General features: G+C 34.4%; 5 protein-coding genes across 5 annotated transcripts; 3 read left to right on the top strand and 2 right to left on the bottom strand.

Moving 5' to 3' along the window:
* The first annotated feature begins 14055 nt into the window (after positions 1–14055).
* Positions 14056–24106, top strand: LOC126713514 (putative 1-phosphatidylinositol-3-phosphate 5-kinase FAB1D). The gene is made up of 13 exons (XM_050413271.1): positions 14056–14312; positions 15643–15945; positions 16059–16092; positions 16187–16792; positions 17259–17406; positions 17483–17824; positions 18408–19256; positions 19732–20063; positions 20223–20349; positions 20510–20665; positions 21255–22748; positions 22819–23085; positions 23480–24106. The coding sequence occupies exons 2-13, from the start codon at positions 15708–15710 to the stop codon at positions 23828–23830; spliced, it is 4944 nt and encodes a 1647-aa protein (XP_050269228.1). The 5' UTR covers positions 14056–14312; positions 15643–15707; the 3' UTR covers positions 23831–24106.
* Positions 24107–27838: 3732 nt separating this feature from the next.
* Positions 27839–28477, top strand: LOC126698335 (protein DMP2-like). Its single transcript, XM_050395489.1, has one exon. It carries the CDS (start codon positions 27839–27841, stop codon positions 28475–28477), a length of 639 nt encoding a protein of 212 aa, XP_050251446.1.
* Positions 28478–28879: 402 nt separating this feature from the next.
* Positions 28880–33663, bottom strand: LOC126713512 (probable arabinosyltransferase ARAD2). Its single transcript, XM_050413270.1, has 3 exons — positions 33007–33663; positions 30409–30662; positions 28880–29567 (listed from the first exon to the last, which is right to left on the bottom strand). Exons 1-3 carry the CDS (start codon positions 33611–33613, stop codon positions 29016–29018), a joined length of 1413 nt encoding a protein of 470 aa, XP_050269227.1. The 5' UTR covers positions 33614–33663; the 3' UTR covers positions 28880–29015.
* Positions 33664–41214: 7551 nt separating this feature from the next.
* LOC126698327 (uncharacterized) lies at positions 41215–41727 on the top strand. Its single transcript, XM_050395477.1, has one exon. The coding sequence runs from the start codon at positions 41215–41217 to the stop codon at positions 41725–41727; it is 513 nt and encodes a 170-aa protein (XP_050251434.1).
* A 2969-nt stretch (positions 41728–44696) lies between these two features.
* On the bottom strand, positions 44697–46147 carry LOC126698319 (uncharacterized). Its single transcript, XM_050395468.1, has 2 exons — positions 45771–46147; positions 44697–45300 (listed from the first exon to the last, which is right to left on the bottom strand). The coding sequence occupies exons 1-2, from the start codon at positions 46145–46147 to the stop codon at positions 44697–44699; spliced, it is 981 nt and encodes a 326-aa protein (XP_050251425.1).
* Positions 46148–58224: the final 12077 nt, after the last annotated feature.

Raw genomic sequence — 58224 nt, 5'->3', positions numbered from 1 at the left:
AGTTATTATTCTTCTTAATAAGATTTTTTTCCCCTCATTTCCTCGTGCTTTTACTTTTTCACATCATATATATATTTGGTCTTTGTTCTCCTTTCCCACCATATTTTCAGTTCCTTAGTTGTGTATATATATATTTTTTCACTTGAGAGAAAAGTCAGGAAAGTGACATAATTAGGAACCTTCTTTCTATTGTATATGTCTCACCCCCAAAATGTTTGATATTGAACAGATGTACTAATGTACTTGCATTTCCATTTATTCACACGTGGTTCAAATTTTCATTTCCTTTTTTTTTTTCGGCTGACAACTGACAAAAACATTGGCAAGGATGCTGCTGTGTTCACAATTATAGGGTTTTTTTTTAAGAGGTAGAGTTTCAACTTATATTTATAGTTGGATAAAGACATACGATATGAGTATAATTGTTCAAATTCATATCCCATAAAAGTCACATATGTGAATAATTAATATCATATAATTAGGTTTAAGTTCATAGATTTAGGATTTTAAGGTTTTTTTTCTTTAAATTGTTTAGGATTTTTAGTTAAGGTAGTTAAAATTATAGAAAATTGGAACCACCATATGGCAAACATAAAGGGGGCCATCCTCTTTCTGGCCTTATGCAATAAGAAAAAATAAATCCCATATCGCATAAAAGTCATATATGACTGTGTGAGTAATTAAAATCACACAATTAGTGTTAAATTCATAGGTTTAGGATTTTAATGTTTTTAAATTTATATAATATTTTTAGGATTTTTAGTTATGGTAGTTGAAAATATACAAAATTGGAATTAGCCTATAGCAAACATAAAGAGAGCCATCCCCTTTCACGCCCTGAGCAATAAGAAAAGATAAATCTCAAATCCTTCTCCAAAAATCAAAATTTGACTAAGGCCTTTCTTAAGAGAGTTTTGGACGGGGCATTATATTACCACCCAAAAAAAAAGGACAGGATTGCCAACCTAGCTTAATAATATAGGAGGCATTTTCTTCTTTAATAATTTAAATAGGCAATTTTTTAAAATAAAGAAGTCGAGAGTAAAATCTGATTACCTGACTTTTATACAACAGATAAAGAAGTTTAAGAACACATATTATACATGCAGTTGGGAAAAATAGTTGTGCCCTTACACATTACTAAATGGTATGAAAATGAAACTTATGAAGGGCCATTTTTTTTTTTTTTAATTAGAAAATATTGTGTTTCTAGAATTACTAATAGTTTGAAATAAAGATTTCAAAAAAAAAAAAAAAAAAGTGAAATAAACTTTGCCAAATGCCTTTTATATCTGATAATAATAATTTGATAGTTACAATAATGAAAAATAAGAAATTTGAACTTTGATTCTTCCCATAAAGGAGAGAATGTCATATTATTAATCATTAACGATATTGGCCTTGAGCAAAGTTAATTTAACCTCATCTGATGGAATAAGATAGAATTTATCTTATGGAATCATCAACCAAAGATTCTAAACTTATGTTGTCTTCACTTAAGTACAAAACAAAAATTATCAATTAAAGATTTTAAGCTTAATCAAAAATAGGTTTTGTTATTCACCCTTTTTCTTTTATGCGTCTATAATTTATTAATTAGGTGAAAAGTAGTCTTGGTTGCACTCAACTACCTAGATTGTTACTTGTTATTATTAGTCTCTTCCTTTAAAATAAAAAATAAAAATCATTATGGGTGAAACACACAACACTCTCATTAATACTGCGAGTTGTCTACATTTTTTATTATATTGAAGACGGAAAATACTATGTAGACGTAGAGGATACCCTCTGGGCAACTGGAATGAGGTATGAGTTTATGACTTAACTATAAATTAAAATACAAAAAGACAACAACCTGAAATGAGGTCTAACCAGTATCAAACGATCTTTTTAGTGGTTCTAGAAACAAATTTCCGATCTTGAAGATTGCCTTGATTAGAAAGGATATACAATAATTTTTGCTTGGAGGAAGACAAATATATGTGTGTGTGTCTGTGTGTTTTTATGATGACGAATTATAATATTGATCCACAAGTAATTAGGATATATATATATATATATATAAAAGGATTTTCTTCTCCTTTTTTTTTATTTTTAAATTTTAAATTTTAAATAATGATAATAATAATTAAATAACTATTTAATTTATTTTATATTTCTTTACTTTTGGTAATAGTATTTTAGTTGGAATATAATTTCAAATTTTTGAAAACTTTTTATTTTTTTATTTTTTGGGTAATAGAGTTTGGGTAGTATTAAGTTTTATTAATGGTCATCATAAGATACCCGTTAAGAAACAGTTTTACATTTGTTTTATATCAGATTTTTACCAACTTTTTAAGGTATAGAGCTAATAAAGTTGATTTTTTGAGTTTCACTTGTTATTTTAGTACTATTTTTAGTTATCTTATCTATTTATACCAATTTTTTATTAGGTAAACCTCACAATAAATCATTCTTAACGGACACCTTACAATATCCGTTAACATTTCTCATAGAGTTTTACATAAACTACATTGTCTTAAAAATCAATAATATAAGATAAACTCTTTGAATAATTAATGTGAGAGTGTACCCACTTGTTTTAGTGAAAAAATAAATATTAAATTTTATTTTAAATTAATAATTAATAATAAATGCTTCAAAAATTTAATAATTAAGAAGACAAATTATTTTAATAATTAATGAGAGGATAACCACTTGTCACAGAGAGAAAATAACCATTTGGAACAACCACGGCTTATAGGACCTAATTTTTATTATATAGTATATGATTTAAACATGTTTTTTTTTTTTTTTTTCAATTTATATATACATTTTATGATTTCGCAAACTTATTTTGATTATTTATTTAATTTTTTGTAATCCTGCAATTCAACCAATGACCTACAGTTAAATCAGTGACCCATCTACTAAATCCTGTAAAGGTCCCGTTTGGGTTTAATAACTAATACCTACGATCGACTCATTTTTTGTCTTTTGTTAATCTTCTCGTTTTTCCCTCACAGCCATCAACCCTAAAAGAGACTCTTAAATATACTATCCCTTCAAATTCATCCTCTGACAGTAAGCTAATCTTCTCGAAGGGCTTTTGATAAGCCAAAAGGCTTGTAGTTGTAATTGTTTCACTTTCATCAAGCTTTCGACAAAGGCCTATTGTAAGCCAGATTTTTGGTCCAGTAAACTTGTGCTTTCTCCCATAAGTTTGAAGTCAGCAGGAGAAGATGTATTAGCTCCCATCAGAGAATAGGCTTCTTTTAAGTTTGTCATAACTTATATGATCATCATCCCTTTCATGTACTCCTCGTCTATTATTGTCGTTTCATTCAATAATTAAATTATAGTTTTAGGAGACCTTAACATGGACATGGACATGGACAAAGGCCACCTATATAAATTATGAAGGAGCAGCAACCAATTTATTTTCCAATACAATATTAGTTTTCATTTCTTTCTCATGTGATGTTCATTTTTCACAATCAAGAAAATGTTGGGACATAGACCATTTTGAGATATATATATATATATATATATATATTTGGAATGACCATTGTGATGTTAATTGATCCAGTTTTATTTTGGAAAAAAATTTACCTCTAAACCAATTTGAAGCTATATTCTTCTGATCACTATTGATTTATTGAAAAGAGCATCTATGTATATTTTTATTATTTCAGTCACTTGATTTTTTTGATGAATTATCATATGGCTTGTTTAAATAATAAACATAGATAGCCTTATAAATCGTATATAAAATAGGATAACTCTAAAGTAGTTTGAAACTAAATTGTATTATAGGTTGATTTAACCAAATTACCTTAATAATAAGCATCATCCTTTTTCTCAAAAAAAAAAAAAAAGTTTAAAATTAAACTTTATCCTTTTAGTTTTTACACGGTCAAAATAACAATGATCCCCCAAGTGTGGCTGTGACATAATTTTTTTTTTTAAAGGGGTTACTTTTGGCCCCAGTGCCAATGGGAATGATTGAATTGTGAAGTTTTGAAAGTAAAATAACCGTACGAATTGAACCCATCTTTGTTTTTATTGGCTGCAGCAATATTTGACCAAGATTTCATAAACTTAAATACAATTCAATTTTTTACTCAAAAAAAAAAAAAATACAATTCAATTCAAATATTTTTGCGCTAAATCTTAACATCTGGCCCTTTAAAAATATAATAAATCAGCTTTTATGAATGTATGTAAAATATTTAGGATAATTTTTTAGAACATACTTTTTTACTTTGTTTTTTTTTTTTGGTTGAGAAATCATACTTTTTTACTTAAACATTATAATCTACTCATTTAAAAAATATATATATTTTTGAACCCTATGTTGTCGTTGACAACCATTCATATGAAGGAACAATTTTAGGGGGGGAAAAAAAACTTGGCTTGTCTTTAGCATTTTTTTCTTCTGTTCTACCTAGCATTATTTTCTTGAATCGATGTCTTTAGCATTCTTTTCTTCTGTTCTACCTAGCATTATTTGCTTGAATCGATGTTCCCCTATGTCTCTTTTTTTTTTTTTTTTTTTTTTTTCCTTAATTGGATCATAGTCATTACTCATTCATTAGTCAAAGTTGAGGACAAGGTGGGGGAGTTTGATGTGACTAGCCATTTGTTACCAATAGTTTTGATAAACGTTTTTAATTCTAGCCATTTTGTGGATGTTCCTATTTATTATGGAGGAGCCAAATTTTTAAACGAATTCATAAACACGAATTGGCTCTGCAATTTAAACGTTCAAATTTTAAAAGGTGGCAAATTCTAAGTTTGATGATCCCTAAAATAAAAGAAAAGTAAGATTTTTTTTATTATATATATATATATAATTAAAAAAAAAAAAAATCTTTTTGGTCCACAAGAAAAGAAAAAGAAAATAAATTTCAGGTAATATTTATTTTTTAGAATAATTTGGATTTTTGGGACAATTACTTCTTTCCGTTCAATACACGGATCCGCTTCAATACTCTTCACTTTCAACTCTCTAGCCAGTCACAACCCTCCACCTCATAGCAAGAAAGAATTACCTACACTCCACGAAGAGGGCAATTTGGTCATTCCGTCAAGATTAAATGACTTAAACACCCTCTTTCTGCCACGTGGCAAACTATCGTTGCACCAGGATGCCCTTTCAATTATTTGAGTGTCCTCACCTCCCAACAAATTTGATGGTCGGTCCTTTAGCCATCCAAGAGCTAACACGTGGAAAGGAGTTTAAGCTCATACACAAAAGTCAAGATCTTCATGCCGGTTCTACAGTGTTCCCACTACAGTTGATTTTTTCCACCCAGCAAAGGGAGGGGGTGCCCATTGGATAAACCCTTGGGTGCCCATATCAATTTCTCTTCCAAATTTTCAACATGCTGTCAAATCAAAGACGGGGGATTGTATCGAATAGAATTTCTATGTATTTAACCATAAATACCATGATTTTTAAAAATTGGTACGATTAAAGAATTGGTTTTAATCATAGTTTTTGATTTTATTCGATTTTTGACCAATTTTAAGAGTTTTTATCATATCAGATTGGTGCTTGGTTTTTAGTTAAATCGACTAGTTTGGTCCAATTTTTAAAACCATAATTGATAATACATTATTAACTTTTTTTTTCCTTTAATATGAATTAGTGTTCCATTGATCAGAACATTCTACTCTCTACTTGTGAGAAACCTTGAAAATTCCATGGGTGGATAATGTGTTAGATGGAACTCGAGATCTTTGACCTTAGGACACATTCTTAAGTCCATTAAGCCTAGAGTTGTAAACATGTAAAATTTAGTATTAAAAGTTGAGGCTTATTTATTTAGTTCTATTTTGAATGTAAATTGAGTTCAAGTTCATCACCAAATGAGAATGCATGTTTAAGCTTGGTTTATTTTCTTGTTAACCAAGTTTAATTTTTTTATAAGTTACTTGATTAACTTTTTTTTTTTTTCTATATATATAGTAAAACTGTGACTACAATTTTTTTATTTATTCACAAATTTATGGTTTTTTATTATGAATGAACTAGTTACATTATCAATAAATCTATATATATATAGTTAAAGCCAAAATTTAGAGAAAGTCCATTTAGATTTTAAATTGGAGTCCAATTTTGCGCCACATGTCCTATCTAATTTTAAAACTTTTTTGTGTCAAGTGAATTATTACGTGCAAAAATCAAAGGTTTAAATCCCATTCGATTCAAAATTGAATTTCAATTGGAGTTCAATTTTGTGCCATGTGTCCTATCAAATTTTTGTTTTTTTTTAATTTGTGGTTAGTGAATTATTGGGTGCGGCATTGAAGAATCTAAATCATATATATAAATTAGAAACCATTAAATATTTTAGAAATTCATGATTTAAAAAATGTGTAAGTTGTAACTCTAACAATAAGTATAATTTGAACTCATATATGTGTGTAACAGTAATTGTTTTTTAATGTACTCTTGCATATACACGGGGTTATATACTAGTTACAAATAATAATTTGATATCTTATGAACCTATTTACAAATTTACACAATATAATCCCAAGTCCATATAAATTTGTTTTTAGAAAAGTATACATAATTCCACTAGAAGTTCTCTTAGATTACTTGATACAAAATTGACAGGTAGGGTCGTGTATCTATGGTTTACTCCCTAAAGATGGGCCTTTTGCCATGGTGAGGTTTCATGTTATAAAAAAAAATAATAATAATAAAAAAGGAAAAAGTTAACAAATTCTTAAAAAACATTGATTTAGAAAATATTTTTATAAACTTTTTATGGAAAAAGAAAAAAAAAAAAAGCTACTGATTTTTTTTTTTTATAATTTTTTATATTTTCCAAAAAAATAATATAAAAAATTTCTTAAAATTGTCCATTAATAGATGCTCTAAAGGCACCCATTAACTAAACTCAAAAATATTATATATAATCAAATTGCATCTTATGTTTACAAATTTATTTTCACATATTATTATGTTTGAACTTAATACACTTAATAGTTTAGCCTAAATTTTCGTTTGAACATATTTAGTATTATTTACTAAATAAACGAATATACGTTTTTTCTTAGTCAAGCTTCAACCGCTTTTTCAAATTAAGGGTCCGTTTGGATTGAGCTTATTGTTGCTGAAACTGAAAACTGAAAACTGAAAACTGAAAACACTGTAGCAAAATAAATTTTAAATGTGTAATTAGTACCGTGGGACTCATTTTTAATATTTTTTTAGTGCATGAACAGTGTCAGCACAGTGCATGAACAGTATATTTACTGTTCATAATAGTAAATTTTGTCCCCCCAGAGTCAACAATTGCGGGCCAAAAAAAAAAAAAAAAAATGGAGAAAACGTAAACTCACCAAAACGTGGACGCAAACGCGGAGCGCAAACACGGCCTAAGCCTACCACAGCACCACCGACTCTTGTACATAAGGGACTTTTTCAATAGTACTTTCTACCGGTTAATAACTAATTCTACTATGTTGGAAATTGAAAACAAATACCTCGTAAAAACCGCTATTGTCAAACATAGAAACGACAAAGCCGTCTTGTTGTATGAGGGCGTTGGACAAGGTTTTCAAAGTTCAAACCAGCTCATAGTTACATTTCTTTGAATTTCTTTTTCTTTTTCTTTTTTTTTTTTGCTGAATTACATTTCTTTGAATTTCTTACCTTATATTTTGGCCTATTTATATTTACACCCACTTGTTGCAACATTTTTAAAATTGGCGCATATGCACACACGTTTTGTTTTGTTTTGTTTTTTTTTTTTTTGGGGTTAAAATTTCATGTCAACCAAGATTTTAAAAGATCAAATGCTCGTAGTTTATATTCACACTAGTTTATTACTCATGCATACACAGATGTAGGGGTCCAATACACACACATATATATATATATATATATACATAGAGTATTACATAAAAGTAATAAATTCTATTTGATATTTCCTTTAAGTTATGAATTTGTATATAAACATAAGGTCTGTTTGGATGGAGGGGGGAAGGAGGGGGAGTGGAGAGGAGTATAGTAGAGTTTGCTAAAAATAAGTTAATTTTGTGTTAAATCTACTCTACTTTACTCTACCCCCCTCTCCCTCAATCCAAATGGATCAATAGTTCACACATAATTGAAGTATAATTGGTTGGATGATTGGCATGAAATTGAAGTGTGTTCAAAATATAAAGATACTTGGCATCAAATAATATGATATTTAAAATGACACTTGGCATAAAATTGAAATGTAATTAACTAATTATAATAAAATCTGGATTCTTAATTGAAAATTTTCTCAATTTTTGCACGTATATACCTAATAAGTATTAGCATTACACATTTATAGTATTGCTTAGAAGCATAGTAGTTTGAATCGATTTTTTCCCCTTCTTCTTCTTAGTTTAGATACATGAATTTGATTGTATTAAATTTCATGCCACTAATGATTGGATCATAGTGTAAGACATAAGGGAAAATTTAGCAAACTCTATTAGTAGACTAAATTGGTTTTAAATTTTAAACAATATAATAATATTCTTAATCTGTTGTTTTAAAATTTGTGTCTGCATATGCCCATCAATTTATATGATTTGGATAAATTTCATATTAACCAAATTTAATTAACAGTGAATTGATATCTATTTTAAGATTGATTTAAAATCAAACTAAACCAATTTAGTGGCTTGACAAGTATTCTTAGAGTCCATTTAGTTGGGGGCGATTTTGGGGGATGGAAAATTGGGGAAAAATAGGAAAGAAAATAAATAGTTGAACTGTTGAAGTGTTTGATTTGGGGCGGGGGGTGATTTTTGATTTCACCCCGGGCTCACATTTTGGAGGGTTTTGTTTTCTCTCCTTTTTTTTTTTTTTTTTTTTTTTTTTTAGAGGTAAACGTTCAATTGTTTTTTCTTATAAATGATTTGTTTATGTAACTAGTCGCTAACCCGTGCGATGCACGGGAAAACTATTAGAAAATAATAAAGCATACATATATTAAAAGATAATTTAAGTTCATGTGTGCTTGCAAGGGATACATACCTAAATAGTTCTTGCGGTAGAAATAAAAGTCTTATCTTTGAGATAAAGAACCGATGTAAACAAACTAACCTTACATAAAACAAATTAAAAAAAAAAAAAAAAAAAAACATAAAACTGATGTCACAGGAAATTCAGCCACATAGTAGTAATATATAAATCTCTTAAAACCTAAACCTAAACCTAAACATAAGGACTAAATATATAAACAAACTAACCTTACAAAAGCTGAACTTTATAAGCTAAAATCTATACCGTGAGTTGTAGATCTTGAATGCTATACCGTGCGTTTAGGGCTTCCTACATCTGGAGAGAGAGAGAGTTTGCAGAAACCAAAGAAAATCTCTCTATAGTTTAAGAAACACAATATACTAAAATCAAAGAGATAAAATTTTCAGAGGACAAAATATTATAGACAATTTAAAAGAATTTTGGTTTAATTCTTGAACACCGCAATTCCATAAAATTCATACTAATAATAATATTTTATGATAGCGCAGTTAGAATTTTGGTTTAATTCTTGAACACTGAATTGGAAATTGATTATATGAGTATTCAATGGTGAACAAAGTACTATGTATTAATTAATATATAAACAAAACTAACCTTACAAAAATTGAACTTTATAAGCTAAAATCTATACCGTGCATTGTAGATCTTGAATGCTTTAGGGCTTCCTACGTCTGGAGAGAGAGAGTTTGCAGAAACCATGACTTTATATTTCTTAACTTGAGAGAGGGGTAAGGTTGCTAGGGTTTTGTAGATCTTGAATGCTTTAGGGCTTCCTACGTTTGAAGAAAGATAGAGTTTGCAGAAACTGTGGCTTTATATTTCTTAACTTGAGAGAAGGGTAAGGTTGCTAGGGTTTTGAGGAGTTATAATTTTTATTTATTTTTTATTTTTTAAATATTGTGCTGATGTGGAAAATTGTGGTGCCAGCAAAGGCTTCGGTTTTATATATATATATAGATAAGGATGAGAGTAAATTTATACCAACACAATTTTTTATCATCTTGTTTTCTTCTCAACCAAATAAAATATTTTTTCATCTTACACTCCCCTCCTTCTCTCCAACCAAACACACGAGGGAAAACTAAATATTTTTCATCTCCCAACCAAATGAAGCCTTAAAGACACATAAGAAATTTGGTTCAAATTTGGATTACATAAAAAAGAAACTCATTGATATCATCATACAATAATAATAAAAAAAAAACAATTATTATAGAATGAACAATTATTTGGAGAGCCTGTATGATATTCTTCCTATGAAGGTAAACTTGGTACATGAATGTTTGAATGCATCAAGAAAAAAAAAAGGTGGTTCATTCTCTCTGAGTCTCTGGGGATGTATTGCAGTAAGAGGGCTATGGTATATTTGCCAAAGTACTATTCAGAAGACAAGCCAAATACCATTAAAACCATACATTCAGTGTATATGTCTAAATCCAGAAATGTAGGATCAGGGATACTTAATGTACTAAGTGATAATTATCAATATATATTTTAGAAGAAAGGTAATTGTCAATATAATACTCCGTATTGAATTTATAACTTTGGTTTATGGGAGGGGGCAAAGTTATACATATGATGCGAGACTATCAAAAAGTTTTAAATTTTATTAGGTAATTAAATTGAAAACCATGAATTCTTAATGATAACGTAAAAGTAAAAGTTTGAGATTGACATTTGAGGCAAAAGTACATTAATCCATATTCTTTTTACTGTACTTAAGAAACTTGATTTTTTGTTTGCTTTTGTGCCATATATATCTATGAAAAATTTGGACATTTAGAAGTCAAAAAAACATTTGGGTTTAAAAGAAATTTGACAAGAAAGTATGAGAATCAATGATCACAAATAAGCTAATTAAATCCATTATGAAAATTGAAAACATAATCATTTTCTTTTTCACTTGTAAAAGATAGTGGAAACTCATCAATATTTGTCAACTCCATTTATAATGACTATAGATCACCATTTAATTAAAAAGCTTAAAAGAATAAAAAAAAAGGTGCAATATTCCAGTTAAAGAAAAAGTTGAGTTCCAATCTTATCAAATAATATATTCGCCTCTTCTAACTTGAGCTCACTTTGATCATGGAGACATGATTAACCATGCAATAGATTAGGAGTATTTCATGGTCCGATTGATCGATGCTGAGCCAATAAAAAAAATAAATTGTCTTAGGGTCCGTTTGGATTAAGTTTATTGTTGCTGAAACTAAAAACTGAAAACTGAAAACGGAAAACACTGTAGCAAAATAATTTTTAAATGTGTAAATAGTACTGTGGGACTCATTTTTAATATTTTTTAATACGTGAACAGTGTATGTACAGTGCATGAACAGTATATACACTGTTCAGTGCATGAACAGTATATACACTGTTCATAACAGTACATTTTGTCTCCCAAAGTCAACAAATGCGGGCAAAAAAAAAAACAAAGCAAAACACAACACTGAAAACGTGGACGCAGGATTCATCTGAATCCAAACGCCCTCTTAAATCGTACCATTTTTTAGATGACATAAAATAATGTCATTTAATTTAATAAAATAATGAAAGAAAAATTAAATAAAATGACGTTATTTCATTTAGAAGAATAATATAAAAAATAAAAAAAAAAAAAAAAAAAAACTGAAATGATGCCATTTTGCCACTTCCCATTTCTAGCAACCTTTTGCTCTCCTGTAAAAATCCGCTAGGGGGAATATAGTGAAGAAAACTGGCAAATTAATCGGACCAATGAACATACCTCCAATTGATATGCATATCACCGCGTAAATTTACAATTAAGGGGTTTGAACCATTTGATACCAGTTGATTTTACTAAAATTTTTGGACCAATTGGCCCTAAAAAAGCAGGAAAATTTTTTTTTTAAAGGAAAAAAAAAATTAAAAAGAAATTTTGAGGTGATCTCTCTCTTTCTGCGTGTGATTTGGGGAAGGGGGTTGGAGAGTAGCTGAGTAGGACATAGAGTGCAACACACCATTTTAGATCAATCTTTTTTTTTTTTTTTTTTTTTTTTTTTTTTTTTTTTTTTTTTTTTTTTTTTTTTTCAAATTATAGACAAGGAACAACATTTAACCCCCCCAAAAAAAAAAAAAAAAATGCTCCTAGGTCTTAAAAACGGGCTTAGTTGTGCCTTCTAAGACAGGCTTGGGAGTTGGGATGGAATACACATATATATTAAAGGAGAAAAAAGCTGATTGGACATACTCCTAGCTTTTAAAAACTAAAAAAACAAAGGGGATAAAGCAGAATTGTATGTTTTACCATAAGATCTACAGGTTTTGTGGTAATACAAATCATGAAAATGAGAATCTTTTTCAAATATTAATGGTTCTACATCTACATTAAAGAAATGATAATGAATTTGATGTAAAAGTAAATGATTTGTATTAATTACATGCATTGACTTTCCCATTTCATCGAACCAAAAAATTCAACAAACATAATGTTATATATATATATATTGCTTGATTAAAAAAAAAGTTCTATTGATTTTGGTGACGCTTTTGGCACTATCCTATATGATCTTTTCAAAAACTATTTATATAAAATAATGATATTGCATTATGATATTATTTTCGAAGATATTTTTTCCAAAAGAACAAAAAATATAATGATGTATCATATAAGTTTGAACAAATAAAGTTACACAAGTCGGTAGAGAAAAAAAAAAAATGTACAACAAGAGATTCAGAACCCTCAAGTTTCCATTGACTATGACAATTGAATGTAGTTGCAAAGCAAGCCATGACATATTGTAAATCTTAACAGGCTAAACCTAAATTCATAGAGAAAAATATTAAAGACTTCACATAATAATTGGTTACGGTTGTTGTTGTTCTTTTAATTTATTTATTTTTATTGCTTTTGACTTTTTTTTTTATACTAATTACGATGTCATCAATAATCCTCAACCATATTGAAATTCTTTTTGTCTTAATTATCCATATTAATTCTTATTTTATTTTGAAATCAAAGATAGAATTATCCTCCCATCAAAAAAAAAAAGAAAAAAAAAAAGAATTATCCATATTGATTCTTGAGTTTTTTTTTTTTTTTTTTTTTTTTTTTTTTTTTTTTTGAGAAACTTGAGAAGATGATTCTTAAAGTTGAAACGAATAGATCAATAAGTCAAGACAAGTGTTTGATACATGTACATTTCAACGGATCCAATGTACTCGAAGCTGGTTCCAACGAATCACTGCCATTGGTCACAGATGTATGCATGCATGGATTTCAAAATTCCAAAAAGTAAAAACGAAATAGAAGAAGTATATAAGTACAAATCTCAAATATAGGGAGTTTGAGGGGGTACAAATGAAAAATCACAACTGAGGGAGACATATTAATATTATTAATTATTATTCACAAATACATTACGTCTGTATCTGCACTGTCCCCAGACATCTCAACAATCGGCCAAAATCTAGCGTATAGCTGTATACAATTGTATTTTACCTTTCACCAAAAAATACAAAATAAAAATAAAAAGCTGTATACATATATTTGTAAAAATATTTTTTTTCTCTTTTTTTTTGCCTTTTAAGAACACAGAGTAAGTTTAATGAATTTGATAAATGTGGTTTCAAATTGGGTCCAGTGTTCTATGCACTGGATCCGATAGAATGCTACCATAAGTTCAAAAATTAAACGTGACAGTATTATCAAATCCTGTGCTTAGAAGCATTGGGCCTAAACCTCGCTTCTGTAAAGTAAACTGTAACGTCTAAGTTCCATTCATCCTCTTATTATTTATGGGATATTCAGACTCTCTTAAGACTAAAAACTAGAATACCACTTTCATCATATAAAAAAAGAAGAAGAAAAACTTATCCATAAAAAAAGAAAAAGAAAAAAAGAATACCACTTTCATATATATATATATATATATTAGTATTTCTTGGTATTTTTTTTTGAACTTCAAAACTCTCACAATTTTTAACATTGGTGGGGTCGACAGTGTGGAACCCACTTAATGTTCTAAAAAACTCGTAGTATAATTTCTTTCTATTCTTTATATTTTCTTCTCGGTAGATTTCTTCCCTCTTCTTCTGTGTCTTTGTCTGTGAATTCTATCTGTCTGTAACACTTTTTTTTGGGACTCTCATCTCAGGCATCACTTACTGCTTACAAGTTACAGTTCATTTGTTGTTTTTCTATCCAAAGCAGAATTCTTGGGGTATCAATGAGATTTGCAATCTTGTTTACCTTGTTTCTTGATATTTGGGATTGATTGATGTGGAGGTCACAGCCAAATCTTTGTTCTTTTGGATTGCTTTGCCAGTAAGTCATTCACTTTATATTTTTCTTTTTGGGGTTAAATTCTTGAGCTTGCTTTGAGCTAAAAATGGGAAGTTCCTTTGTGAAACTTTGGTCTGATATGGAAAATATTTTGAAGATATTATTTTGTTACCATTTGTAGAATTGACAAAGGTTTATTGGGGTAGCTTTAAATACTGTATATTGGGATTATGGGGTTTTTTTTTTCCTTCTTCTCAGTTTTGAGTCATTGAATTTTCTTGAATTATTGTTGACATGTTTGGTCAGTTGGAGTTGTTTTCTTGGTGGTGGTAAAGATTCAAGATTTGGGTATTCCTTCTCTGCTCTTGAACAGTTAAAGTCTAATTTTTGATTATTTTCTTCTATATTATTTGAATTCATGGTATATGTGTATTGGTTTTATTGGATTCTTCTTTTTGTTGTGATTGTTTGGTTTAGCTTAAGGTTGTTCTACTATCAAGTTTTGGCAATTGATTCTGCCACAACACTATTTGAATGAGTTATGGACTAGAAATTTGGATACGTTATTCTGTTAGATGAATTCTGTGCCTGTCCCCGGGGAAGATTTGTAGTTTTTAGGCATGGAAAATTAATATCTGGGTAGTATAAAGTTTTGAGTGTTTGGATGGCTTTGATTATTTTGGCAACAACAACCAAGCTTTTTAGTCCCAAAATTTTTTTTTTGGGTCGGCTATGGATTCTTAAAGGTTATGCAAGGTCAGCCTTATGCATTCTTTTCAGTCATTACTTTTGATTATTGAATGTTCTAAATTTTAAGGATTTTTGTCAATATATTATATTGTATGGTTTATATAAAGTCCTCTTGTCTTCTCTTTTTCCTCTCATACTTGGCTCGTTTATGCATATATCTTGCAACTTATTTTTTTATTTTAATATTTTGTCTATTGGATTTCAGTTTCAAGGGGTGTGTGTGTGTGTGTGTGTTTTTTTTTTTTTTTTTTTTTTTTTTGTGATAGTTGGTTTAGTGGGTGGGAGATTTCATTGGAGTTTCAATAAATGGTTGGCAACTTTAGGACTTCTAATGATCCTTTTACTTATAAAAGTTGTTAGAAATAAAATACCTTGTATATTAATTATACTTAATCCTTATTTTCTTTATATCTGTAATGTTTTCTTCTTATTTTTGTGTTTTAGAAGTGTTTTGTATGTGATGATTTGGTTTGTGCACATGGGATTATAATTATTAAATTGAGTTTTGACAAAGTGATTATTGTTGTGATGATTTTAGTGATTTTGGATTATTATATTGCAAGAGTAGCTGGTTTATTTACTTGTTTGTTAATTGATCTTTCCCTTTTGCTTGACTAAATAGGTGATCAATGTTGGACATCATTTAGAAAAAAAAACTACTTGCTGGATATTTCTGTCGTAGATAAGATGTGTAGTATGTGTCATAATTGTGGTGTGGAATTGTCGAAGTTGGAGGAAAAGAAGAGGCAGGAGAATGGGAATTCTTTAAAACTAGACCCTGAAGGCCCCATCTCGTATTGTAAATTTTGTGGGAAAAAGCAGGAGGGAGAGTTGATAAAGCGGGATGGTGCCAGTCCATACACAACACCAATGATCAGTCCAAGTACTTCATCATCAAGCAGTGATAGCTTTGCATCTAACTGCAGTAAATTTCTTTCCTTTTATTGCTTTGATATATTTTGGCTAAGCTAGATTAACATCTTCGGCAGTGTTGGTGTAGTCTAATCTAATGCTTTCTCTTATCTTCTGCTGTTACAGGTGAGTTTTCGGTTGTTGTTAACTCATATGACAGGTATATATCCTCTCTGCTGATTTTAGGTGCTGGTACAGTATTTTTCCTTACTTTTTTGAATGATGTATAATATTTCTAATTCTGATTGTGTTAGGGTTAATCGAGAACAAAGTACAACAGGTGATAGTCAAGAGAATTGTAAAAGGATGGAAAATAACTTAAAGGAAAGCAATAATGGTGATGATCACATTGTAAGAGATGTGGAAATACAAACAAGTAATGGTCAAGAAGCAAAAGAAGAATTTGCTGGAAATCATGGCAAATCCTCTAATGATGATCAACTGGATGCTGAAATTTGGGAACCTCCTGAAGCAGAAGACCCAGAGGATGACATGGAGGGGAGCATGGCTTATAATGATGATGATGATGATGAATGTGGTGATGGCACTGATTGGGGCAAGCCATGTTCTTTGAGTCGCTTTAGAGATGAAGGAAGTGGGAGTTACAAGTTTAAAGTGGAAAAACAAAGAGCAATGGAAGAGGTGACAAATGGAAAGTTCAAGGCCCTCGTATTCCATCTTCTTAAAAGTGTGGGTGTTGCCTCATCTGGGGAACATGGTGAAAGTTGGGTGGATATAGTTACTTCATTATCATGGGAAGCTGCTTCATTTTTGAAGCCTGATGCTATTGATGGTAAACCAATGGATCCAAATGGTTATGTGAAAGTGAAATGTGTTGCAACTGGTTCTCGCAGCCAAAGGTACTAGTAAAGCCCTTGGATATTGAAATTTAATTTTATTATTCATCTGACTTGTAGAAAGCATTTCTTTGGCATTAGAAGTTACATGTCTAGTTAGGGGAACAAATAGTATACTACTGTACTGATGTTATTAAGTGTTAATTACATTAAAGTATATTGGCTGCACATTTCCTAATATTCATGCCCTTCAGTTAACCTGATTGTTATTGCATATTTTTGGTTCCTTAATTTATATTTCTTCTTCAATTCGTTAGACTCCTTAATAAGGGAAATGCATATGTTCATGCTTCCAAGTGACACCAAATGGCATTTAAATCATTCGGTACATTTCCACTTGGCATCAGATCACCTCACAAATGTCAGTTAGCAGATGTGGGCTGATTCTCTTTTTTCCTTAGTTGTATAACATCTTCTCTCCTCTCCATTTCTTCCCCATGGATACTTAATTCTGGGTTTGATGTTGCAGCCAAGTAGTGAAAGGTTTTGTCTTCAAAAAGCGTGCTGCTCACAAGCACATGCCGACTAAGTACAAGAATCCGAGGTTGTTGCTGATCAGGGGTGAGCTTGGTCAGTCTTCTAGTGGGTTGTCATCATTTGCTTCAATGGAGCAGCAGGTAACTTGATCAGAATGTCCTTAATTTTTGCATCTGGAAAATGTAGTACCTTTTCTAATTATTTGCTGGCAAACAGGAAAAGGATTATCTGAAGTTGCTCATTGAGATGATAGAATTGTGCCAACCAAATGTGATTTTAGTAGAAAAGTGTGTTTCTCGTGATATTCAGGAGTCTATTCGTGCAAAAGGAATGACACTAGTCTATGATATGAAGCTTCATCGCCTAGAGAGAATTGCCCGTTCTACTGGCTCACCAATTCTATCATCGGATACTTTGACTGGTCAAAAGCTAAAACAATGCGAGTCTTTTCATATTGAAAAATTTGTGGAGGAACATGCTGCTTGTGGTGATGGGGAAAAGAGGCCAACTAAAACATTGATGTTCCTTGAAGGCTTTCCTACACGTCTTGGTTGTACGGTCAGTTTTATTACTTGCCATTATAGTTTGTTACGTGCATTCTAGGGTAGGTCTTTTGGCTGTAGTCCAATAATTATGGCAACTTGGTGGTGAAAGACATTAGACTCTTACTCTTGTATGCATGCATTCACTTGTAGCATTTGTCTGCTTCCTGGGAAATATTGTGATCTCATCTTTTATGCAATAAGTTGGTTTAAAGATTTGTTAATGTTAGCAAGTCAATAATTCTGGGGTACATTTCCAGCAATATATCCATCCCTACCCCCTTCACCCCAATCCCTTGGGGGGCCCTTGACCATTGTGTATAAACAGGATATCATGTATGACATAAATGAGTGTTTTAAAGTGATAGCTAATAGTTCTACACTTGAATGAGGTCTTACGGGCTCAACCTTATTGGAAAGTATTTTTATAAGTAATAAGTTAACTTCTAACATTGTATTATTTTAAGCGATAGTAGAAAAACTTTGAAGTTGACAAATATGCATTATATCCTTATTCACTGATTTAATATAGCCTTCTTGAAATTGGTGCCATAATTCTCAGACAAACACTTGACTTTCTTCATGACATGACATTGCAGATTTTGCTGAAAGGTGCACACAGTGATGAATTGAAGCAGATTAAATGTGTCGTGCAGTATGCTGTTGTTGTGGCATATCATTTAATTCTTGAAACATCTTTCCTTGTTGATCAGAAGGCAATGTTCTCTACAATTCGATTTCCTGACGAAGTGAATGTCTTGCTGACTGATCAACAATCCCCTAAGCTAGGATCTAGTAACTCAAGTGTTCCTAGTATTGAGGTAAGTACTTCCACAAATGAGTCATGTGCGGTTGATATTCCCATATCCAATGGATTCCACGAAGAAAATACCCAAAATTCAAACTTAGAATCTAAAAGCCACTCCACATTAACTTATGAGCCATACAATCCAGCTATTTTCTCTGGGTTGTCATCTCTTTCAGCTTCTCTAAAGAAAGTTATAGGGGACAGTTTCCCTCATGCTGCCTCTGCTTCGTATCAGTCCCTGTCATCATACTTTGGGTTCAATGGAGGGCAATTCAACGGTCATGTCCGTAAACCTATTTCTCCATCAACAACTCCAGAGGGAGTTTGCCATTGTGATATGGAATCTAAAGGCAGTTCTGATGAAGAAAACTCATCTGATGGTGGGCAATTTCAAACTTCTTCAGGATACACTGAAGTCCCCATAGAGATGCAAAAAGATGGTGGTAATAGTGAAGAGCAAATGCAAAGTAGGGAAAACATCAATGCAGTGGTGGATTCTCGAAGTATTTTGGTTTTGATGTCTAGGCGGAATGCTGTAAAAGGGGCAATCTGTGAGCAGAGCCACTTTTCTCATATCATGTTCTACAAGAATTTTGATGTTCCTCTTGGAAAGTTCCTGAGGGATAATTTACTTAATCAGGTTTCTCTCAACTCCACTTATGAAGAGTCTAAGACATTTTTGCCAGTAATGAATTGTCACTTTGTATATATATGCTTCTAAATGAGTTAGGCTCTTTATTGGGTTTGACTGTTCATTTTTATAATTGGAAGAGAATGATTCTTCACTATGTCAGGTTCCGAAAGTCACTTTTGTGATTTCTTCAAACGTAAGGTTTATGCTTTTAAAGAGCTGACTCACTGTCTTTAGGAGGGGCCTTGTATACTTCCTATGTACTGCCCTACTAGGGCCTTGTGCTTTTCTTTCTCCTTTTCTCTTTGAAAAACAAAATCTTACTTATCAATGACAAGAAAAAGTATTAATGATTTTCAGTGCTCGGACTTAAGTTACCTTCAGTTCCATAATTTGGTGGGTTAGGATTAGCATCAAAATTTGTTTAAAATATAGCTTGCACTAAATGAAGATGGCACACTGACAGAAACTGTTGCATATGCAGAAAAGCCAGTGCACCACATGCGGTGAATTACCAGAAGCTCATTTTTACTATTATGCACATCGTAACAAGCAGCTTACTATACAAGTTAAACGACTCCCTGAGGGAAAGCATTTGCCTGGGGATGCGGAAGGTAAGCTTTGGATGTGGAGTCGTGCTAGATGTAAACCTGGGAATGGAATCTCAAAATCTACAAAAAGAGTGTTGATGTCCACTGCTGCCCGTAGTCTGTCATTTGGAAAGTTCTTGGAGCTCAGTTTGTCTCACCCCTCTTCATCTAGCAGATTATCCAGCTATTGCCATCCTCTTGAAAGGGACTTCCTCCATTTCTTTGGGTATGGAATGGTTATCAGCTCTTATTGCATGTTTTAATTCTAGAGTTGTATGGGAAATGATCGAAAATGAGTTTTTCTTGCGTTTGATTCTTGGTGCCCCTTGTAATGTATGATTAATAATGATATGTTTACTGTAGTAACTTGATTCAATAATTGCAGCTTAGGCCCCATGGTCACAATGTTCAAGTATTCTACAGTTGCAATATATAATGTTTCTGTGCCTCCTCGGAAGCTGGAGTTCAGTAATTCAATTAGACAAGAGTGGCTTAGGAAAGAAACTGAGAATGTATGGTCTTTTTTTATCCCCACTTTTTGGTTTGCGATAATGCTTTTTTTTTTTTTTTCCCACTTTTTGGTCTTTTTTGATAATGCTGGTACATATAATTGTGTTACCACTCCAATTTTTTTAATTTAATTTCTTGTCTTTATCTTTTATTTTGTTCAAGGTATACATGAACGGGATATTACTATTCACAGAGACTGCAAACTTTTTGAACAAAATCAGATCTCGATTTGCTGGCAGAACTCTGAACTTACAAGGCACCTCATTAGACTTTTCTGATATCGAAGAGATGCTTAACCAGGAAAGATCTGAGTTTGAGGTTAGTTTTCCCATGGTACACATATTTGACAGTTTACTTCTGTAACATGCAATACACGGACTATCAATCTTGTGTTTGTGCACCTGGCCCATCTGTGTGCCTATGTTACAACTTAGTGCTACTAAACTTGGTAATGTACAAGCCTAAATGAAAAATAGTTAATTTCTATGCATTTAATATTTGGGGAATGTTTTTGACCGTCGATGGACTCTTATCATTAGATATATTGCTTGGTCCTTGCCATGACTGGGGATTGTTTTTCCTTCTAGTTTCAAATGTAATGGTTGTAGTAATTTTTTTTTAGCTTGAAGTTCCTCTACTGGACATTTGTTCTTTTTATACTAATATAAAATATATAGGCAATTTCTTCTTCTTCTTCTTTTGGTTCTATTGATCATTGATAAACTCTTATCTTTTATCACTAGATATATTGCTTGGTCCTTTCCAGGATTGGGGATTGTTTTTCCTTCTAGTTTCAAAAGTTGTAATTTTTTTAGTTTGATGTTCCTCGACTGTACAGTTTTTCTTTTTATGCTCATATATAATGTAGGAAATTTATTTTATTTTATTTTATTTTGATATAAAACAGGAAAACATAAAGAGTGCTGTATCGAAGAATGGGAATTCAGACCAGGCTGTCTACATACCTCTCAACTTGAACCGATTATTATGGGAGCTTTTGCTTGAATCTTGCATTTGGGTTCGGCGCTTGCATTCCCTGTTCTCACCTGATCCAACAGCGAGTGACTCTAATGCCTTTGAGAGAACAATGCAAGAACAAGCTAAATCAAAGATGGATGGCTCTGCTGCTGGAGGAAATGAGGGAATGGAAACAATCTTGCAGAATGGCCATGTAGGCCTTGATGACGGTGTTGATTTCAAAGTTAAGTTAGATACATCTACAGAAGCAAATGAAATTCCAATAAAAGAAATTCCAGTTGAAGTTCAAGTTCAAGACTTGAGTGATGGAGGTGATGTATTAAATGCTTCTACTGTGGCTGAGGGTGAGATGCCAACTGTGGGTATAAGTACAAATAGATCATCTGACCAAGAGTTGGTTGCAAGACAAAATGGCTCTGCCCATTGTCAGTCTGCTGATGATAATTGTCAAGCAGTGATTCTTCCTTTGTTTGATCATCCACAAGAGGATAGAACCATTCCAGTTTCCACAGTTCTTGGAAATAGTGATTCTATTGCCGATTTACATGTATTAAAGAAGGATAAATCTCTACGATCCCTATCATCCTGCATAGAAAATTCGATTGGATGGTTCTGGACACCATTCTCAGAAATACGACAGATTGACATGAAGGATCTCCCAAAAATTTACTTGCAGAAATTCGAAGCTATCAGTAGATATACACAAGAATATATACCCACAGCAAATCAACTTATCACTGAGGAAGGCTCAAGGCTGCACATTCCTCTTGAAACTGATAATTATATTTTGTCAGACTTTGAGGGTGAACTCTCAAGCATAATTGCTTGTGCACTGGCCTCCTTGAAGGAACTTCCTGTTCAATCAGAAGTTCTTGATGAGGATAGTAGGAGAGAGAATGGAATGGCTGCTAAGTCATTTGAGAGTTTACACAGCCTAGCTCGAATATCCACCATTACTTCCCTGCGTTGGTCTTCAAATGGATTTTCAGAATCTGATTCAGTCCTTTCTACCCCTAGCAGTTCTTTAGAAGACTCTCGGTTCTCCAGTTTTGATGGGTTGAATTTGTTGGATTCTCTTGTTCCTCCAGACCCTTTTAATCCAGTTGTCAATCTGGTTGGGAAGGGTAAATATTCTGTAGCTTGTCTGTATGCCAATGAGTTCCGTGATCTTCGCAGTCGCTGCTGCCCATCTGAGGCTGATTATATTGCCTCCCTAAGCCGTTGTAGGAACTGGGATGCCAAAGGTGGGAAAAGCAAATCTCTTTTTGCTAAAACACTAGATGACAGGTTTATCATAAAGGAAATTAAGAAGACAGAATTTGATTCTTTTATGAAGTTTGCTCGGGATTATTTCAAGTACATGACTCAGTCATTTGAGTTAGGGAACCAAACATGCCTTGCAAAAGTTCTTGGGATCTATCAGGTTAGTTGGATTGATTTCTCACCTTTTAATGGCCTCACTTCTTGTTCTTAGCATTTGAATTTCTTCGCAGGTAAGTATAAGACAGACAAAAAGTGGGAAAGAGAATAGGCATGATCTGATGGTGATGGAGAATCTTACATTTGGTCGGAAAATTACTCGCCAGTATGATCTTAAAGGTGCTCTACATGCAAGGTACACTGCAGCAGCTGATGGTTCGGGCGATGTTCTTTTGGATCAGAACTTTGTCAATGACATGAATTCCTCTCCCTTGTATGTTAGTAATAAAGCAAAGCGTCTCTTACAACGGGCTGTTTGGAATGACACAGCTTTTCTTAATGTGAGTTTGCGATTAATTCTTTCTTTTAATGGCCCTATAATCTGAAACTGTATTCTCTGCATTATTTCCCTGCACCGTATTTAGTTCAAAACATTTTTCACAACGTAATAATATACTGATTTTGATAAAATGTGAAGCCATCCAGTGAACCCCAAGAGCTTTACTTCTTCTTTTTCTATCTTTCATTTACTCTTACTTCCTTTTTTCTTTATGGTGTTTTACTGTTTATCTGTTCATTCATGATGGATTCTAGTTAGTTCAACTATTAAAATCTCTTATTGTTAAATAAGAGACTTGGGTTTGAAACCCGTCTATGCTCTATACCAAAAGTTTCACATCCACAAAATATAATCTATTGGTTCAACTGACAATTACATATTTGCTCTATCTGCAGTCAATCAATGTTATGGATTATTCTTTACTTGTGGCCGTGGATACTGAGCGGCGGCAGCTTGTGTGTGGGATCATTGATTATCTGAGGCAGTATACCTGGGACAAGCAACTTGAGACTTGGGTGAAATCTTCACTTGTTCCAAAAAATGTTTTGCCAACTGTCATCTCTCCAAAAGAGTACAAGAGGCGATTCAGAAAGTTCATGTCTTTGCATTTTTTGTGTGTCCCAGATCATTGGTGCTCGGAAATATCCTCTCATGACCCTTGTGAACTTTGTAGTGTCAGAGATGATCATGATATTTCTCAACCAAAATCCCAAAAGGAAGAGGGGCTTAATGGTTTTTCCGCATGAGTCTCTTTATCTGTTGATATTGGTTTTTTAATTGCTGCTGCTTCACTCAAACTGTTCATGATACTGTAAATAGATGAGCATTTCAGATTATATACACCATCACCACCCTGTTATTCTGCGATTTTTAGCAAATTTCTGGGTTAGTTTCATTACTATAGGTCCAAGTCCATCTTGAGATAAGTTTTTGTAAAGCATTTGAGAAATTGTAGAGAGGTGCGGTAGTTTGAAAGAAAGAACGATAATTTGGAATCAATGAAAAGTTGCTTTTATTCTTGATGACTTTTTCTTAAATATGTTCTTGATGTATATTTTAAATCAATGAAAAGTTGCACTTATTCTTCTATCTCAAAGATGTTGTTGATGTATTTATGAAATTGTTTTTATATATTTTTGTCACTATCAATTAGCATTCTTTTTGGTAGAGGTTATCCTTACGTTTCCCTTTTCTTATTTTCCGAGAGAAAGTTAAGTAATACGTTTCCCTTTTCTTAAAAAAAGAAAAAAGAACAAGAGTATGTGTTATGAAAATTAAGTTTCATACGTATATTCATGATGATTTTTAACGGGTTGTAAATCCTATAACCCTTATCTGGTCTTTAACTGGCCGAGTAAACTCGTATTATCTGCATTTCTTTTTTTCACATAAAATCTTAATTAAAATGAAAAAAAGAAATGCATCATACTCTAAGTGTTTAGGATAGGATGGAAAAAAGTTTGAGTTGTGGAGTTAGTAGTATATTGTAATTATCTCTTTAACAAAAAAAAAGTTTTTGATTTGAAAATCACTTTAGTCCCATAATTTCAGAAAATTAATTGTAGTAGGTTGAAAATAAAGTGCTCCTGTTGTAGTATGTAAACTGCGTAATAAAGTTAAGAGAATAGTAATAAAACCATTTCAAAATTTACCCAAAAAGACATAATTATATTTATTATAGTAGGGTTATGCGTAAACTATGTAAGACAACGTTTATCCAGCCAAGGTAATTTAAAGAAGTTTGATAGAAGTTCTAAAAAAGACAATAGTATATTGTAGGAAATAATCGGCACTAAAAACATATTACACAAATTTTAATAAATTAAAAAAAAAAACTGCATCCCCCCCCCCTCCCCCCCCCCCTCCCCCCCCCCCCCCCCCCCCCCAAAACAACATATATAATGAATTCACATAAAAAAAAAAGAGTGATTTTTTGTTACATAGATGAGTAAAGAAAACCCGATATAAAGATTAAAAGAAAAGAAAATAAACGAGAAACCTTTTGCTATAATTTCTTTTATATAAACTAGTCGATATCCCGTCCGATGCACAATGCATTTTGATAAATTTTGTAAGAAATTATTTATGACCCATTGATTTCATGAATACTATTATTGGTAGTCACACTTAATCTATGAGGTTTTCTATTAAAATTAAATTCAAACTAAATACATTGGTGGGGGGGGGGGGGGGGGGGGATTCCTCTAATTCATGTAACCAAGAAATGTCACTAGATTATAGTGAAATTATTACCTACAAACGTGTTGGTTCCTGGGTGTCTTTCTTGTATTATTCATGTTTTATATATCAATTAGCTATAAAAATTTCTAGAATTTCATGATACAACAATAGAAAAAATGATGTCATAGTGATGCAATAATATCACAATTTAATCTCCAAATTTTAATTGAATTAAAAGTAGCCAAAATAGATCCTTACCAGGGATACGCATCATACAGAAAACCAAAAATATAAATTGGCACATAATATGAAAAAATAAACCTAAATAAATTACAATGCTACATAAGTAAAACCGTATACATAAAATCTAAATAAATATTTAAGACGAACGTAATATTTTGAAAATTAACATACCTCTCAGAAAGAAAAACAAAGATATTGTGAGAAAATTATGGAAGTTTAATTTTTAAGTTCAAAGAAAATGGAGATTTATACTGGACAAATGTAGAGACAAATAATATTTGCCCAATTCATTGAATTTGACTCTTACAATTCTACATTGAAGTTAGTATTATGTAGAAAATTGAAAAGTTTTTTTAATTCTTACATTTCCCATGACTTTTTAGATTCATCCGTATCAATTCAAAACATGTAAAGTTATTAATGCATACAAATTCTTTGAATTTTATCCCTACATTTCCCATGACTTTTTAAATTCATTCATAGTAATTCAAAGCATGTAAAGTTATAAATGTATACAAATTCTTTGAATTTTATTAATACATTAAAATAAATGCATTTGTCATTACTTAATAGCTTGACATAAATGCTAAATTTAGATGAGGTGGAAGCTTAAATGAGAAGGATGTCATACAATGTGCAACTTGGCAAAAACTCATACTTTCCCAAATGAGATCTCTGCTTTTATATATGTGTTGAATTGAATTGATGTGGAGACAAATAATATTTACTCAATTCATGGAATTCGACTCTTGTAATTCTACATTGAAGTTAGTCTTATGCTGAAAATTGAAAAGTTTTTTTAATTCTTACCTTATCCATGACTTTTTAGATCTATTTGTATCAATTCAAAGCATGTAAAATTATAAATGTATACAAATTCTTTGAATTTTATTCCTACATTTCCCATAACTTTTTAAATCCATTCATATCAATTCAAAGTATGTAAAGTTATAAATATATATAAATTCTTTGAATTTTATTAATTCATTGAAATAAATGCAATTTCCATTACTTAATAGTTTGACATAAATGCTAAATTTAGATGAGGTGAAAGCTTAAATGAGAAGAATGTTATACAATGTACCACTTGGTAGAACGTCGTGTTTTCCTATATGAGGTCATTGCTTTTATATATATATATATATATATATTGATTTTATTTTCTTTAATAGTAAAGTTTAAAAATAATAATGAAGTTCATTAGAAACAAACTCACAAACTGGGGGTGTTTTGAATAAAAAGAAAATTCCATTAATGTTGATAATTGAATACAATGATAGATTGAATGTTGGTAGGTGACGGTCTTGGCAGAGAGAGATCGAAGATTAACAAATTGATGATTGCAACGTGAGAGTGTGAGGCCAAAGATGCGAAGATAAGCCACAATACTAATAGAGGGAGGTTGGCCCTCACCAGACTTAAGAGGGAAAAAAAATTTATTGAGAAGAGCAAAAAGAAAAAAAAATGATAATAAGAAAGTGAAAGATTTGTGAGTATAATACTGTGAAACAAACAAAACAAAAACCAAAACCAAATGAGAAAATAATCTAGTTATTGACTTATTGTAATTGCCTTCATTGTACCCATTTTCACCTTAACATTTAACAAGAAAACAATCTAGTTATTGTCATTGCTAATATTCCCCCCTTTTTTTCTTATAAATATTCATAAAAGGATATAAAATTTTATTGATGAGAAAAACAGTATTACTAATAGTCCTATTTCAAGTTCAACCAATGCATTTTAAAAAAAAGGGTTCAACCAGAATGTAGCCACATTTTAGTTTAACTAACGTTGGCACTTGTGTTGTGTTAGTGTATCATGCACATTACATTTAGCACATATTGATATCTTTGATTGATTAAAATCAAGGAATATTATTTGTCTTTGATTTTGGTCTAATTAATGGATTTTCTTAAGTCAAATTTAGTTTTTATAAATAGTATAAAAACATAATTCTAAATAGTAAAGATGTAGTCATTAAGAACTTTCAGTTGAGTCCAGAGCTAAAATTTCCTAGTGATAAAACTGACACTTCATATTTGAGACTTATAATCTTGGTCATACAAGAAGCATGAGAGACTTTTGTTCTCTCTTACAAATTGAAATGGCAAAGCATAACTATTTCTTGCACCAAAAGCAAATGCCAAAAACTCATTGATGGGGAAGGAAACCTTTCTAAAGAAACCAGAATAAGAAAAGACCAAAAGAAGCTTGGGAAACAGAATAGCTTGTCCCCCTAACTTGAACAAAGAATCCCACTCTTCCATCCTCAGATGCTACTATAAACTCTCACTTGGAGTCATGACTCTGCATATCCTCCCTCAAAGATGGATAGCTCAATCAGCCAAGACTTGATTGAAAGCCATGAAGGTGATGATGGTTATTACTACCTTAAAGATGATGGCACTGATGAATCCTATTACATATATGTTATCAATGCAGTCCTAAGTGGTACTGCACGTCTAAATGTTCTATTACCCACAGCCACCATCCTTGCCTTCACCATTTTGGCTCCTCTATTGACCAATGATGGAAGTTGCACCACCTTCAACCGCTGGCTAATGGGTTTCTTTTTAGCCATTTCAGCAGCCTCTTGCATCTTCTTTGCATTCACAGACAGCTTTCGGACTTCCACCGGTAGGTTATATTACGGAGTGGCAACATTTAGAGGGATATGGACTTTCAATGGAGGCCAGAAGAAACCACTTATACCGTCCGATTATAGGCTGAGATGGGCTGATCTCTTCCATGCATCACTTTCGTTGATCGCTTTTCTTACTTTTGCAGCGTTGCACATTGATGTGGTACAGTGTTATTATCATAAACTGCCTAGGAGGGTGACCAACACTGTACCTCTTGTGGTTGGTTTTGCGGTGAGTTTCTTGTTTGTGGTTTTCCCTTCCAAGAGAAAGGGTATTGGGTATCCCTTTTTGCTGCAGAAGGACACTTCGTACTCAAGACGTTGAGAGAATTTTGCTTTTTTTCCGGCAGAATCCCAGAAAAGCTGTAGCAATTTTCTTGTTGAACACAAGACTTGTATAGCATTGTACCAATTCTTATATGATAAGAAACGGTGAAGTAATTTCTTTAAGAGCTGTAATTCCAATAATTCTCACTCTAACGGCAGGATAAGAGCCATGTTAGAAGTTGAAGTTTTTAAGTCAAACTTCAACGTGTTAGAAAAACTTCTAGAAATAGGTAGATCCGGGGAGGTTTAAAAGACTGAACATTCCAAGCATATTAATTTCTATTCATTCCTAATAAGATATCAGCTGATAATGAAAGATAGAAACTCTATTAAGAAAGAAGATTGCTATCTAGTTCTTTAGCATTAAACAAATTTCTTTAAGGGCTATGATTTTATAATATTTAACGAATAAAAAACATTGTAAGAATAAAAGGTAAAGGGCATTCAAGAATATGTCTCACATGACTGGTGGATCATAATCTTATCAGTAGCTAAATAGAATACAAGAGAATGAATAGAGAAATTAAACTTTGATTTTAGGTACAATGACAGCGAAGTGGAATTGATACACCAGGTAGTTTTCTTTTCTCTCGGACTATGGCTTCCTTAATCATGGGCAATTTCTGATGAACCTTTTTCCATACGTGATTCACAGCACCATCAGGATTAATTGGCCCAATACCTCCTGGATGCCCGTTGTCATATTCAAAAATAGGCTGAACATGAGCCATAATTTGTCGAAATTTATTCTTCTGCTCCTCAGAAAAGCTTTTGAGATAACCCACTAGCCAATTTGGCCTTAAAGCATCATTAACTGCCACAAAAACTGAGAACTCTGAATAATCTACCATACCTTCAAATGGGAGCTCAATGTTATCACTGACAATAACAGGTATACAGAGACTTTGAATGGCATCAAAAAGTCGGCATGAAGTGGGAGTGTCCCCAGCTGGGTGCAAGCAGAACTCTGATGTTCTCATCCCTCTAATTGACTGCTCCATCCCAGTAGCATTAGGGAAGCCTTCTTCCATAATAACACCTGGTTCATTAACCAACAGGTCCCACAATTTCTCTCGAACTATGCCTCCCTGTTAATGGAAAAAGATAATAATCAATGTTGCATGCATGGTAGGATATTCAGGAATATTCATAATCCAAAAAGGCAGCTGAAACGGGGAAACTCTTTTGTATTACTGTTGTAGGGTGTCAATTATTGTTTATCACACTAAAAAATGATAAAGAAAACATGAAATGTATTATGTATACTTTAATTCAATTATGAAGCAGGATAAATAACCTTGAAAAGTCTTCAATATAGACATCATCTCATCTATTTCACACAAGCATAAAACCTATTTCTAAAAATTGCCAAGATTGTCAATTGTTTATCAAAAGAGACACACAAAAAAATACATATAAGGAAACTAAAATGCCCTTACACCATAAAAAGTGTTGATGTATCACATAATAATCAAGAATGCAAATGATGGTAAAAATTGTCGAAGCAATCATAAGACAAGATGCCAAAGCTACCTATTCTGAGGTGTCCCAAGTGAAATAGAAACCTTCTACTAAAAAGAGCTAAGACATTTGCATGACAAACCAGGCAAGGCCATAAGGTGTTGTTATCGAGAGAGAGAGAGAGAGAGAGAGGGAGAGAGAAGGGGGGGGTGGGGGGGGAGGGGAAGTTTAGTCAGTAGAGAAAAAGTGACTGGAAATAAATATACATGTAATGAAGAGTATTAAGGCGATAAGGCAGGAGGAATTTATCTTCAAGTGATATTTCCTCCTATTGAGTCCAAGGTGTCAACATAAGATGCTGTTTTTGAGGCCAAGTACAGCTAAATTGAGGAAGTTGAACATTGCAGAACAAAGGAAAGCAGGAAACATAGCATATCAAACTGCAATAGAGATTTAGATGTTACTGACCCGGTGCCTATGTTTAGCCCCTTTAAAATAAAGAAGCGTTTGGCGTCTTTGGTCTTCTGATAATTGCAATCTAGGTAGTAGATGGGTGTATGGAACAATAACATCTTTGAGTAGTGAAACTTGGGTGTGTTGAATCATATCTGGTGTGCTACTATTGGATGATTTTGAGTCAAGCCGGAACCATCCGCCAAAATCTACCACAAGGAGAATAGCTGGGGCTATCTCAGCTCTGACATGCCACATTGCAACTGGGTCTGCCAAAGAATGCTTCAAGTTTTAACATAACCTGACAATCCAAAGACTAAACTATAAGCTGCTAAAACATACAACAAATCTTTTGTTTATTTTCTTTCTTCACACTGTCAAGCAGTGTGATAAATCAGGCAAAAAATGACTGTTTTCACCTAAATTTAGTTTTCACATTAATGATGAATTGATGATAACTGAAGTTTGAGTTTTCACAGTAGTCTTGAAAGATTTTGTTATAATCTACACTGACATCCACCAGATGATACAGTGTAGCAAAACTTGAACTTTGAACAGATTCAAGGAAATTAATTGTACCAAGTTGAATAAACATCCTATAGAAACTGGAAATATAAATTGGTTTGTCTCAAATAGCTTCATGTTACCCAAAATTCAGATGGATACAGGCAACCATTCCAAAATTTTAACTAAAACACAAAAGCAAACTTGAATTTCAGAGTTAAATGGTTTCTCCTACATTAAGGCATCTTCAACAATTTCAATTTGTTTATTTGGTTTTCCCACATACTCAAGGCATAGAACTTAGTCCAAACCCAACGGAAACTGTCTAAATTAGGTTTTCTAGGAGTTCATCAAGGGAAGTTAATGAAGATAAGATACATAACAAGGAGGTTAAAAGGTTCAAAAGGTGAGGAATTTTCCTCAAAGATGCACAGTTATTTTATGACTTTTAACACCTGATCGTTTTTGATTAAGAAAAAAGAGAAATATTGACCAAGCATGTATACCAGAAACTGGAACACATATTTAAGGCTCCTCATCGTCTAAACAGCTACAAGTCAACCATTGTACAAGGATCATTGCCACAAATAGGACAGGGGCCGAATCAAATTACACCTATAATGAAGCAAATGAAGATTATTAACTTTCACTGTGTGTATTGCACCAGATGAGACTCCAATTTCTCAGAATGCCCAATCTCAGCATCAAGTTGAGAGGATCCATTCAAAAGAAAGGATCTATAGGACCAAGTACTAGCTAGACAATTCAAACCCAAAAAAACCCAACAGATTAAAACCAAAATTTGTGGGGAATCTGGGGTTGGTTTCAACAGAAAGAACAGAAGCCACAAAACAATGATATGGAAAATAACCTAGCACCTACTAAATCACTACGTTTGCAAAACCAAAAAACCTCTAAAAGGTTTTGGAAGAAATGGGCACTCCTAGTCCTGGATCATTATTATTTTAGCCCAAAATGATCCACAGCCACAATAAGGGAGTGACTAATAACCAATGAGATTCTTTGTAAATTTATGATATCCAAACAGCCCCAATTATCCACCCATGTTATGATTCACTGAAATGTCATTTTTCCTCCTAACGAACAAGAGGGATTCAAATAGGTCTCTAAGAAATATCCAAGTTATGATTTTCAGAAAAGATAATCTCAACTCATTATCATTGAACCTGGGCTATTAGGGTAATTTTGATAATCTAAACATTATTCTAACATGCCATGTCCAAGGTGGCACCCTTCTCATCCTGGAAGACACAATCAACAATCTCATGCTAGATATTGTTCAATGCTACACTTTGTGCCATGTGTTTGAAATTAACTAGGGAACTATATGTAACTGTACTTAAGTTTTGCCCTTCCTAAAAATATAGGAGTACCTCAGTAAAAATATTTGCTCTCCACAGCATTTTAGTTGGGGATTAAAATGGTTTTTAATCAATTACATGTAATGAAAAATAGAGAGGAGAGAGAGGGCTAATTACTTCTTGCAAATATTAAGATTGAGTAATTAACTGGGATCAGAATCAAAGCAAAAAGATTCATATTTAGAGTTTTCCTTAAATGGGTCATAAAGGAAACAGCAACTTTCCTTCCTCAGATTCAAACACAATCATTGAATGTAAATGGTGTCCTATTGTTATCCTCAACCAATTTCTCAGAAACCCAACAAAGATTAAGCATTAATAGTAATGAACCCAAAAACACAAAAAATGGATCATCAAACTAATAGAACCAGTGAGAAAATACAACCCAAAAAAATGAATAAATAATAAATCCAAATATACAAATGGGATCAGAGTCAAATAAAGAACAATTCAAACTTAAGTTTTCCTTAAATGGGTCATTAAGAAAACAGAAATTATCCCTCCTCAGATTCAAACACAATCTTTGAATGTAATGGTGTCCTATAGTTATCCTCAATCATTTTCTCAGTAACCCAACCAAGATTAAAACATGCTTGTACAAAATTAATAATAAAAACATACCAAGCATTAATAGTAATGAATCGAAAAAAGAAAAAAAGAAAAAAAAGAACCCAAAAACACAAAAAATGGAAAATGAATCAAGAACAACTCAAAACACTAACATTACCAGTGAGAACAAAGACATGGTCTCGGCCACCGGAACGGTTCCAAGCTTGACTTTTGGTAACGAAATCGAGAACCTCTCTCTGCCTCTCATAGTCCTTGTTCTCATCAACCTTTTTCCTAAACACTCCCTTGTTTGTTCCAAGCTGTAACTCAGCGCTTAAAGTGGCAAAAAAGGGGACAAAAACGACATCAGCTTGGTTAAGATCGAAAACCCGTTTGGCAAACGAGCTGGTTCGTAGGTTGTCGGGGGTCATGAGGTCAGCCATGATCCAATACTCAGCGCTGTACTGTTTGATGAGTGGGTTTTCAGGGTAAGGAGGGAATTTGAGGTTTTTGGGGATGTGGGTTTTGTGGTGGGGATTATTTGGGAGACGAGAGTCGAAGGTGGAGGAGGAATAGTAGGTGTCTAAGAGGCCATAGTTGAGGGATCTGGGGAGGTCGGAGATGTAGACTTTGAGGTGGTGAAGGGGGGCTTGGGTTTGGGTTTGGGGGTTGGAGAAGAGGAAGAAGAGGGTGACGTAGAGAGTGCAGATGAGGGTGAGAGAGATGAAGAGAGTTGGGATTGAGCATAGGGACGGGATGGGCGTGAAGGTGTTCTTCAGAGCCATATTGTTGTTGTTGTTGTTTTTTTTTTTTTTTTGAGAAGAAGTAGTTGTTGTTAAGAGCGTCAGAGGAGGAAATGTATGGTTTTAACTAGGAAGTGGTATCCTTCTCTAAAAAAAAAAAACACACTAGGAAGTGGTATGATATACCAAAATACTAAAACTTTATTCATGAAATTAAAGGTACAGAGATATCATAGATGATAGCTTGTTCTAAAATAATAAGGAAACTCTTCAATCCAAGCAGAAAAATCAAACAGATCTAAAGCATGTTTAGCTAAAAAATGAGCAGGCCTATTGCCTTATTGTCAAACATGAGAGAAACCAACATTTCGAAATTCATGACATTTAGTTAGAGATCCATAAATCACATAAGCAATAGAAGATGAAGCACGTGACACTTCTTTTAAAGCTTGGACTATTACGGCAGAATCCCCTTCCAATATAAATTCTCTAGTGCCCACTTCCTTTGCAAAAAAGATGCCAGCTTCAAATGCCATTTGTGACTACCACACCAATACCAACAACTTTCTGAGATGAGAAGACTGCACCATCAACATTAATCTTATAAAGAGGGTATTTAGGTGGAGACCACTTTGCTTCCAGGTAGTGAGATGCTTTTTGTGCGGAAATTTTCGGTGAAAAACAGGACACATTCCAGTACTCATCCAAATAATTTTTGCACCAACTAAGTAAACTCATACCAGCCTTTCTTTGTTTTCCATGACACACATCATTCCTATTTTTCCATAATGCCCAAAGAATTGTCACTGCTAGCCCTGAATCCTCCATTCCCCATTGAGCATCCATTAGAATGTGCCATAAAAATTCAAAAAAACTTCTAAAGTGAGTTGTTGACAGCAGAGGGAAGAGGGAAGAAAAACTCAAAGTTTCCTTAGCTTTAGTACACTCCCAGAAGAGATGAAACAAAGATTTTGAAGCTCCCCCACATTCTTCACATGTACTGTCACCCAAAACATTCCTACAAACTAGATTTGATTTTGTCGGCAAAATATCATAGGCTGCTCCCCATGCAAAGTGTCTAATCTTGTGTGGAATTTGGAGTGACCATAATCTTTTCCAAAACTAACGCAAGTTGGTCCCATTTGAACAAGAACCTATCTCTCTATTAGCCTCTAACTCTACAACCACCTTGTAAGCACTCTTGACTGAGAAAAAGCCATTTGAATTTTCTGCCCAAATCTACTTGTCCTTAAGTAATCTAATACTTAAAGGAATTGCAACAATTTCCTCGGTCTTAAAAGGAAGAAAAGCTTGATTCAATAGTTCCAAATCCCAGCATTTCTTCTCATCATCAATAAACTCACAAACCTTATAGTCCAGTGGAAATAGACCCCTAGGAGAGATAATTTTATGTGAATATGAATTAGGAATCCAATTATCTTGCCAAACCCGAATTTTCCTACCATTTCTCACACGCCAGCAGAGCCCTTTCTTTACAATCCCTTGAGCAGCCACAATAATTCTCCACATATACGAATGTTTCTTTCCCAAAGAAGCATGCACAAAATCACAATTAGGGAAACACTTAGCCTTAAAGACTTGATAAAAAAGGAAATTATGTCTAGTTTGGAGTTTCCACCCCTGCTTAGCTAAAAGTGCCAAGTTCAAAGGTTTCAACTATTTAAATCCCATCCCTCCACATGCTTTTGGTACACACATTTTATCTCAACTCAACCAAGCCATTTTTTTTCATCCTTTTTTGTTCCCACCAAAAATTCCTTATCATACTAGTCAATTCATCACACAGGGAATTAGGAAGTCCAAAACAACTTATGGAGTATGGTATTATATTGATAATAATGGATATAGGTTAACAAATTGTTTTTTTTGTTTTTTTTTTTTTTTTGGGCTAAGACAAAAGTTCTAATTTAAACTAAAAGGAAGCCAAATCCATCTTCCATGCACCCAAAATCGAAATTGCAAGGTTTTACTGACTTGTTATGATATAAGGGATTGGGTCGGGTGTTTTTCTCGAACCTAAGTCATTCAAATCGGGAACTGGTAATACTTGAAACCAACCCCTTGAATAAACTTTCCCGAGAAAAATCCCACTACCATCAAATTCCTTTATCACATAGTGTCCAACCAAAGCCATCGATTTCGTCTCTATGGGTTGCTTTTTCATGTTAGGTCTAATCACTAGAGGCTCCATTTTACTAATCTAGAATTCATGAATTTGGTCTGACACTAAAATCTAGGGCTTGTTTGTTACTGTTGTTTAAACAACAGTTTTCAGTGTTTAAACAACATTACACGTATTTTCACATACTTTTTCACCCACACGTATTTCTAAAAAATATAAACAATGTTATTATCGAATCCAATCACAAGTAATAAGCCAATAACTAACTCGACCCAAACTTGGTAAACACCAAAAACACTCGCATCTTGTCATGCATCATTTGCTCAATTTTACATATTGCCATAATATCAACATGTATATCATATTTTGTTTTATTCACTCTTGTTGCTTCTCTCTCTATCTCTTATCATTGTGTCACTGTTGTTAATGCTGGTGTTGGTAGGGTGGGTTGTTGTCATCATCTGTTCTTGCACTCTTCCTCCTCCCTTCTCTTCCTCATTTTTTTAGGCTCCCACTTCTTAGATTTGGGTTGTTGTGGTTGTCGCAACTTTCATTGTGGTTGGGGTAGGTCGTCAATACTAGTGTTGCTGGGTTTGGTTTTGGATTTTGATCGCAATGATTTTGGTGGTTACTGTAGCTAGGGTGGATCATTTGGTGTAGGTTCTTGTTGGCTTGGAGGATCTAGTTTTGGGTTTTGGTAGTTGCGGTAGGTTTGGTTGGCCATGAGTTGGCGAGGTTTTGGGTTCAATTACTGTTGTTGGTGTGGATAGAAAATAGATTATTTTAACAGGATTAGTAATAATGAGATGCAGGATGTATTGTTAAAGTGGTTATATAAAATAGATAAAGTAACTTTTAGTGATGTAAACTGTGTCAGGGATGTTTTGTGACAAAGGCCAAGATTGCAGAAATGAGCCCAAAACTCCCCTTTGGTTCGTTAAATTCGTCTGTTATTTGGAGAGCCAAGCCCAAAATTCACAATGCGAGGTACACAAAGGCTAATTGTGCTTTATGGAAAGAGAAACCAACACAAAAATGAAAACACAAGAAAGTGCAGAAACTATATGTTCATAAGTCAGAAATTTCAATCCGTAGTCACCGAGTAGTCACCAAGAGGAAGAAATTGAGGGAGGTCCCAAACAAGAAATGGAGAGTTCCCCTGTATTAGTATTTTCACCTCTAGGCCTTCAAATCGTCCATACACTGAGTAGTTGACTGGGCTTTTGTGTCAAAATTTTGGGTTTTTTTGTAGGGAAAATGTTGTTGTTCTCTTGTGGACTAGTGATGCATATTTATATCAAGTTTTAGGGGATGCTTGTGACCAGTTTTTTTTAGTTGGGAGGAAGGTCTTGGACCTTTTAGATGCTATTTCTATAACTTGGTGTATTATGTTTTATGCTTAGGGAAAGGTTTGGTTGCTTTTTGCATGATTTTGGAAACAAAATTGTTTTCTCTACATAGCTGCTGTCTCTGGTCTTTGTAGGCCTTGGAAAACTACATTTGGGTGGCCAAGTGGGCTAGGCTGTTCAGCCTTTTTCTTAGAGTCAGCTGTGCCTTGGTGTGGAAAATGGAGCTGAGCTTAAAATTTGGGGCACAATCATTCGGTGGAAATTTCTAACACTGGACCTCCTTTATGGGCCTTAAATGCCCCCAGCATCCCTAGCCCACTTTGTGGCACATACGGGCTAGGCCCATGTAAAGAGTCCAATGGGAACTAACCCACCCACCAAACCATTCCTACTTAATTCCCTAATCGTTTGCATGGGCTTAGGCCATACAAAAAAGCAAAATACACTAATAAGATACATTAGTCGGATCCGCTAAGCAATTGAGCTTAGCCGTTTTGTTGAACCATAAAAATTGTCGTGAAAAAGACCATTAACATTAGCCCCCCTCGCATGAGTGGTGCTTGCGGCATGCGTGTGAGCTTCACAGAATTTTCGCAAGCTTCGAATACTTGATGAATCATAGCATGGTCCATTAAATCTTCGTACGTTGCACAGACTAGTACATTGCTTGTGCATTTTATTTTTCTTTCTAAAATCCCTCTTTCTCATCTCATGTTGTTGCTGCCATCATTGTTATTGTCCTATACACATAAAATATTTGTCTCACTCTCCCTTCCCTTCCCTTTTCTTCCTTTTTTTTTTTTTGGTCCACGCCTTTTTCCTTTGTTTCCTTGGTCTACATTTTTTTTTTCTTTACTTCAAGTAACAGGCATGTCAAAGTTAGGTTCCTTTATGACTTTTGTCTTATATACATTTATGTAATATTTGTCTAGCCATTTCTTCTCTTCTTCTTTTTTTGGTCCACACCTTTTCCTTGGGTAAAAGACATGTCAAGGTCAGGCCCACATAAAAGGGTGGCCTTCCACACCACTTGTTTGCACCCACCAACATTAAGCTTACCTTAGAAAGAGGGACACGAATTTCTCAGTTTTTTCCGCCGAATGGGTCTCCATTTTTCCTATGTTGGGCACTCTGTCACTCCATTTTGCTATCACCGTGACTGACCAATAAGGCAAGAAGAAAGTCAAGAAAGAAAGAGTACAAGGGTGAGAGTGAAGAGATCAGCTCTTCCCATGGTTTGATTTTTATCTTCCTAGTCTTGCCTTATCCTCCTACCATATGATTAGAGCCAAATGGGTTCAAAACGATCACTCTCCAAGGGTGGCAGCAAGAGTTCGAAGCGGTCACAAGCCAAGGATAGTGGTGGTTCTTCGCCGTCGTCTGGTGGGTCGGTGGTTGACGACTCGCTGTTGAGATTGCTTTACGATCCATGAGTCACGACAACTTCGCCCTTTCCCTTTTCGTTGCTGCTTGATCCCGCGACTCCGAATGAGGAAAAAATGGAGATTGGGTCTAACATTGTGGATTTTGATGAGTTTAACCTTCCACCATTGGATAGCATGACAGAGCTCTAACTTCGTTGCCAAGAGGTACTTCCCGTTCCTATTATGTTTAGTATGGAATGTGGCCACTCTGTTGATTGGGACCATTGGGTTGATAGTGAGTTGCAAGATGTTGAGTTTGTGACTTTATTGAAGTGGTCTTGAATCTATGGTAGTGTATTGGTGTCCCGCGGTCTGAACATGAAAAAAGACATTGTTGGGTTGCGACGTTTGGTTCACAGGTGGAACTCTGCAACCCACACATTCTTTTTTGCTTGGGGAGAGGGTACTGTAACTTTAGAGGATGTAGAGAAAATTTTATTGTTGCCGCTAGTGGGTTACAAGCGGCCATGGCCAATTGTGTCAGTTGAAGGGAGTGAGGGTATCATTGAACAATTGTACACGAGTCATAGTGGCCGTGATGTTCGACCATGTAATAAGCACTCTCGATTTGCTGCATGAGTTTGGTATTTTGAAAACTTTGAGGGAACCCTTGTTCGCCGTACTGCTTTCATGGTTTATTGGTTGAGTCGTTATGTGTTAACTGAGTCCCCCTTTGATCATATAAAAGCATATTCGTTTCCTCTTGCTATATTGCTAGCTCGTGGCGAATCTCTCGTTGTGGATGCCATGTGCTTAAGTAACTTGTATAATTATTTGGATGCTCTTCACATTTCCGAATTGGAGGGATCACCATATTATGTCGTGGTGAATTGTTTGAACTTGGCATTATTGCAAGTTTGGGCGTGGGAATGTGCTCTTCCTCTCGTAACACGCGCTCGTTCCATCACAGCTGTTCGCAAGTGCTATCCACCAAGTTCTAAGAACAACCAGCTTGATTTTTTACATAAATTCTGCTAATCTCCTCCCATACTTCTTAAGTGGATAGGAGTTAAGTCTCCCTCACTATCTTAGGTCGAGTTGATAGATAGGTAGGCTGACTCTATCTGGTGTCCATATGTTAGCATTGTCGATGGTTTTTCGTTAGTGTTGTTGGATGAAGAAGTTGAATTTGATGTGAGTGCATATAGTTCTTTGTTAGCTCGTACTCCGCTTTGGTTATTTCCTTGTGGTCCCTCAGGTTCTTGGGCACGGTACAACCCACACAAAGTTAGGCGTCAGTTTGGGTATGATCAGGGTGTGCCGAGTGAGAACCCAGTGATCCTTGGCCATGAGCATTTTATGACTCCATTCGTTTTGCAAACCGGGCGTTCTTGTTTGAATAAGGCACCTCTGCTGGCATTGCTTCCTGAAAATATGAGAGTTAGGGTTCTTACCCAGAGGGCCTGTCGATATTGGAATGAGATAGCTGTTAGGTTCAATGATTACACAGCGGCTGGCAGGGATGAATGCACTTTTCCTCCTGCTCCTTTGGCACCAATTAATAAGTCGCGCCACATGAAATTCAATCGTGGATTAGTTGCATATTTTATGAAAGAGAAAATAGGTTTTGTGGCTTGGCATGATGAGGTAATGGCTTGGGTGGCATACGCAGGCGAAGTTTTTGAACCTTGGAAAAAATATGAATCCATGGCTAAAGCTCGCGTCTCTGCTCCTTTGGCGCATGGTGAGGCCTTGAATGCCAAGCCCCCAGCCAAAAGGGAAAGATCAGAAACTTCCGTTGACACCTTTACCTTTCCTTCTCCCTTACCTTAAAAAGTCCACTCCCTTACCTTTCCTTCTCCCTTAAATTGTGTTGTCACAGTGCATCCTTTGCCTGGACCTGAGGTTTCTAACAACCAGGTACGTCCACTTCCTTCTCTTTTCCTCATTGTTTCATTTATTGGTATATTTTATTTATTATTATTTTTTGTTTTGGTTATTTTATCATTCATATATACATACATATATATATATATATATATATGTATGTATGTATGTATGTATGTATGTATATATATATTTATCTATCACTCCACTAGACTAACATTGCTCCCCCTTCTTCTTCTTTTTTAGGTTCCTTCTTCTCCTGTGGTTTCTAAAGGAAAAGTGGACATCCTAGAATCATTTGAAGATGACTTGTCGGACGATTGTGAGAATGTTGTAGTACCTATTGCTGCTGCCTCTTCCTTTATCACCATAGAACAAAGGTCTTCAATGGGTGCCGGCAATGAGATTACAAGTGAAAGCTACAATGGGACAAGTGAAAGTTCAACTGGAACCGCAGTGAGCCTCACAGTGAAACTTCCTTTCTTGCCCCTTCCTTTCTTTAAAAAAAAAAAAAATAATAATAATAACTTTATGCCTCTGCTCATACTATGTGACTTTTGGTGCGTAGGGGACTTTGGATGTGAGCAAGGTAGTTGATGTTGTCGGGGAGGCAACCAACATGAAGCTTGTGATTGTAAAAGCCTCAGTGAGTATTTTAATGCTTCTGGGGGTGCGCACGCTCCTATACATGTGTGCGTATACACACATACACACACACACACATATACGTCTTCCACTTTTTTTTTCTTTTCTTTTCTTATTTATTTATTTATTATTTTAGTTCATACATACATTTCTACTGGTCTTTATGCCACTTACCTACAGGTTTAGGTTACCCTTGGTATGGGCGTTGAGGCACCCGTCGATGCCACCATTGTTCCAAATTCTTAGATTGAACCCATGTCCACATGTCTTGATTCTCTAACTCTCATTTCTAATGGGGAGCACATCGAAGCTTTCTTGGGCAGGTTTGAACAAGATAGAAATAATAAGCACGAGGCTTCCCATTTCTACAACTTAGTAGGCCCAAGCACATGTATCCATTGGTTCTCAGTCCCTTCAGAGTGTGTTCCATTGTTGGAACATCTACGAACTAGGCACAATGATTTCATCGGGCTATTGACAATCAGTTCAGTTGTCGGGAATCCTTTATTGAGGATCTTGGCTGCGGTGCTTATGGATATGCAAGAAACTCAGGTGAATGCCTTAATTGAAAAGCGGTTGTTTGAGTGGAGGGATGCTGTGAGAGACTTACATAAGGCTGGTTTGGAAGTTTCCTTTGTTCTCCGTCATCTTCGAGATGTTGCTACATCGTGGTTTCGTAGAGATGTGAAGATTCGATTGGCATCTATTATGCGTCAGATTTTTGAATTGGAACCAGAGCTCGCGATACTGAAGTCAAAGATGGTCTAGTTGCAAAGAAATCCTCTAGATGCTGTTATCTTGGATAACACTACCATTCACGGCCTACTTTGAATTTCCACTGTCTCCTTATCACATGCCTTTTTTTTTTCCCCGGTTCTTGTGTATGGAGACACCCCACATCCTTTTTTTTTTGTTTTAGGTTGTGTAAATGTACTAAACAACCCTTTTGGCTCTGTATTTGGTATTTCGCTTAGATTAACCTGTCATGGTTAATGCGACCCCCATTTTGTATCTAAACATATTATGTACAAAATATATTATCAAACGCGTTTAGCTTCGAAAAAGGTTGTTCATGCTTTGTGGGTGTGTATGCATCTATTTTGTAATACTCAAATTAAAGTAGTTTCATACCTTCCTTTGAGATCATGTATGTTTGTAGGCTATGTATTGCTACTTAGAAGCAAGTCGCAATTAGTCAGGCAGTCAACTTACCCTTATTCCATCCTCCAAGGAAGTGTCAATGAGCATGGTGCTTGACTATTGTGGCCCTTAAAGGGTGATTTGGGCCTTCTCATACCTCCCCTATATAGAATGTAAGGCCATCATGCTGGCATTTTTTGGATTGTATTTATGTGCGTTGCAAATCATGCTAGCTTGTCGTTTTCTAGGGGGATGGTTTTGTTTTTCCTATGTTTGTAGTTAAATAGTACACCTACCATCCTTACCTATGGTGGGTTATGACACCATTTGTATCCTCACACTTAGTAGCTCTGTTGGAGCAACAATCAGCCATCGCTTAATAAATGTATCATTTGTTAATTTATAGTATTTGACGCTAGCTTTTGATTCATAAGCCCACTCGCTGTTTTGCAAGGTTTTAGGTATAAACGTGCGTCATTGCCCTTCCCCCTTTTTTTTTGTTGGTCCCCTTACTATTTTGTAAGGTGTACATTTGAGCGGATGTCAGGCTCCCTCTTGCAAATAAGGATTTAGCCATGGCATTACTTCATTGACTTCCTTACCACTTTGTAAGGCTTGTCGTTGAAGGGGTACCCACCTGGCCTCCTTTACCTTCTTTAGAGCATAGTAGTCTCGCATGTAGAGACGTGCGCTTACATGTGTGTGTGTATATATATATATCAGAAAAAGGGAAAAAGCAAAACGAGAATGTGATGATGACATTTTTTTTAAAGAAAGTGGGCATTCTCATTGATTCGTTATACTCATACATCATGTCTCCAACAAGAAAGTGTAAGGTAATAAACTAAAATGCAAATCACATGGCGGATGACGCCCAAATTCAAGAGTGAGATGGTGTTTTTCACCTTAGAGAAAAAAAAGAAAAAAAAAGAAAAAACACAAGTGACGCACGATACCTATGTTTCCCAAAATAGACCAGAACTTCTTGACTTCACTAAGCGTGATAAAGCTTGAGCCACTTGCCATTGATGAGGTCCATTATGGCAGACTTGTCCATGCTACAAAGGCGATAATACCCACTTCCATCAGCTTCCTTCACAACATATGGGCCTTCCCAATTAGGCGCAAACTTGGAAGGGGTTGCTACGTTTCTTTTTACATAATTTGCTACTCTAAGAATGAGTTGGCCTTCCACGAAGATCCGTTCGCGCACATTTTGCTCATACATGTTGCTCATTTGCTGTTGGTATCGCCGTACCCTTTCATGTGCGATGTCGCACGTTTCATCCATTGTTTTTAAGTCCACCATTCGTGCCTCAGCACACATTCACATCTGTTTCAAGCTCTTAGCCCTGCAATATGCGAGCTATTGGCACCATCAACTCCACCAGTGAGATGGTTTCGGTGCCATATACCAAAGATAATGGTGAAAAGTCAGTGGCCATTTTGGTAAAGCTTTTATAGGCCCAAAGTGTGTCGAGAAGATGTGTATTCCAACCTCCAACATAGTTAAACACCATCTTACTAAGAATTCCCAATAAGACCCTATTGGTTGCCTCCGCTTGTCCATTCCCTTGAGGGTAGTAAGGGGTTGACCTTTGATGCTTGATTTTGTAATACTCGGTGATTGCTCGAACATCTTTGTTTATGAACGAAGTACCATTGTCGCTCACAATCTTGTACGGAATCCCAAAATGGTAGAGGATGTGCTCTTTGATGAAATTGGTCATAGCTGGCCCTGTCGCTCTCTTGAGCAGAATAGCTTCCATCTATTTCGTAAAATATTCGGTGGCGACAAGGATTAAAATGTAGCCATTCAATGGCGGATGGATGGGGCCGATAAGATCAAGCCCATAGGTATGGAAAGGCCATAGTGTGCTCATGTTTTGCAAGCTCATGGGATGGGTATGGATGAGGCTCATATGCGTTTGACAGGTGTGGCAGCATTTAACAAACTCAGTGGTGTCCCTCTTCATCGAAGGCCAATAATACCCCGCAAATAAGAGTCGTTCGTGAAGTTTCTTTCCCCCTTGATGCTCTCCACACTCTCCACCGTGAACTTCTCTCATTACAGCTTGCGATTCTGCGAGGCCCAAACATCTCAGCGGCTCACCATTGTATTCTTTATGAAAAAAAATCCCCTTTTCAGCAGAATAGCGTTTGGCTAGCTTCTTGAGGTAATAAGCCTCCTTCCTTTCAGTAGGTAGGACGTCTTCCAAGATGAATTCCAAAAACGGTGTTCTCCAATCAGTCGTTTGGAGGATAGCATATGATTCTGCCCTATCGAACACATGTTGGCATATTGGGCAACGGATTTGCACTTCGCTTGCTTGGGTCTTAATATCAGGCCAACAATAACTCAAGCATTGGAGGCATCGATAGAGGGGGATTTCGTTCTTGGCACAACAGGTCCTCTCATGAACTTCACTTAACCTCTTCGTTACTTCTTCTAAATTTACACACCTTGCTAACACTCCTCTAAGTAGCCTCCAATAAAGCTCGCTAGCAACAAGCGTATAGTCTTAGAGCTATTTGACATCAATTTCTATTCCCCATTCCAATAAGGCATCTCTCAAAGGTGCTCGCCAATCTTCAGCTCATGTGGTCCTATTTTTAAACTCCTCTTGCAAGAGTAGTGTAATGAGGATGCTTCTTTTATGGATGGTAACTTTGGTGCTTTCCCCTTTGAACATGATTTTGGACCTAAGTGTCGCTAAGGCATCAGTATGGCGGTTGTCTGATCTTTGCGTGTGTTCTAGGGTCAACTCGTCAAAGTGATCCTCCAGCCTCTGAGCCATTGCTAGATATGGGGCCAGCGAGGGCTCTTTGTGAGAGAAGTCACCCCTCGCTTGACTTACCACAAGATTCGAGTCTCCCCGCACCTTGAGCCTCTTGATTCCCATTTCTCGTGCTATTGCTAGGCCATTAAGATCTGCTTCGTACTTCGCCGCATTATTAGAGCAAAGAAAGTCTAACTTGAAAGACATGGATAGGGCTTCGTTTTCCCCATTAGCTAGGACAATACCAGCTCCTCCGCCAGTGGAAATGAAAGATCCATCAAATGTCATCTCCCACAAACATTTATTCTCCTTTAGGCATGCCACCTCTGCGATTTCTCCAGGCACTTCATCTGTGATTTGTGAGATGTCTTCTCCGGGGAATTGGGCTAGAAGCTCCGCTATTGCCTGACCCTTAACTACCCTGGCATGACGAACACCATATCATATTCGGAGAGTTGGGGTAACCACTGTGCTAGCCTACCTAAGAGAACAGGCCTTTGCAAGAGTGTCCTTATCGGATTGGACTTCGTCATTAAGTGCACCGTGTAGGCTAAGAGATAATGTCGTAGTTTTTGTGCCGCATATATCAAAGATAGACAAGTGCGTTCAACTCTTGGGTAATGAGTTTTTGCGTCTCTAAGGGCTCTACTCACGTAGTATACGGGCTGCTCAGTACCATCTTCACCTATTTGTGCGATTAAAGCTCCAACAACCTTGTCATTTGAGACAAGATAAAGTCGCAGTGGCACGCTTGGCATTGGTTACCTAACAGTAGGTAGGCTGGTCATCATCTCTTGCAATTTGCGAAAAGCTAATTGGTGTTCATTGCTCCATTGAAACTTCACGCCTTTCTTCAATAATAGGGTGAATGGGGCGATCGTTGCTGCTAACCTTGGTATGAATCTTCGAATGTAAGAGAGCTTTCCTATGAAGGACTTCAATTCTTTGACTGATGTTAGGGGTTTCATCGTGACTATGGCTTTCACTTTCAATGGGTCCACATCGATTCCCTTTTGATGAACAAGGAATCCTAGAAATTTTCCAGCTGTCACCCCAAATGCGCACTTCAAAGGATCTGTGCACAATTTGTAATGATGACATCTCTCAAAGACTTTCCTGAGGGTTCTCGCATGACTTTCTCTAGTTTTAGACTTTACGACTATATTGTCGACATAATCCTCAAGTTCCTGATGCATCGTGTCGTGGAAGATAGCTGTCATAGCTCTTTGATACATGGAACCTGCATTCTTAAGCCCAAATGGCATCATGGTTTAGTAGAAATTTCTGATAGGAGTGTAGAATGTGGTCTTTACTACATCTCTTGGTGCCATTTTGATTTGATTGTAGCCACTAAAACCATCCACAAAGGAGAACATCTCATGACCCGTAGCTAAGTTAATAAGTAGGTCCATATTAGGGAGAGGAGACTCGTCCTTTGGAAAGACCTTGTTCAGGTCTTGAAAGTCGACACAACATCTTATTTTTCCGTTCTTTTTCTTCACGGGAACTATGTTTGAGAACCATTGTGGGTGTTCAATAGGCTTGATAAACCCTGCTGCTAACAACTTCTTAACCTCTTGAACAATTTGAGCTTCGACGTTGGGATGGAAAATCCTCCTTGGCTGCACCACTGGTTTGGCTCTCGGTTCAATATTAAGAGTATGAGCCACCATTTCAAGATCTAGACCTGGAATTTCTTCGTACTGCCATGCGAACACATCACGATACTCTTTAAGCAAAGACACTAATTCCTTTTTCTCAAGTGGTGTGAGTAAGGGATTGATGGAGATAGGCAGCTCCATATTATGATCATTGCCTAAATTGACTATTTCAAGTTCCTCATTGATTGGTGATAGCTTAGGCGGGGTAAACACTTCTTGCGATATCACTTCTCTTTTAGTTGGATCAAATGTTTCTCCTAATAGGCAGTAGGAGATAGGACAACCCCCCTTTGTCAGTTTGAGGCCCTCTTGCTTGGCTCATTCAGGCCCTGTGCGCCTTCACAAGCGATAACTAGTGCGCCCATCAGGCAGCTGAATCTTCTCGCATCTTGGAGCATCATAGGTCATCTCCTTTCGCTCTTTGCATTTCTTCCTCCTTTCAAGGAGATCTCGTAAGTCCACTTCAGACCCCTCTTTTAATGTCTTCCCAACTAGGCAAAGGGGTGCCCAAGGGCTTCACAATTGTGTCTTCTCCACTTATGGTCAATTGATCATAAAATGCTGCTTCTAGATAATGAGCCTCTGATTGGTTGAAAGGAGTAGGATTGGTTGGGATACGAATCGGTTTTCCGTTTAAGCATCCCTTTAAGTATTGATGGTAGGTAGGCGATATAAGCTTGTGCTTGTGCAGCCATGGCCTTCCTAATAACAAATGGTAGGACACAGAAGAATCTAGAACATGGAATGTGGTGAGTCCCATGAGTGGTTTGACCTTTAGTACTAACTGAATGTGTCCAATGGTATGTTCACATCCTCCTCCAAATTCAGTAATCTTCATTGGCAATCCTTGTATTTTTCTTCGGGAAATGCCTGTTGCAACAAGCGTACTTAATGGAATAACATTGAGGGATGAGCTGTTGTCTATGAGGGCTCTCCTTACATGAACTTCATTTATTATTATTGAGACATATAATGGCCTCTTGTGATCGAGGTATTGGACTTCCATGTCTTCATCAGTAAAGGTGATCGCGTTGGTTGTCTCTAGAAAGGCTCGACTTGCGTGAGCTTTTGCTGTAAAACAATGGGATCCGGATGAGGACGCAATGCTGACTATAGCTTCTATCGCTGCCGTTCTAGCCTTGGGGGTTAATCCCAATTGGTTGAACAGCGAATGAAATGCGGGACTTCTTTGCAATGTCTTAATAGCGACTAGAGTAAGTGTGGCGGATATCATGAGATCCTCTTCTTTGTTGCCAACATGTATGACCACAGTGACTATCCCCTTTCCCCTGTTATGCTGAGGCAAAGGATTTCTTTGTACACCTTGAGTGCCACAGCCTACTTCGAGAGTGCCGTCTACCAATTTCTTGTGAAACAACCTTCGTATGTAGTGACATTCCACAGTTTGGTAATGAACATATTTGTGGTAGCGACAGATACGTGAATGTTTCTTGTCTTCCTCGGTTGGCTCTCTATCAATCTTGTATAGTTTTACCACTCCGTCCGCGATCCATCAGTCAAGGATGACACTCAACTCCTCTGACGTGCAAGATATGGGTGGATATTCTTCAATTGCCTTGCCTTTCTCGTGCTTCTTCTTGCTAGTGGGCTCATTGGCAGCCACCAAGAGCGCTTAGGGAGCATTCCTCTTATCAGTCTTTGACCGCTTACTTGTTTTCCAAGCTCTCTCGTTTATCTTCCAAGATGCTGCGGTTTTGCTAGCCTTTTGGAGTAGTGGAGCAAATTTCTTGATCTCCAAATTCTCAAAGTGAATTTTGTACTCAGAGAACATATTATCAATGCAAATTTCAACCAATTCATGCTCCTCATACCTCACATGACATTCGAGGGCTGTATCTCGAAATTGCCGTATGTAATCGAGTAAATCTTCGCTGGTCCTTTGCTTAGTGTTGTGCAACCCAATCAACGTAATCTCCTCTTGCTCTTGGTAATACTTCCCACAGAAGCACTCCACCATGTCCTCCCAAGACTTGATCAATCTGGTTGGGATCGTGATGTACCACGAGTAAGCCTTGTCAGAAAGCAACTTGGAAAACTCGCGAAGGCATAACTCTGAATCACTAACATATGGGCCCATAGTATCTATGAACTTGCTTACATGCTCAAGAGCTTTTCCTCGTCGTCCATCATAGAGTGAAAATGTGAAAATGTGAAAATGTGCAATAGCTCAGACGAGTAAGGAGGTTGGTGAACGAATTGCCTTGGCACTTTGGAGATTTTCCCTTGTTCCCTCTCAATGAGCTTTGCTATGTTGGCAAGTGTGAAATATTGAGAATCATTATTAGCATCAAGAGCGTCACTAGCTTTGTCCTACCTCATCTTTTCACTATTATCCGCCACCTTTTCATTTTGACCTTTTTCGAGTGTGAGCTCCTCTCGCCGTGGATTTTCCTTATCGCGAGCCTTGTTGGATTCTTCAATGTCTTGGATAGCCTGAGCAAGGCTGTCCTGGTTCTGCTGTATGCCTCGCATCATTTCAAATAATTCCTTCATTTGCTAAGGGGCTTGTTTAACCTCTTCATTAAGACGTACTTTCCTCAAAAAGGAAGCGTCAGTGGTTGCCCCTTGAGATGGCATAATGGTGTGGGACGTACGTTGGTTTTTTTTACTAAGGAGGCATGGTTTCTCATTCCTTAGCTACTTGACTCCCCTGCGGAGTCACCAAAATGTTGGGGACATTTTGCGACAAAGACCGAGATTGCAGAAATGAGCCCAAAACTCCCTTTGGGTTCGTTAAATTCGTCTGTCATTTGGAAAGTCAAGCCCAAAATTCGCAATGCGAGGTACACAAAGGCTAATGGTGCTTTATGGAAAGAGAGACCAATACAAAAATGAAAACACAAGAAAGTGCAGAAACTATATGTTCATAAGTTAGAAATTTCAGCACGCAGTTATCGAGAGGAAGAAATTGAGGGAGGTCTCGAGGAAGAGAGGGAGAGTTCCCCTTTATCAGTATTTTCACCTTCAAGCCTTCAAATCGTCCATACATTAGGTAGCTGACTAGGCTTTTGTGTCAAAGTTTTGGGTTTTTTTGTAGGGAAAACATTGTTGTTCTCTTGTGGGCTGGTGATGCATATTTATATCAAGTTTTAGGGGATGCTTGTGACCAGTTTTTTAGTTGGGAGGAAGGCCTTGGACCTTTTAGATGCTATTTCTATGACTTGGTGTATTATGTTTTATGCTTAGGGAAAGGTTTGGTTGCTTTTTGCATGATTTTGGAAACAAAGTAGTTTCCTCTTCATAGCTACTGTCTCTAGTCTTTGTAGGCCTTGGAAAACTGCATTTGGGTGGCCGAGTAGGCTAGGCTGTTTAGCCTTTTTCTTAGAGTCAGCTGTGCCTTGGTGTGGAAAATGAAGCTGGGTTGAAAATTAGGGGCACAATCACCCAAAGCATGGAGCCAAATCTGGGGTGGAAATTTCTGACACTAGACCTCCTTCATGGGCCCTAAATGCCCCTAGCATCCCTAGCCCACTTCATGGCACATACGGGCTGGGCCTATGTAAAGAGTCCAATGGGAACTAACCCACCCACCAAACCATTCCTACTTAATTCCCCAACTGTTTGCATGGGCTTGGGCCATACAACAAAGCAAAAGACACTAATAAGATACATTAGTCGGATTTGCAGAGCAATTGAGCTTAGCCATTTTGTCAAACCATAAAACTTGTCGCGAAAATGACCATTAACAAAGTGCATTTTCTATTATTATGAATTACAAAATATGAATGTTATTAAACCAAGTCCCACCACACTATAAAGGGTGTGAGTGTGGTGTGACTTTTCTTGCACAACTGGTGTAAGTCCGGATCCTCAGCCCATGTCCACTACAATCCCTCTCCCTTCCTTGCTATGCTTGTCTTACTTTCTTTTGCTCCTCAGCTAGTTCCAGATTTTTTTCTTTTTAACCTTGGAGATAGATTCTCCTCGTGCTGAAGTTGATTCAATGTATCCTCCACAAACTCTACTTGATGCAGGAGCAAAACCAAAATTATTTTAGATTTTATATTTTCAGATTTTTGTATTTATCTTATAGGAAGTTGAATAATTGTAGACTTTTATTCAGATAGGGATTGGATTTGAGATTAGATAGGGGTTAGTATCTGAATTCAATTAGGTTTAGTTTTCATTAGTTGTTATCTTTTATCTCTTTAATTTCAAAAAGCTCTAGCTCTATATAAGCTCTTGGTTTATTTGTATTTGAGAAGAGCCGTAATTAATGAAATTCAGTTTGGATATTTTCTAATAGTTAGGTACTGATTCTTAACACCTTAGGTCCTGCATCAATTTTGGTATTAGAGTGGGTAGGATTTTTTTTTTTTTTTTTTTTTTTCGCAACCATTTACCATATCATATATGGAGATTGGGGAATCAACAAAGGCACTACTCTAGGGTCAATTCAATTGGTGCCCATAAATCATAAACCCAATGGCTTAAAGTTCAATTAGTGCCCGCAAATCAAATAGAATTTATAATCCCCCTTTCTTTTTGAGGAAAAAATAGAGAATTATAATCTTATTTTTGAATATTTATAAAAGGTAAGGGCTTGTTTCGTACGTGGATTCTTGTTTTTGTTTTTAAAAAATTGGGTTTGGAACCAGTTTTTAGAAAACAATTTTTGCATTATGTGTGTTTGACTCCCATTTTTGAAAACAATTATCCAAGAAATTTATATTTTAAAAAAAAAATGATGTTTGAGACAATTTTCTATTTTTGAAAGAAAAGTTATTTTCCAACAAAAAGTAATAGTAGATAGCAAGTACCTGCAGGCTGCAACACCCACAGTAGCAATGAGGTCTCGCTCGTAATGTTTATATTGTAACAGTCTGGTTTCCTTGAGGAAAGCTTATGAGTTTCCAAGTTTGCTGTGGTTTGTCGATGACTATCTTTAAAATTAAATTTTTATAACCACACAACACTGATATACCTGATTGATTTTCAACATGAACTAGATGATGCATCAGAAGAAAACTACAAAGAAATGCAAGGACAAAATTGTTTAAATTAATTTTTAGATTAATTTTTTTTCATAATGATGAGTTCTTGAATTGAAGTGAGATAAGAGCTCATGCAAGTGGTATGGGTTCAATGTTTTCATTTTATTTATAATTATATCATTAAAAACATTTTTTTTTTTTTAATCCTGAAAACATCCTTAGTTGTTTTCAAAATCATATTTTTTGCATGATGAAATTAGGAAATAGTAAACTTAAGTATGGGACCCGCTTTTTTAGTTTTAAAAACAAAAAAACTATATTTAAATTTATTTACCAAACATACCCTAAAGTACTCGTCATCTCAATAGTCAATAATGTTCATGCTTTCATTAAAGCTCCCTACCTTGGTTTGTTTTAACACTACTGGTAGTTGTAGGTTCAGACTTCATATTACTAATAAAATAGTTTCGGATTATTAAAATAATAATGAGAAGTTTTAACATCAAGTCCGCTATAGCACATTGGCAATTCTTTGATTATAAGAATTTAGTATATAATCCATGCAAACGCATGGGTGCATTTAAAATTAAACACAATTTTTATTATAAAAATATAAATAATTAGTCAATTTATTAAAAAAAAAAAAATAGCATGTAACACATGCATACGTATGAATACATTTAAAATTAAACACAATTTTTATCATAAATATAGTAAATAATTAGTCAAATTATTTTAAAAAAAAGTAAACGTAATTAGTCACATATTAAAATTCTTACCTAAATTTACTACTACTAATGATTTTTTTTTTTTTTTTTGTAATTTTTATTAAGGTAGAACGTGTGGTGATTTTTGTTGTATGATGATTTTTATTAAGTATATGTGATTGGTTTTTTTATTTATTTAAATTTTATAGTTCATTAATATTAGATTTGGAGTATTTTGCACTCATTAATTCATTTAGCACAAAGATTAAAAAACTTAAGTGAATAATTATGATATGGTCCTCACATAAATTTAGACACATGGTGCAAAATTAGATTTTAATTTTAAATTGAACTTTCTTTAAGCTTTATCTGTTAATATATATATTAATGGTGTTCAAATCCAGGCAGTAGCAAATTGTTTTTATTTACTTTTTTTTCGTTTTTTAAATTGGGCCTGGCCTATGCACTTGCACCCAATATATGTGTGATCCATTAAATAAATCCATGGCAGAAATGATCTTCAAAGCCCACCAACCCAATAGCAACAAGAAAGATTAGAAAGTTGGTGAAAGAGGGATAATTTATTTTTTTGGTTTTTAATAATATCATCTTATTTCTAAAAACAATTTGATACCTTACTTCACTATATCTATGGTGTCGAAGAGGGATAATTTATTTTGGTAAGTATAAAATCACAACAAATTTCATTACTTTTGAGATGACAGATTGTGATTGATGTACAATAAAAGTGATGTCAGTGATTCCCAAATAAAAATAATATTACATTAATCACAATTTGTAAATCCAACTAGTTGTGATAAAATTGCAATTATGCAATGGGTTGTAAAATGCTAGTGGGAAAGAGGGTAGGTTTGTTTTTGCAACAACTATTTACCAAATGTGGAGATTTTGGAATAAGCAAAGACACCAGAGTCAATTGATCCCCATAAATCAAATAGAATTATAATCCTATTTTGAATATTTATAGAAGGTTAAATCGTTCTCAATCTCAATAAACTTATGTGAAGCCGAGTTCATGCTCATATCAAACCATCCCTATCTTGGTTTGTCTGTAGCACTACTCTACTTAATAGTTATAGGTCAAGGTTGCTATATTGGCAGTGGAATTTGGTTTTACCTTTTTTTTTTTTTTTTTTTTTTTTTTTTTTTTTTTTTTCATAAATTGGGCCTTCAGCCTATGCAATTGCACACAATATAGGTGTGGCCCATTAAATAAATCAACAGCAGAGATGAGCTACGAAGCCAATTATTTTTTGGTTTTTAATAATCTATATATATATATATATATATATATAAAACCGAAGCTTCTGCTGGCACCACAATTTTTCATGTCAGCACAATATTTAAAAAATAAAAAATAAAAATAAAAACATTATAACACTTCAAAACCCTAGCAACCTTACCCCTCTCTCAAGTTAAGAAATATAAAGCCACAGTTTCTGCAAACTCTCTTTCTCCAAACGTAAATATCAAATTCAACCCCTTTAATTTCTCTTTATATTTTTGAGGCTTCTATCGAGTTATAGTGAGTTATGCTGATTTTGTTTTTTGTGTGTGTGTGTATAGATGGTCATAATACTCCAGTATTCCAAGAGAAGTTTGTGTTTTCGTTAATTGAAGGCCTTAGAGAGATAAGTGTTGCAGTTTGGAACAGCAATACAAAAGACGATTTCATTGGCAGCGGAAAGTAATTACTTTGTCTCATATTTTTGTTTTTTGAATTGATTTTGTATGCTTTTTAGACCCTTTTGGATCAATTTTGTTAATTGGGTGTTTTTTTTTTTTTTTTTTTTTTGATAGGGTCCAATTGGGGAAGGTTCTTTCAAAGGGTTACAACGAATGCACTTGGTGTCTGTATACTAATAGTGGGGGGTAAGTGCTATAAATTACTAACCCTTTTAAGTGTATAATCTGTTTCTAAAATTATCTATAATATTTTGTCCTTCGAAAATTTTATCTCTTTAATTTTAGTATATTGTGTTTCTTAAACTATAGACAGATTTTCTTTGTTTCTTATTTTCAATAATAAATCATTTTATTTCAATACCGGTAATTATTTGAGAAATCCAATATGTTCATATCTCTATAGAATAGAGAATAGTAGAAGCCAATTTTTTTACAACTACTTAAATTGAGTTGACTTAATTCCGTACAATTACAAAGTATAGCATGAAAGATAATGGAATTAATTGTTGTAATTTTTATTTTCTTTCCATGTTTTGAATTTCCATGTTTTTATTGTTGATGAGAAATTAAGGCTCAGTTGCACAGTATGTGTAAATTCTTCAGAAGGCTACTTTAAATTTTGTTTAATTATCCCATGCATTGCACGGGTTAGCGACTAGTATTATCTTATTTATAAAACAATTACTTTATACCTTCACTACATCTATGGTGACAAAGAGGGATAATTTATTTTCAGTAAGTTTAAAATCACAACAAATTTCATTACCTTTGAGGTGGCTGTTGTGATTGTGTACAATAAAAGTGATGTCAGTAGTTTTTAAATGAAAATGACGTTGCATGAATCACAATCTGTCAACCCAACAAGTTGTGATAAAATTTATGAAATTTATTGTGTTTGTAATATTGTTGTATATCTCATTTTTTTTTTCCCCACATCCAAGGATTCCAAAGCCCAATTAAAGCCGCAAAGTCACAACTAAACAGAATTAGAAAGTGTAAGATGTACTTTATTTTTCCATCACTACATTAATAAAGCGTGAAATTAGAAAAAGAGATGTTTAATAAATGTCATAAATTGGGTCTAGATTTGGGGAACGAATGAGAATCTGAGATAATAGGGTTTTCTTTGGGGGTTTTGTTTTGATGGAGTTTCGAGATTGTCGAATGAGATTGTGATGCTATATTGTCATGAAAAACTTAGTACCATTTTTGGTCAGGGAATTGGCTTATATATTAGATGCGTGTCACTGCTTTTGATATTAGGACTAGAAAGATTATTATTAAAAAAAAAAAAAAAAGATTAGAAAGAGTATATGAAATGTAAAAGAAAATCTATACTTTAATTTAAGAATGGGTTTATAAAGTCTTTATAGAACTTAAAACCTACTATTTATTTCTTTAAGAAGTTAAACCCAATTTTCTTTACGACTTCTCATGAACTTCACAAATTCCTAGATTTGTCTTTACAAAAATTTTGAAATATGTAAAAATATATTATCAAGTTCTTAAATTAAGCCCTGGCCAAGGATCTTTTGCTGCTATCTTCTAGGCTATGCAGTTAGCTATTTCAGAGAATTTCCCAAGCATCGTAGTGGAAAGGGACTCAAGGATATGCATTGATGCTCTAAATAGTAGAAAACTTCTAGTCTATATCCAAACATAATTTTTAATGCTTTTAAATTTTTTATCTATTTAGATAGTGAAACTGATTTTGACTCTGACAGTGATATGGATAATTATAACTATAATAATACAAATAATTGGAGTACTTTCATAGGTGATAAAATCAACAAACAAACTGATGGACACAGTAATAGTTTCTTAGATAGGATTAATAAAAAATTGGAATCTTTAGAAGCCATTGAAAGAACCACCACCATAGAAAGAAAAAATGATAGAGATAATAGAATTGATAGTTTTTTGGAACTTTATGAAAAAATTAAATCTTTAAATTCAGAACAAGAAAGAAACTTTGAACCCCATCAAAGATCATCTTTAGTGACAGATAATTGGTATGATAGAAAAAATAGTCGCTTAGCAAGCACCGACAGATTCATAAATAGTAATAGAAAAGACTATAGTCAAGAAGTGCAAAAGATGATAGACGCAGTAGAAGTAAGAAGTTCAATAGAAAGACAAGAAAATAATAATAGGAAAGATGACATAATAGATACAATACAAAAAATGAAGCTAGAAGGAGACAAAGAAAAAGGAATAATAAGGAAAGGTATAGTAAAAGAGATGTTAGAAAGAATAGAAAGTCAACAAACCAATTCAAAAGATGGAACTCTATGTAAAGGGTTAGATATAGGAAAGACATAGTAAAAGAAAGAATTATGATAAGGAAAGAGAAAAAAGATGATAGTCTAGAAAATACAAATAATAGTCCTAGAAATAATGATGATAGTTCAAAAGAATTATATGAAAGACAAAATAATGAAATAATACGTAGGAAGTTAGATACAAAAAAGATAGAAAGAGATAGTGTAGTAAAAGTAGTCAACAAAGAAAGAAAAGATAGTTCCAAAAAGAGTAATAGTTTTAAAGAAGAAATTGATGAGAGACTTAAATCAATTGATAGAATTGAAAACAACAGTTTAATAGAATTGGCTAAAAAGATAGAAATTTTAAATTTACCAATAGAGAAGAAAGAAATAAGAAAAGACATAACAGTTTTAGAAATTACTGAGTTATCAGAAAATGAGAAAACTGGCAGACATGTTAGAAATATTATTTGTCATAAATGTAAAAAATATGGGCATACTAAAGAACAATGTGACAGACATAATAAAATTGTTAAACAAATAAGTAAATTAGAATTTGAGAAAGATATAATAAATGAATTAATGGAAATATTTAATGTTAAGCAAAAAGAGATAGATCAAGTAATGAAAAAGGAAGAAATAAAATCAACCAACCCACTTAAAATTAATAAAACAAAAAGAAAACAAAAAGACATAATAATGAAACTGATAGAAAATCTACTAAATTACCATAAAGGCAAGAAAGAATATTTATTAAAATTGAAAGATTTTATAGAAATACCTATTACTTGTATTAGGTGTAGGAAATATGGACACCATGTTACGGATTGTAGAAAGGAAGAAAAAGCCAAGAAAGAAAAGACAAAAATGAAAATAGAACAAGATGATATAGATATAAAATCAGTAACGCTACAAAATTTAATGACAGAAGCAAAAATGGTAAAACAAGAAATTAAAGAAATTAAAGAGGAAAATTCCACAGACATAAATGAGCGAAATATTGCAGAAATAATAAATTTAAAAGAATTTCAAAAAATTTGATGATGATGATGATGATGGCAATAGACAGAATTTCTTAAGTTTAATTGACAGAGTAATTTTCCAAGAATGGCATACAGAAATTACTTTAGTAATTAATAAAGAGTTTTCTTTGACATAAATTGCTTTAATAGACTCAGGTGCTGACATGAATTGTATACAAGAAGGATGAATACCCTTAAAGTATCATGAAAAATCATCTGAAAGATCAACTCAGGCTAATGGTGAAAATCTTATAATTAATTACAAAATACCAAATGTTCATATATGCCATGATGGAATATATTTTGAAACAGCCTTTGTTTTAATTAAAGACCTTCCTTCTAAAATTATTTTAGGAACTCCTTTTATGGCTTTACTTTATCCCTTTTTAGTGACAGATGAAGGAATTAAAACTAATGTGTTCAGAAAAGATATATTCTTTAGATTCATTGTACCACCTGTCTTGAAAGAAAAACATTATTCCAAAAAGGTTACTATTTTAACAGATATCAACGAAAGAGGAATCTATAAAGCTGAAACAAGTTTGTCATCTTTAAAGACATCTTTAAAGACAGAAATATTACTTGTTGATCAATTGATAGAAAATGACAAAAAGAAAGTTAAACAAGACAAAGAGACAGAGATATGTTCTTATTCTCCTATTGCTTTTTTGCATAAGTACCAACATAAAATCCAAACTCCACACACAGAAGAACTTAGTAGACAAGGCATAAAAGATGGAAATATGGATGCAATCTTTTGTAATCAATATGCATGGATTGATAGTATATGGACTGACAGTATGATGGAAGTACCAAACAAAATTATAATAAATGACATATTTACACCCTTTATAGTATCCTTAAATATTCATATAACAGATATTTTAATAAAAGAAGCTTTGACAGACTCTCCTTTATTGATCATTAAAGAAAACATTAATTGTGGTAATTTCTTGAATAATGATAGATTTAATTTCCTAACAAACAGAATTAATTATAACCCCCTGATAGATTTTCCTATTAATGAAA

Source organism: Quercus robur, chromosome 2 (assembly GCF_932294415.1).
Source record: "Quercus robur chromosome 2, dhQueRobu3.1, whole genome shotgun sequence".
Lineage (NCBI taxonomy): Eukaryota > Viridiplantae > Streptophyta > Magnoliopsida > Fagales > Fagaceae > Quercus > Quercus robur.
Note: the sequence above shows the minus strand (reverse complement) of the source record. Positions and strands in the feature narration are given on the sequence as shown.

Excerpts from the sequence above, each read along its gene's own strand:
- LOC126713514 (XM_050413271.1), top strand. The coding sequence starts at position 15,708 with ATGTGTAGTATGTGTCATAATTGTGGTGTGGAATTGTCGAAGTTGGAG. Across the intron at positions 17,825-18,407 it reads CTACACGTCTTGGTTGTACG|ATTTTGCTGAAAGGTGCACA; the intron begins GTCAGTTTTATT and ends ATGACATTGCAG. Across the intron at positions 22,749-22,818 it reads AAGTTCTTGGGATCTATCAG|GTAAGTATAAGACAGACAAA; the intron begins GTTAGTTGGATT and ends ATTTCTTCGCAG.
- LOC126698335 (XM_050395489.1), top strand. The coding sequence starts at position 27,839 with ATGGATAGCTCAATCAGCCAAGACTTGATTGAAAGCCATGAAGGTGAT.
- LOC126713512 (XM_050413270.1), bottom strand. The coding sequence starts at position 33,613 with ATGGCTCTGAAGAACACCTTCACGCCCATCCCGTCCCTATGCTCAATC. Across the intron at positions 30,663-33,006 it reads CCATGTCTTTGTTCTCACTG|ACCCAGTTGCAATGTGGCAT; the intron begins GTAATGTTAGTG and ends ATTCTTTGGCAG. Across the intron at positions 29,568-30,408 it reads GGGCTAAACATAGGCACCGG|GGAGGCATAGTTCGAGAGAA; the intron begins GTCAGTAACATC and ends TTCCATTAACAG.
- LOC126698327 (XM_050395477.1), top strand. The coding sequence starts at position 41,215 with ATGTCCACATGTCTTGATTCTCTAACTCTCATTTCTAATGGGGAGCAC.
- LOC126698319 (XM_050395468.1), bottom strand. The coding sequence starts at position 46,147 with ATGATGCCATTTGGGCTTAAGAATGCAGGTTCCATGTATCAAAGAGCT. Across the intron at positions 45,301-45,770 it reads ATTCGAAGATTCATACCAAG|GGTAGTTAAGGGTCAGGCAA; the intron begins GTTAGCAGCAAC and ends TCGTCATGCCAG.